Source organism: Telmatherina bonti (genome assembly GCF_933228915.1).
Source record: "Telmatherina bonti genome assembly, chromosome: 24".
In the NCBI taxonomy this organism is placed as follows: domain Eukaryota; kingdom Metazoa; phylum Chordata; class Actinopteri; order Atheriniformes; family Telmatherinidae; genus Telmatherina; species Telmatherina bonti.
Genome location: NC_136633.1, coordinates 9,888,678 through 9,960,766, shown reverse-complemented (window position 1 = coordinate 9,960,766; position 72,089 = coordinate 9,888,678). Strand labels below are relative to the sequence as shown.

General features: G+C 39.4%; 6 protein-coding genes across 6 annotated transcripts in view; 2 read left to right on the top strand and 4 right to left on the bottom strand.

The window, feature by feature from the left end:
• The window catches only part of runx1 (RUNX family transcription factor 1), a gene marked incomplete at both ends in the record, with an annotated part of 21,978 nt that extends 19,543 nt beyond the window's left edge, over positions 1-2,435 (top strand). The window contains 2 exons of the mRNA XM_079264036.1: positions 1,651-1,773; positions 1,882-2,435. Coding sequence (XP_079120162.1) covers positions 1,651-1,773; positions 1,882-2,435 — 677 coding nt within the window. The remainder of the gene's footprint in view (positions 1-1,650; positions 1,774-1,881) is intronic.
• Positions 2,436-11,938: 9,503 nt separating this feature from the next.
• donson (DNA replication fork stabilization factor DONSON) lies at positions 11,939-20,520 on the top strand (the record flags this gene model as incomplete). Its single annotated transcript, XM_079264058.1, has 10 exons — positions 11,939-12,328; positions 12,424-13,217; positions 16,771-16,846; positions 16,931-17,033; positions 17,185-17,287; positions 18,146-18,271; positions 18,367-18,565; positions 18,649-18,718; positions 19,698-19,828; positions 20,380-20,520. The coding sequence occupies 10 exons, from the start codon at positions 11,939-11,941 to the stop codon at positions 20,518-20,520; spliced, it is 2,133 nt and encodes a 710-aa protein (XP_079120184.1).
• A 9,793-nt stretch (positions 20,521-30,313) lies between these two features.
• LOC306774074 (uncharacterized protein) lies at positions 30,314-31,215 on the bottom strand (the record flags this gene model as incomplete). Its single annotated transcript, XM_079264057.1, has 6 exons — positions 30,314-30,419; positions 30,589-30,648; positions 30,738-30,788; positions 30,889-30,973; positions 31,060-31,092; positions 31,167-31,215. 6 exons carry the CDS (start codon positions 31,213-31,215, stop codon positions 30,314-30,316), a joined length of 384 nt encoding a protein of 127 aa, XP_079120183.1.
• Positions 31,216-42,646: 11,431 nt separating this feature from the next.
• Positions 42,647-47,310, bottom strand: LOC306774073 (OX-2 membrane glycoprotein-like; the record flags this gene model as incomplete). The annotated part of the gene is made up of 6 exons (XM_079264056.1): positions 42,647-42,803; positions 43,084-43,180; positions 43,238-43,294; positions 44,997-45,296; positions 45,402-45,737; positions 47,307-47,310. 6 exons carry the CDS (start codon positions 47,308-47,310, stop codon positions 42,647-42,649), a joined length of 951 nt encoding a protein of 316 aa, XP_079120182.1.
• A 1,721-nt stretch (positions 47,311-49,031) lies between these two features.
• Positions 49,032-66,199, bottom strand: LOC306774072 (uncharacterized protein; the record flags this gene model as incomplete). The annotated part of the gene is made up of 10 exons (XM_079264055.1): positions 49,032-49,058; positions 49,145-49,177; positions 49,337-49,560; positions 49,635-49,973; positions 61,550-61,677; positions 61,957-62,053; positions 62,130-62,168; positions 63,879-64,178; positions 64,284-64,619; positions 66,196-66,199. 10 exons carry the CDS (start codon positions 66,197-66,199, stop codon positions 49,032-49,034), a joined length of 1,527 nt encoding a protein of 508 aa, XP_079120181.1.
• Positions 66,200-67,289: 1,090 nt separating this feature from the next.
• Positions 67,290-69,204, bottom strand: LOC306774071 (OX-2 membrane glycoprotein-like; the record flags this gene model as incomplete). The annotated part of the gene is made up of 8 exons (XM_079264054.1): positions 67,290-67,395; positions 67,565-67,624; positions 67,714-67,764; positions 67,865-67,949; positions 68,036-68,068; positions 68,143-68,451; positions 68,526-68,864; positions 69,150-69,204. 8 exons carry the CDS (start codon positions 69,202-69,204, stop codon positions 67,290-67,292), a joined length of 1,038 nt encoding a protein of 345 aa, XP_079120180.1.
• Between the last annotated feature and the right edge of the window lie 2,885 nt (positions 69,205-72,089).

The window sequence follows — 72,089 nt, the reverse complement described above, 5'->3', positions numbered from 1 at the left end:
ATACTGATAATTAAACTGGTTTTGTTTCTTGTGAAATGGTTCGTTTCTTATCAGTGAAGTTCCTGACAGAAACATGAATATTGTGTGTGAATTTCCCAACATATGAATCAGACTTCTTGGTTCCTTCTTGTGGTTTTTGTGAGATCCATTGTGGTTGGTGTGCGCGCCTGTGTTTGTACACTTGAATATGAGTTGTGGTTGCCGTGGATACTCTGTGTGGTACCATAAGACAGAATCTGTTCCTCTTTGGTCTTCAGTGGTAATGTTTACGCGTGTGTGTGAGGAAGCAGGTTGGGAACCAAGAAGGAAATGAAAGTCAGCTGGCAGGAAGAGCTTCTGTGAGAAAGAAACTACTTAAAAGTAAAAATGTTTTCTTTCTTCATCCAAATAATCCTGAGTTCAGCTAAAGACTGAAAGTCACCATGGCAGAAAATTCACTTTAAATAAATTCAGACTGACAATATATTCAAAACAAAAAGCTGTAAATTATTTGGAATTGCAGTATTATGATATTTCTGCTGTTCCAGTCATCATGTAGAAGTATTTACACAGGAGATTACCTCTTCTCGTTAGCTATATTTACATGGAAAGATAATTCATCTATCTGATTGAAATCACTCAGATCAGAGATTCTATCTGACATGTTTACATGGCCGCTGGACAACGTGATCTGATCAGTGTGTGTTTACATTATGGACAGGTCTAATACAATCATAACCCTTCTGATGTGCGCAGTGCTGACCAGTTTGGGAGAAGATGGGGTGTTTTTTTATTATTTTGAACCCAGAAACCTCAGTAATCCTTAGCTCTTTCAGTTTTTCTGTCACCATCTTCCCTGAAACTCATTACACCACCAAACCCCCATGGTGGTCCAAGCGTGTGCAGAAACAACATCCAGAAAGGATGCTATTATGAGAAGGTTCAAACCAGGCGGTGCCCAAGTCCTGTCATGGAGATCTACCATCCTGCAGTTTTTCTATGCATCCTTTTCTAAACCACCTGCATCAAATGGCTGAATTCCTTAATCCAGCTCTGCAGAGGCCTGGTAAGGGTTAGTTGGAAGGGGTGTGTTGAAGAACAGATGCATCTAAAAGTCGCCGTATAGTAGATCTCGAGGACCAGACTTGGGCACCATTAAAGCACCCCTCTCGGTTGCTTCTTTGCTTCTCCAATTTTCCAAAATGTGAATGATAAATGCTGTTCTTAGACGCTAAATATAGACGCTGTGGGCAGAGCTCATTAACATATTTATATATTATATTGGATGAGGAAAGAGAGTGTTAATCAGTTGGTATTAAGATAAAACTTTATCCAGAATTCATGACTTTTGGGTCAGAATCTAACCTTGTTGTTAGCCTTGTTTTGAACACTATTTCAATAAAGATTAAGAGTTTAAATCATTTAAATTTGATCACATATTATCAAATAACAAAATTAGTCATTTTGGGTTAAATAAATTTTAGTTTAGAGTTCACATTAAATAGCTTCATGATTTTTTAATGTTCAAAAATCCTTTTATTCAGCAAATATCATAAAAATTCTGTTCAAATCCATTTGATTCAGTAAAAATCTGTTCCATTTAAAAAATTAATTAGTTAAATAATGTATTTACATCATTTTTCTCCATCTTATCTTTTATTTTTCTTTCAGATTCCAGGCAGATGCAGTCGTCTCCATCCTGGTCCTATGACCAATCATACCCTTACCTTGGCCAGATAACCACGCCCACTGTCCACACAGCCAATCCTCTGTCACCTGGTCGTTCCTCTCTCAGTGACCTGTCCTCGCGGCTCACAGGTAAACCCGCTCTGGTTGAGCAGGAAAGGTCAGATTCCTCAGTGTTTGTTATCATCTGACCTTTGACCTCTTACTTACTCTCAGGTCCTGACCTCACGGCCTTCAGTGACCCCAGAATGGCCCTAGAACGACCTTTTACGTCCCTACCTTCCCTGCCTGACTCTCGTTTTTCGGACCCCCGGGTGCACTACCCCCCAACAGCAGCTGCTTTCACCTACACTCCATCCCATAACCCTGTCTCCAATGGTGCCCTTGGTATCACAATGGCAACAGCCATGGCAACCACCCCAACAGGGCGTTACCACACATACCTGCCCCCTCCTTACCCAACAAACACCCCCCACCAGGCTCAGAATGGGCCCTTCCAATCCACCTCCTCTCCGTATCACCTGTACTATTCCACCACCGCTGGCTCATACCAGTTTTCTATGATGGCGGGGGGCAGTGGCGGGGGCAGCAGTGACTCACGCTCACCACCAAGGATCCTGCCACCATGCACCAACGCTTCCACAGGCTCCTCCCTTCTGCACCCCTCTCTGCCCAATCAGAGTGACGGAGTCGGTGTGGAGGTGGAGTCCAGCCATAGCAGCTCCCCGACGAATATGGCTGCGGCTGAAGCCGTCTGGAGACCTTACTGAGACCTCAGAGATGGACTTCCTGTTTGTGACGTCTGACGTTGACAAGGATCAAATTTACCACTGAACTGAAACATCCGTCACTGTTAATATCTAAATATATTGATTATTGTTTAAACAAATAGTCAACAAACAATCTGAAAGATTGGGATCCATCCGGGAGTCAGTGTTTATATCCTCAACATCACCACAGAACCTTCCAGAAACATCCCCGAACTGTCGCAAGTACTGAAGATATGAACCCAGTTTGTTTAGATAGAAAATGCATGAAGCTGCACGGAGCCAGGAGGAAGACAAATAAATCACAACATTCAGAATCTTTTTGTCATCATGTTTACAATATGTTCAACACTGATACATAAAAAAAGTTGGGAGACTGTAAAATGTAAATAAAAACAGAATGCAATTATTTTCATGAGACCATATGTTGTTCTCAGCACATCAGATGATGAAACTGAGACATTTTATCATTTCATGGAAAAAGTTAAGCTGCCTGTGAATCTGCAGGATCAACATACAGCTGTGCTCATATGTATTCATCTCCTTTCATTGAAAAAAAGGCTGAATTTACAACAGTCACTCAAATAACTGGAGACTTAAAAAAGGAAAAATAACTAAAAATTTGCAAAAATATCATTTAGTAATATAAGACACTGTTTTTTCATTTAATTGAGTTGAAAAAAAAACAAAGAAACAAATGTGTCCTGGACAAATGAGAGACTTTTCTGTTGAACAGTGGGACAAAATACCTGTCAACAGGTGCAGAAGTCTGACTGAGAGGAACAGAAAACACCTGACTGGAGCGGAAACATTAAAGGATTGTTCAACTAAATATTACTTTATGACTGATGGAATATGGAATAAATAATCTTATTTGTTTGCTTTTTTGAAAAAAAATTCTATTAAACCAGAATTAGAAAATAATGTAATGATTTTCATAAAATTTTTATTTATTATTACTTTAGTTCATTTCAGCTTATTTTAATTTAAGGCAGCTGTTTTTTTGTTTTTTTTTACCTTCTTTAATGAAAGGGTATTAATAAATACACAGCAAAAACTCAGCCTTAAACAAGAAAAAAATATACAAAAATGAAATTTTGCTTTAAATAAGATAAATTATCTACCAACAGAACAAGACAATTTGGTTTGTAAAGTAAAAATACTCTTAAAACAAGAGGAATTATCTTACCTTTCAAAAAATGAGCATATTTGTACTCAATTTAAGATTTTTAATCTTACTTAGATTTCAGTTTTTGCAGTGTGTGAGCACAACTGTATATGTAAAAGGTATTTCCATGCTGCTTTTTTTATCCTTTATCTGTCCCTAATTCAGCATCCATCTTGAATCCTACCTCTACTCTGAGCTCTCTCCAGTCAGTAAAAGTCCGTCTCATTTAGACTCTTGTCTTATCTCTTGCTGTGTCTCTGCCTGTCTCACCTTTTCCTTGTGTCATCTTGCATTTCTTTGAGGAACCATGAAGTCACAGTTTGGATTCAAAATATCCAGAGTGTTGGTTTCCAGTTGATGGCGCGTGGTGAGGCGCTGGAAAGTGAAACTCAGCTATTAAGTAAAGCTAAGACAGAGATGTTAAGTGCAATTTCTCAGCTCCAAGATGCTACAGGGCCACGACGGCTCCATGAACGTACACAGGAACTGTCACTGTGCCATCAAAACAAGTCAGAAACACATGTATTATGTTCAGAACGTTACATAGTTCTGCTTTAACATGTATTTGAGGATTGTGTGATGCAATCGATTATATCAATGACATCTGGAAGCCTTCCTGAGCACATGCACTGATTTCCAATCTACAAAATCCTGCTTCTTTTTAAATACAGTGCTGCCATTTAATCATAGTTTATGTTCCTTCTGCAAAGAAATCTCTCCATCTTATCCTTATTTATTGATTATTTTGATTAATCAAGGGGTTAAATGGAAATGTCATTCTTCTCTATTTTAAAAAGAATATTACTTTCAAATTTCTTCCCAGTTTGTAGAATCCATGCTTTGCAGATTGTTAAACCTTAAGGGGTATTTATGATCCTTTTACATATGTAAAATGTACCTGCCTGCATGATGCCATGTATTATTATATTTCACCTCTAAGTTCCAGCATCAATCAGACAAAGCAAACATGGCAACAGTGGAGGAGATAACACACATTCTCAGAAAGAAACATAGAAGGAGAAACAAAAAAAAAAAAAAGGCCATGAAAAATGCTGTTTAATAAAAAGGGACATGTGCTCTATTTAGTTCGCCCCTAAAATCCATCAGTATATTCACTCATTATCACATAAATTCTGCTTTTCGGTTTCATGGAGGAAAAGTTATGAAATGACTAAACCGATACTGGAACACAGACTGGTGAGAGACAGGCTCATAGACTTGTATACATATATCTGTATTATGTCTATGTTCAGGCTAAAGTTAACACAGCTGATGACTAACTGCACCAGTGTAGCATCGGTAACCTTAGCTTAGCTGCTGGGTGACGTAGCTACATGTGTATGGACGGTTGTAACTGTAAAGCAGCATCACAGGAGGTGTAGAAGTGTGTCTGCTCTATGCTGACTGAAGAAGAAGTGTGTATACTCCGTACACCAGCGTATACCCTGGACTACAGCACTGAGCACAGTGGACATTTGTTGTAGCTGCGTTTCCATTTACCCTAAAACTAAGCAAAACCTAAATATCACAATAAAAAACTGGTAATTAAAACACCTAAATTTAGAGAAATCTCTCAAATATCACTGAAATAAGGTGGTTTTTCAGATATTTTTAAATAGAAGTAGACGCAAAGTGTAATGGAAAGACTTTTTGCATTTCCATGCAGCAAGTTGTCAGCCTGTTTCTGGTTCGGAGTTGCCTCCCGAAGGCATGAAATCTCTGGTGCCACATGAGGTTAATGGCCTCACACAGCTCATTCTGACATCTGAATACATCGTTTGTCAGCAGCATCTTCCGTGAAGCTCCTCTCCTAGAGATCCCTTATTTACCTTGCTTCCATAGAGATTCTTACCTCTGAACTATCTTCCACGGCTTTTATCTTCTGATGAGAAGAACAACAACAGCAGGAGTAAAAAACTGAAATATCAGCTCCAAAATGTTTTCTATCTCCATCCTCCTTGAAGAAGAAACTTTACATGCTAAACGATGGAAACGCCTATAAATAACTATTTTACTTGTTGGAAATATTGCTTCTATTTAGCAAAAAAATGGTAATTTAAAGACAACTTGTAAGTGTTTTAAATACATCCCAGCCTCTTTTTCTCTTGGTCCTCTTTCTGCTCACCATGCAGCTGTAAATGAGGCTTTAGAGATATTTTAACTCTTCATAAACATCTTTCTGACTTGATGATTATTAAGCTGATTCCTGTTCCAATCTTTTTGTGACTCCTCTTATAACTTTTTAGTGATGTTTTGCTTTTATCAGATGCAAAATGAGCTCATATTTTTCATGAAATGGTAAAAAAGTTTCAACATCTTAAATTACTTTGATGAGTAGATGAGATTAATGTCATTGCATTCTTCTTTTATTTACATTTTACAACGTTTGTTGGGAGTTGGTGTTTTATATAAAGTGTTAGTTTGGGGCTAAATATAAGTAGGTAGCAATAATCTTGTTTATAAAGTTGACTTTTAACCAACCAACTAGCTGAAAATGTTAAACTTTAATGTGTTTTTGGTTGTTTTGTTCCCAGATTTTCTCACAGTTCATGTTTAACTCTGGTGATGTTTACATGTACAGCATCATTACGTCCTAGTTTTCATTATAAATAAGACAATATTCTGATCATGGTGTTGTATATATAAGATATATTCCTGTTTCCATGTCACAGATTATAATCTGAACATTAGCTAACAGGAAGTCACTGTAAAGCAGCCATTTCTGCAGCAAAGCTGATGACTGCGTACTTATGGGGATTACAATGACCAGAGGAGGCTGTTTCTGTAATAGGAAGGTCAGAATAAGGTTGATATGGGAGTATTACTATGCATGTTTCTGTTTCCACTGGGAATGGAAGAAAAATGAGATAACTCCAGTTCTTTCCGGCCAGTTTGTAGCAATAATCATTTTAAACTACAATTCAGAGCTCTACACTGTAAAAAAAAAAATCTCTGCGTGCCGCTGGACATTTGTTCATTCAGACCTGACAAGTCGAGCCATGATGTCTGTGTCAGGATGGAGGACAGGGGACATGAAAGGAGGATTCGGTGGTTTAAACTGGGTGTTTTTGATTATCTGTAAACGAATCTGATCTCGCTTTGTCATCTGGTTTCCAATATTTCAGAAATATTTTCATGTTGTGAATAAGATGAGCCCATGCCAACACTGTAATGGCTGGTTTGTGTAAATGCATTATGTGGTCGTTTCATGCTGTTAACACTCAGCTCCTGGAAACTTTAGAGAAACGAGGCTCTGAAATTAAAATGGTCTCAGTTTATGACACAAAGTGTTTGAGTTCATGGTTCGACTGGTGTTTTTCACACAGAATGTTTGTTATAAATGGTTCAAACTGGGTTTTTATCCTCATCAGCAGCTTCTGTCCAATAATTCACTCCCCACAACTTCTTTTCAAGTCTCTCTCACACACACACCTTTAACATTATATGTTGCTAAGATAAAAGTCTGGTAAAAACTGATCAAAGTTTTTTTTAAAGGTGATTTTCTAGTTATAAAAGTCATGTTATAATAATATTAATGCGAATTACAAGAAGTCCTGTTTGTAATTGTTCACAGTTCAAAGTATTTCAAGCAGCATTGCCATTAAAGACTTGTTTAATTTGTCCAAAGAAGATGCTGGGTAAATACTGGATGTAGAGATACAGGCTCTTACTGAAAAACCATGCATGTGAAGCACGTTATTTCTACACATAGGAAACATAAGTTTGGAACATTTTCATGGTATTAGCATGTGTCACACATAAAATATTGTGAGATCCATGTGAATTTCTGTGTGATGCCCATGAAATAATTGTTTTATTAATCATATTTGGGAAATTAGACTCTACATTTTATATTTATCTGCTAGATTTACTAGATATCCAGCATGTTTCAGCACCTGGGGAGGTGTTGGGGGGTTAAGGGCCTTGTTCAGGGCCAGAAATTGGTTGCCTGACCAGGAACTTGAACCAGGTCCTGCAGAACCAACACCACCCGTATAACACCTCTGTTTTCTGTGTGAAAGCCATTTAATCACATATGAAACCCATGTAAATGTGGAAAAAAAAACATGTGAAACACATAACTTCCAGTTTAAATCCATAAAATCAAATGTTCAACCAATATAATCATATGTGAACACATGTAAATTCCCATGTGAAACCCAAATGATCACATGTAAAACCCATGTTGTTTTACATGTTTATGTTTTACATTTAAAATGACCAAGTAAAAAAACTACATGGATTTTACACGTCACTGTACATGAGTATGTTATCGCCATAAAATTGTTCCAAAACCATGTTTCACATGTGAAAATGTGATTTTTCTTTGTTTCACATATGTCCCACATGTATTAAACCGAGTAAGGTAACTTGTGGAAAAACTCCAGCCAAGATTTAGGAGTTGAGGACAGCAACAGCAGGCTCTGGTGTCTTCAGGAGGACAAGTGGTGGGTGCTGGGAGAATAAACTGGTTTTACGAGAGATCTTTATCCTCATACAGTTAAATCTGGACACAACCTTCAAAGGTCCAAGAAAAGAATCCAATGTTAGGTGACTAAATTCAATCTGGAATCTTATTTCAGCATAAATATAGTCTAAAACCAAAAAACACAGAAACAATCTGCTCTACCTCATCAGAGTGAAGTAAAAATTTTTTATAATGTTGTGCTGTCACAGCTGCTGGTGACTCCATCCTCCACCCTGCTTCCACTTTGCCCTCTGTCATGGTGATTAATAGCACAATATGTAAATTTAAGCTCCCTGTTAAATTTTCCTGTCAGAACTATGGGTCATCAGTCATGATCGGTGCTGTTCGGAAATCAATGTTTGACTGCTGTCAGAGAATAAAAATTAGCTCCAAAACATAGAAAAAGTGAAACATGATGGTCTTTTAGAACTGCTGAAATATTTTCATGACTAAAAGAGGAGCTACAGAGGAGCTTGAAGTTATTAGGATTTAGTCAAAAGAATCCAGAAATATTTAGCAGTCAGAAAATTGGATTTGTGCTAAAAAACTCCTGAAAGTTGGTGAATGTATAATATCTAGTGATGAGTTTGAATATGGAGTTGGAACTGGGAATAAGTATGAAATAAGTTATCTAATCCCAGTTGGTAGAAACCAAATCAGGACATTCGGAGCAGACATTCAGATAGAATTACTCAAACCAGATCAGGTCTGAACACGAATGTGTGGAGAAGGATGACCAAGATTAACTTGAATTTTTTTCTTTTTGTTTGATTTTTCTAGTGTTCAGGGGGAAAAAACTTGAACATATTTCAGACACTAATGTGTTGAGACTGTCATCTTCCCAAATTAAGCTAATTTGTTGTTCATGCAAGACGAAATAAACTTTAACGTTATTAAGAGAAAGTGTGCCCTCTGCTGGTCGCGGGAAAAACTGCATATTGATGTAATCGTGACGTCAACAAATGTTGCGTTTGGGTCATTTTTTGGAGTCTGGAAATAAAAAGTCTGTATTATGAAATCATAATAACATGTTCCCTCTGTATTCCCTCTGTTCAATACATTACTTTAAGTGAATATAGTTATACTATTGGTCTCCCTAAAATCAAATCAATATTTATTTCTAAAACACTTTTCATGACAGACATACTTTCTGTATAATAAAAGAAACCCTTCACACACCACAGTATTAACTCTAAACAACCATTAACTCCCATCCTTAGTCTCTGTCAGTTAAAAGAATATAGATATAAAATTATTTATTGAAATAAACATCTGCTTGACACTACAGCCAGCTGCTGCTAGTAAAGTACCAAACTTTAGCAAACCGCCCCAATAAATAAATTAATTTAAAAAATCGCAGTTAACTAGAAGGTTTTGTTTTCTTACCTTTTAACTTTTTTTCCACTAATTGGGAATTACCATCTTTTTTTAGGATGGAAGTGTAGGAGAGGTTTAGGTTCTTCTATTGATTTGTCAGATGTGTTATGCATTATTTAGGAATCTCAGATTGTTTAGTTTATTGTCTAACAGGTTACACATAACACTTCATTGATTAGTTCTGTTTATGTTATAGTTGGCATAGAGCAGTGGTTTCCAAACTTTTACTGCAGAGCCCCCTTGTAATCGACGGCGATAATGTCGAGCCCCTCTCCCCTCCCTCCCCCCTCCCGTCAATAAAAACCAAAGAGACATACTAAGAAATGCATCTTTAGTTTTAGTGGCTGTCTTGTAGGTAACTATAATTAAAACCGTGTCAGTACTATTATCTATTCTTCTGCTCTAGTGTCAAACACTACTACTACTTTAGGTGAGGGGAGTTTTCTATGAGACGATGGTGCTTTAGTAAAACAATATATGTTATATATGATAGTTGGATACTTGATTTCTAAAGTAACCTGCAGGCTTTTCTTTCTTTTCAGTATGAAAAGTCCACAAGTGGTGTAACTTGTTTGTCTTCGTACTTCATGATATTAAATGATACTATTTTGGTCCATGCAAAAGAATATGGTCTCATTATTACCCACCATGGGTGATTACTATTACTGGTCAAGCTGGGACAGATATACTCCATCGTAATTTGCTTTTTTTTATTTTTATAAAAACGGTATTTTTACAAATTTATCCAGTGTAAAAACTCCCAAGTATTCTTTAGCCCCCCTGTGATTACTCTGCTGACAAAAATTGTCCTCTACCACCGTCTGCTTATTCTTGGACTAATGTTTAAATGATTTTAGCAACTTACTTTGTCTTTAATTGTACCATGTTGCAGACACACACACCTTGAATTGCCATGAGCCACCACTCCCACAAGAAGATAGTTTCTTCCTCAGCATCACGACGGTTGCTCCCTGGAGGACTCCATGCAACGGTGAAAAGGTTTTGGAAGCTGTTCCTTGTTAGTTTCTGCCCTGTGTTTGTAAAGACAGGAAGGAACTGCTTCCAAAACCTCTTCACCATTTGCCAAAACTGGCCACATTCATCCATTCCAGCAATGAACTGCTGGACTACACTGGCAACCCTGTTGACCATAAATTTAGATGTTAATTGCTGACTTACAAAAATTGTCTTACATTTTTGAAACACATGTAGCTGTTGGTGGTTAATTTTTTCCTTCCCCATTCCAATTTAACTGTGAACAAAGTGCTATTAGCCTATAAAATTCATATTGATTCTACTAACCGATGGAACAGAAAATGAGTAACCAGCTGATTTTTAATCCGTTGCATGTCTTCCAGTGTGGCTGTGTAGATGCGCGGGACTCCACAACCAGTTATCCAATCCCCAAGAGTCTCTTTGACATCCTCAAGTTGTTGGGGTGTACTGCAGTTGACAACCTTTTGAAATGAAAGCATATTCAGGCTATCAGCATACCAGAGGGAACATGAATTGCTTTCATTAGGTAATACTAGGGGGGGGGGGGGGGGGGGGGGGGAATTAAGCCTTTATTAACGTCACTGCTAATTATACAGCTTTTGTTATTTTGTGTTTCTGATATTTGATTAATTTGTTCAATGATTTCCATAACAACAATAGACAAATCTTTACCTTTTCCATTCTTGATTTGAGGTCCTGGTCTAAGAAGATCTCCAGGTCAACTCCCTCCAGTTCTGGGTTCTGGCCACACATTAAAAGATACAGCTGGAGATTCAGGCATCTTGGTCCTGGCCCATTGTGCATGATGGACCAAGCACACATCTTCCCTGCAGCATAGTACTTCTTATTAGACAGCAGTTCTTGGCTGTAAGTAAAAAGCAGATTTCCAGGCTGTCCTTCAAACACTCCCATGGAGGTCTGGAGGTCGATCAGAAGTAGCCTGCAGAAAAGAAAAAAAAAAGTGGAAAAATATATTACCATATAATTATATTAAAAAAATAAACTTACACACATACATATATATTTGTATGTATGTGTACATATATATATATATATATATATATATATATATATATATATATATATATATATATATATATATATATATATATATATATATATATATACATATATATATATATATATATATATATATATATATATATATATATATATATATATAATATATATATATATATATATATATATATATATAACTCACATACAAGTGAATATATGCAATATAACAAACACTGGTTGTGCTTTTAATTTGAAATAAGGGAACAATTGTGAATAGTTCGAGCAATACATTAATTTCCTACCTTTTACTATGATTATAAACGCAACACTACTACGTCAGGACGTAACATACGTACGTCATTACGCTAGGCGCCAGATTTGTACGGCGCGGAAGGAGCTACCGCTAAAACTAGAAGCGGTGCTTCGGCTGTTTTCGGACTTTTTCTGCTCGGTTCGGGTCCGTTTCTTCCCGCTATCATGGATCAACGGAGCGGATACTCGCCCAGCTTCAAGAGACCTGTGGAAATAATGCGAATGAGGAGGAAAAGAGCTCGAAGCGACGCCGCTGTCCTCCGCTTCCCGGGCGGCCGGGATTCCTCCACCAGCCCCGGAGAAAGCAGCTCCTCCTCGGCGTGCGTCCGGCCCTTCTCCCCCGGTCCCCTTTTCAACACCCAGAGTCGGAGGAACCAGGGAGGCACGAAGCGCAGGAATCCCTTTGCAAACATTGAAAACACAGAAAATAACTACAGTCCACAAAAGAAACTTTTCATCTGTAAAGACAAGGACGGAGAGACAGAGAAGGAGGAAGATGAGGAGGTGACAGAGAGCAGCTGGGTGGAGGAAGGTCAGCAGAACAGAACTATCAAGGTGGGTGAAAACATGGGCTAAAGATGGAGCCCAGAGTTTAAATGTTTCCTGATTTATCTCAACTCCAAGCCTAACTTAATTCTTTTCTCCTGCAGAGCTCTGAATCTCCAGCCTCCACCCCTCCAGCCTCCATCCCTCCAGCCTCCATCTCTCCAGCCTCCATCCCTCCAGCCTCCATCCCTCCAGCCTCCATCCCTCCAGCCTCCATCTCTCCAGCCTCCATCCCTCCAGCCTCCATCCCTCCAGCCTCCATCTCTCCAGCCTCCATCCCTCCAGCCTCCATCCCTCCAGCCTCCATCCCTCCAGCCTCCATCCCTCCAGCCTCCATCTCTCCAGCCTCCATCCCTCCAGCCTCCATCCCTCCAGCCTCCATCTCTCCAGCCTCCATCCCTCCAGCCTCCATCCCTCCAGCCTCCATCTCTCCAGCCTCCATCCCTCCAGCCTCCATCCCTCCAGCCTCCATCTCTCCAGCCTCCATCCCTCCAGCCTCCATCTCTCCAGCCTCCATCCCTCCAGCCTCCATCTCTCCAGCCTCCATCTCTCCTCCAGTCTGCACCGAGTACCCAGCAGACTGGAGTCTAAAGACCCGGGCTCTCTTCACTTCTCCTGTTTCTCTGTCCTGGACCGAGCAGCCCAAAGCCCAGGAGGAGGCTGCAGGTCTCAGCCACAGCTGCAGAGCTCAGTTCTTCAGTCCTCCTCACAGCCTGCAGGATCCCAGGTCCTGCTCTGAGCTCCGGTCTGCCTTCCAGCAGGGCCTGGTGTACTGGCAGCATCCCTCCCTTCCTTGGCTGTCTCTGTTCCCCAGGATCAATGCTGAGAGGAACTTCTCTGGACGGAGCACCCCATGGGCTCAAGACGCCGCGATGCAGCAGAGTCTGATGAGGGAATGGTGAGCATACAGACCTGCCTGGTCACTAAACTACTAAACTAAACCATTATAACTGTACTAACAATAACACATAGAAAGGTTCACATCAACCAGCTCTTCTTTTGCAGAATTTGCTGCTATTTGACACATAAATATATTTTTGAAAGATTTATCTCAAACACATGTACAGTATAAAACAAGGATGCACATATGTGTAACAATCCTTACTTTTACATGAAAGTTTTAATTCCTGTTTAATTCCGAATAAAAATTAATTCGGCTTCAAACTGATGAAAAATGACCATGTAGTCACTTAATTCCTAATGCTAATTTCTATTCTGAATTTAACTTAATTCCGATGTAAGTGTCTGGTTTATTTGCATTTTAATTCCAAACTATTTAATTCCTCTGTCATGTAAACTTTCATTCTGAACTATTATTTTCATGTAAACCCATAGGAGAATACGTTAATTCCAAATTATCTAATTCCGAATCATTAATTCCGAATTAAAAAACACCATGTAATCGTACCCCATGTAAACACTTAATTCCTAATGAGAATTTTTATTCTGAATTCAACTTATTCCAATGTAAGTGGCTGGTTTATTCACATTTTAATTCCGATCTATTTAATGTAAACCTTCATTCCGCTCTAAGTTAATTTGGGTCGTTCTGAGCATGCTCGTTACCTTGTCCTGTTCCGATGACGCGCGTCGTTTTGCCTCCCGTGTTCGGTGGTCTATCTTTCTTCTCCTTCTCAGTTGCTGCAGAAAGTGAAGTAGTATGCTCGTGTTGAGCTGCTACTTCACATTTATCATAAAAATAGCGGCAAAACTGGTACTTATTATGTAGTTTTTACAAGTTACGACTGAAAAGACGAGAAGCAGGGAGCCGACTTTGTTTATTTACGGTATACGTCATACGTCACGTTCACCCTCTGTCCAATCAGAACCCTTCCCAACCCGCCGCTCTAAAGAGGAATTAAGTGAGAATGTGTTTCATGTAAATGTTCATTCAGAATTATTATATTCATGTAAACTCGTAGGAGAATGCGTTAATTCCGAATGATTTAATTTCGGATTAAAAAACACCTTGTAACCTTACCCATTAAACGTTGTCTGAGAAGGAGCAGAAGGAAGCGCAAGGCTTATTTAAATAATACTCCTTATTTACAGACTTTAATTTACACAGTTATATGGCAACCTTTACATACTGAAAGTCATCAGTCAGAGGGCAAAATTTAAAGCAGCAAAATTAATTATGAATTTTCTACTTTTTTATATTTATCCAATAATAATTTCTTGTACACTTTTTTTTAACTGGATCATATTTAGGGGTGAAAAATCAAATCAAAACTTGGAATTCTTTTGCTTCAAAATTTTAAAATCGATTTTTAACAAATTTGGTTTTAAAATTTTGAAATAAAAAAAAGTGAAATAAAAATAATCCATTGTAAAATTTTGTCTTTTTTTTTTATTGTAGTCTTCTTGGGCATTATTGCAGCAGAATGATGGTCTTGCTACTTGGTTGTTTTTTCCTCATTAAAATAAAGAAAAATGAAGAGCAAAATTTATTTATATTTTTTAATCTACAAAAATCAGCTATATCAAAGAATTTTGAGAATCGCAATTTAAATCGAATCGGCACCAAAAAAATCGGAATTGAATCAGGACAAAAGCGTATCGTCACAGCCCTAATAATATTATTACATAATTTTAAATCATCACTTAGTCCATTCCATAAAGTTAATCCATAAATGGAAACACTTCTGCTTTTTAGGGCGGTGCGTGCGTATGGTTTCTGTAACATAACTTTACCTCTCAGATTGTACACAGCAACTCTGTCTTTAAACATCTTCTGTATATTATGTCATATTTTTACTATGAACATAAATTGAGCTGTTTTAAACTGAACCAAGTCACAAAATAAAATAATGTAATAATGTTTGAATAGAAGAAACGTTTGAACTTTTTTTTTTCCACGATTTTTTTTTTTTTTTTTTTTTTTTTTTTTTTTTTTTGCAATAACCTAAGTGTTCTTATCAGATTTAAGATTGAAGTCTGTCGGCATCCACAGTTTATACCAGGGGTTGTCAAACTCCACTCCTTGAGGGCCGGTATCCTGCAGGTTTTTGTTGTCTCCATGCTCCAACACACCTGACCGAAATTGATAAATAGGTTGACAAGGATCTCCTGGATCCGTTTGATCGTTTGATTTGAATCAGCTGTGTTGGTGCCGGGAAACAACAAAAACCTGCCAGATACCGGCCATCAAGGACTGGAGTTTGAAACCCCTGGTTTAGACCTTTTTTCCATTGGAGGTTTTTCCTGAAGGCCGTTTCATTTCTTTAATTTTTGCAACTGCAACTTTATTTATATAGCACTTTTAACACAACCAGAGTCGACCAAAGTGCTGTACAGAATAAAACAAAGATAATGATCATAATACAAATACAGAGTGCAAAAACATAACATTTCTAAAACTGGTAAAATCATGATAAAATACAGTCAGATTAATAATGTCAACATCTCAGGTGGTGTTAAAAGCCAATGAAAACAGGTGGGTTTTAAGACGTGATTTAAAACCAGGTACAGAAGAGGCCTGTCGGATGTGCAAAGGCAGCTTGTTCCATAGTTTTGGAGCTGCAACTGAAAAGGCTCTGTCCCCTCTGAGTTTACGGTGGGTTTTTGGTACACTCAGGAGGTGCTGGTCAGCCGACCTGAGTGACCGCGTCGGAGAGTAAGGGCACAACAACTCAGTGAGGTAGAGGGGGGCAACATCATTCAAACATTTAAAAACAAATAAAAGAAGTTTAAAATGGATCCTAAAATGCACGGGCAGCCAGTGAAGAGACGATAAAACAAGGGTGATGTGCTCATCACGTTTGTGATGTTGAGACCATAGATCATATATGAAAGATGGACGAAGCCTTCGGTGGTTAAAAGTGAAGCCTAAGTGGAAGTGCATAAACCTGCAGTTCCCCCTTCATCCACCAGGGGCTGCAAAACAGAGCAAATCCCCATAGACTCCCAAGACCAACTTCACAGCAGAAATAAACATGTTTACAGCCTGGTACAAAAATCCATTTTAGGTTTAATAGGTCAGGTTTACCTTCATAACAACTGTGGGGGGGAGTGAATTTTTTTCTAAGTCGCCCATTAAAAAGTGATTTAATCTTTAATATCAGCATATTTAGGGGCGTGTTCTTTTGATTGACAGGTACCATTCTCCCGCTTCAAGTCAGAAGAACGTAGAACAACCGCGGTTTTTAGCCGGTTAACAACGTGACTTAGCTTTAGCCAGCTTAATAGTTGTGTTTTCTCAAATGTTCATGGGTGGAGAATAAGGCTGCACGATTGTACATTTGCCGCTTCACATTGTCATATTGATGCAGAATGAAGCTTGTTTACTGATTCAGAGGAAAAATAAACCTTTGTTTTCCAGTTTGATGTCCGATGAAAGCAGGGTTGTGTTGTAGCCTTAAAACCTCTCAGTTCAGAGATTTATGTGTATTTATTTTTATGTTTTAGGAGAATATCAATGGAATAATTAGTTTTTCTTCTTTGTTCTTCAGGTCCGTCAGTCTGTCGTCTCTCTACAATCTTTTAAAGTCCAGACTATGTCCATACTTCTACCTGTGCTCCTATCAGGTATGTCGTCGTGTACGGTTTACATCCCACACGTTCGAGACCTTTTTAATGACTCTGTTCCTGCTGGTGTGTCTGGTTTTTTAGTTTACCGTCCTGTACAGGGCAGCAGGTCTCGGTGGATCTGGAAACATCACGGCTTTAATTTCTCCTACAACTCGAGGTCTCAGAGAGGCCATGAAGGCTGAAGGTGAGGCTGTAACACATCAGTTACCATGGAGATTTAGCCTGTTGAGCCCGCCTGCTCCAGACCAGGCGAACAGCCACAGAACCTTGTTGTACTTGTGTGAAACTGGCCTCTGATCGTCAACGCTCATCAATACGCTTTGGCTTTTTGTCAGGCATCGAGTTCAGCCTCCCGCTTGTGGAGAGGAAGAGGAGGAGCAGGGATCCACAGAGCCTGATGGACGATGAAGGAGAGGAGGATGGAGGAGAGAAGGAGTCGTAAGTATTTAAAGCAAAAAGTTAGGTTGGTTATCTCTCTCTTTTAATAATACCATCTGTGTTTTACATCGTTGGAAAGCCTGATCAGTCACCTTTACAGCCAGGTAGAACTTGTTAGGGTTGTGTTTGTGTAGAATGAGAAACAGTGCTGAATGTGTGTGTTAATATTCAACCTTGTGTTGAGTTTGTTGGCACAAAATGACACATACTGACCAAACTTTTATTAAATACATCAATGTAAATGTGACTAATTAGGGTTTCTAACTGCATATAAAACCGGTAAATAAGCTACAGGGGGAAAATAAGCTGTCAAACACACATTTCCTTCATATGCAAAGTGTGTAAAAGCAGCTGGACTGTGTGTCCTACAGTTAGGACAGGATGGAGCAGGAATTGTGTGTCTTTGTCGACTTCCGATTGGATTAAAAACATCCGTCAGTTTTCCACCACATATCTGAGGTCCAGTCACAAAGCTGTTTCCAGCTAATAATCCCTCCAGGCTTTCCCAGATAGCTGGAAAACCGAAAGGGAAGGCAGTCAAGAGGCGACTTTATCAGATCCACAATCCACCTCAGCTGTGTGAGCTCCTCCTTCATCTCTCAGGTCTGACCACCTTCTGGATGAAGCTTGTTTCAGCCGCGACCTTTTCCTCTCAGTTACTACCAAAGTGTGGTGACCACTGGTGAGGGCTGAGCCGTGAATAAACCAGTAAAACCAGTGCTTTGCCTTTCAGCTCAGCTCTGTTCACTCTGTAGTTCTCATTCCTGCTGGTCATCAGGTTCCTTCATTAAGATGCTTTCTGTATCACAGCAAATACATTTCTTTGTAAGTTTGACTTTGATCATCATTGAAACGTAGACGCTCGCAGCAGGAAGAAGGAGAGGATGATGATGATGGGGAAGATGAAGATGGCAGCTTTTCATGGTTGAGGGAGATGGGAGTCCAGGACAAGATCAGAAGACCAGACGGCATCACCATCCAACTGTATCCTTTTCTTCCTGTCATGTTAGTTTTCAGTGTTTAAACACTCAACCCAATATAACGTGAAGTCCATCAGAACGCCTTGACCTCTTGTCCAGACGTAAGGAGGCCAACAGTGTGTGTCTGGACCATAAACCAGAGTCTGTGGTGTGTGTGGAGGGATCACACACTTTCACTCTCATCAACTTCCTCATCAACTGGAAGGGTGTGGTGGCTGCAGCTGGTTCTCAGGCGGGGTTACCTCCTACTCTGCTGGCTCCCGCTGCTTTCAGAGGAGCAACCATGCAAATGCTGAAGGTAATGACTCACATGCTCGTACACACACACACACACACACATTCATATATCAATATTCATCTGAGTGTGTGTCTGTGTTGCAGGTTCGCAGTGTGAATGTGAAGAGTCAGGTTGGTTCTACATATCAGAACATCAGCAGTCTGGAAATCACAGGTAATCAGCTGAAACTATGCTAATATGTTTGTCATCTCAATAACATGCTAATATCATGCTTACATCCTGCCAATAACATGCTAATACCATGCTTACATCATCCCAATAACATGCTAACATCATGCTTACACCATTCAAATAACATGCTAACATCATGCTTCATCATCCCAGTAACATGCTAATACCATGCTTACATCATCCCAATAACATGCTAACATCATGCTTACACCATTCAAATAACATGCTAACATCATGCTTCATCATCCCAGTAACATGCTAAAATCATGCTTACATCATCCTAATAACATGCTAAAATCATGCTTAAGCCATCCCAGTCACATGCTAATATCATGTTTACATCATCCTAATAACATGCTAATATCATGCGTAGTTCATCTCAATACCATGCTAATATCATGTTTACGTCATCCCAAAAACATGCTTACATCATACTAGTATTAATATAGTTCTAATATTGTTAATGTTATACTTACATCATACTGATAACATGCTAAAATCATGCTTACATAATACATACATGTTAACATAATAGTTCTATGTAAACAGACATTTTGCAGACACCGTGATTACATTATACTGATAACATACTTACTTCATGCCTACATCATAACATGTTAATATCACACGTATGTCATGCGAACACGTTAATATGTTCATAATGCTAACTGCTAAAAATATTAAAAATGCTAAAATCATGCTAACGTCATAATGAAAACATGCTTATGTCGTAGCAATGCTAGCTAGTCACCATACTAACATCATGCTAAATGTTCAGCAGGTTTGTTCAAAACTTTCATCCAGACAACGTGACTTTCAGGGAAGCTCTTGCAGATTTCAGCAAGACAATGCTAACTGCATGTATCACTCCTAACACTTGACAACCTGTGATTTAGTCACACAGATCCCATGTACATGACAGGTGCTGTCTGTTTATCCATGATCTGCCTCTTCCCTGCAGGACCCATCCTCCCCTCCTCTCTTCATGCCATCACCACGCTCCTCCGACCTGCACAGAAAGGCAACTTTTCAGCCGTTCTGTACACACACCAACCTTCTGCTGTCATGAACGTAAACAGCAGAACTCAGCAGGTCAGACCAGCGAACAGACAAATGACAGAAATGAATATTAAATCAATTATTAATAGAGTTAGTGTTGCTTTTTACTGTTGAAATAATAAGTCTGACTATTTAACTGGCTCTGGCCACAGAACCTGCAGCTCGGTCGGCCACAGCCGGCCAGAGAGGTGAAGATGGAAAGTGTTGCTCCAGTGAGGAGCAGACACAGAGTTCTTCTGCTGCTCTGATGTTTCAATGACAACTTCATGTTCATAATGGGAACACACACAGCTGAACAAGCTGAAACTACCGCAGTTCCAGTAAAATTCCAGTACTAAAAACATCAGTTTTTCCATTGAAATTTAAAACAAAAAAAAAAGAAAAAACTTGCATGCAAACAGGAGAAATGATGTAGTTTGCATATCAGACCTGTAGATGGCACTGAAACATCTTGTGTGATTTGCTCATAGTTGGATTTCCAAAGATTTACATTTCATAAAGTTTTCTTTATTAAGTTTATGATCATCTATTGGTGAGCCACTCATGTCCATATATGGTTACTCTGGCTGTGTCTGGGTTTGCAGCGTGCTGATTGGCCCGTTGACCTGTCGGGTTGTGGTCTCCGTGCTGCTTCCATCCAGCAGCTGCAGCAGCCATCCAGCCTGGAAAAGACGGCTCTGACGCATCTTGCTATGAGTGACTACGGCTACACCTGGAAGAGCTAACGCTGCTGAGAGAAGTGTGTGTGTGTGTGTGTGTGTGTGTGTGTGTGTGTGTGTGTGTGTGTGTGTGTGTGTGTGTGTGTGATGTCAACATTAACTGCATTAGCTCTGCAGTTTAAGCTACATTGTGTCGTTTTATGGTTTTTATTAAACTTTGGTCTTTAATCATAAGTTGTCTCTGCTAAATGTTTTTCTTATTTAAACTTTCCAACTTTTTAGGAGATATTTATAAAATGAGTTCTTTTGCATTAATAAACTTGAGCTGAATAAACTGAGATTTATATAATGTAACAAAGCATCTAAGTCTTAACTTTATACCAGTTTTATAAGCAGACGAACTAATTTAACCGAGTAATGTCTGAAGTTCTTCGCTCTCTGAAAGTAAATTTGCAGCAATTTGCGTCCAGCTGCTCAGACTGCTTCGTGTTTCAGGTTTTTAGTTATAATCTGACAAATAAAACCGAATGGGTTTTCTCTGTTTGCGCAGACCTCCACGCCACCATTAGGGAGCTGAACTGAAGGACTCATTGGACCAAACTGGAGGCTGCCTGTCCAAACAAAGGAATCAATTTTACACTTGTAAATAAAACTGGTTTTATATTCATTTTATTCCACTATGTGATGATTTCTAACAAAGTGAATCATTAAAAACGAAGACAAACTGGTTCCACTGCACACCTTTGTTTTAATCTTTATTCCTTTTTGAGGGTATATGTTAGTTCCCTTGTCTGTCTTGTTTTAAAGTGAGCAAAATCACCATTTCCATCTTCGGCTGTTTTGGCTTCTGGTCAGACTCATGATAACTTTAAATTAAATCAAAGTTTATTTGTATAGAACTTTCATACAAGAAGCAACTCAAAGTGCTTTGCATGTATTAAAACAAGCAAAATACACAATCATTCACACACACCCCCAATCCCATGTTGCCTGATAAAGCATTAACCAATAATTGTAAAAGAAACAGAGCGATAACAATGTGGAAATTATTTCCACAGAAATAAAGTGGAAACTGTTTTTTGTAGAAAAGCTCTTCATTTGGACCATAAAATTATACACTGCTCAAAAAATAAAGGGAACACTAACATGTAGATCTGAATGAATGAAATATTTTTATTAAATACTTTGTACTTTCCATAGCTGAATGTGCTGACAACAAAATCACACAAAAATGATCAATGAAAATCAAACGTATCAACCCATGGAGGTCTGGATTTGGAGTTATACTCTAAATGAAAGTGGAAAAACACACTACAGGCTGATCTAACTTTGATGTAATGTCTTAAACAAGTCAGAATGAGGCTCAGTAGTGTTTGTGGCCCCCGCGTGCCTGTATGACCTCCCTACAACGCCTGGGCATGCTCCTGATGAGGCGGCGGATGTTCTCCTGAGGGATCTCCTCCCAGACCTGGACTAAAGCATCCACCAACTCCTGGACAGTCTGTGGTGCAACGTGGTGTTGGTGGATGGAGCGAGACACGATGTCCCAGATGTGCTCAACTGGATTCAGGTCTGGGGAACTGGCAGGTCAGTCAATAACATCAATGCCTTCGTGTTGCAGGAACTGCTAAAACACTCAGCATTAGCCTCTTTCCCACTGTAAGAACCGTTTGAAGTTCCTAACCTTTTCAGTTCTTTCGCACATTCAGACAGATCGGAATTTAGGGACCATGACCCTCAGTTCCTATAACCATTTCAGCTCCTACTCAGCTTCCGGGTCTTTCCTTAGTTCTTTAGGAACGCATCTGATGTAGCTGCCTGACGTAGGTGATAGCTACGCCCTCGCGCTGAGCGCCACTACTTAATATTTGCATCTTCAGACCTCGCCATTTTTAAAAACCACTGTTTACTTATGATACGTTTACTCATACGAAATGAATACAATCGGTGCATTTTTAAGAAGTTAAACTTACACGTCGTCTGCTTTGTCTGCGGAGATGTGCTCTTCCTTCTTGCTCCATGAAATGAAGAAGCATCATCTGCCGCTTGTTTCTTCTTCTACTGGCTCTCTTTATGTTGTCTTCCAGCATCTGTGTTAGCCGCATGAAGCGATGCTTCATGATTAATAACCCCGTTAAGCAGGCTACCAACACGATGGCCTTGTCACGCTCCATATTTTTCTCCTTTGTGGTGTTTTCATCTTCGCGGTTTTGTTTTGTTGCTGAGTGGTGCTAGAATAACACGTCACTGTCGCAGATGGTTGCGTCAGATCGTTAGCGATCGGGTCTCCGACTCATGTTGAATGCAAAGTGACACGGTTCTCTGGGGACGGACAGTTCTTAGAACGCTATTCGTCTCTGTCCGAATGAGGCTATAGTCTTGCATTAGGAGGAACCCAGGGCCAACCGCACCAGCATATGGTCCCTCAAGGGGTCTGAGGATCTCATCTCGGTACCTAATGGCAGTCAGGCTACCTCTGACAAGCACATGGAGGGCTGTGCTGCCCTCCAAAGAAATGCCACCCACACCATTACTGACCCACTGCCAAACCGATCATGCTTGAGGATGTTGTAGGCAGCAGGACGTTCTCCACGGCGTCTCCAGACTCTGTCACGTCTGTCACATGTGTTCAGTGTGAACCTGCTTTCATCTGTGAAGAGCACAAAGCGCCAGTGGAGAATTTGCCGATCTTGGTGTTCTCTGGCAAATGCCAAACGTCCTGCACGGTGTTGGGCTGTAAGCACAACCCCCACCTGTGGACGTTGGGCCCTCATACCACCCTCATGGAGTCTGTTTCTGACTGTTGGAGCAGACACATGCACATTGTGGCCTGCTGGAGCTCATTTTGCAGGGCTCTGGCAGTGCTCCTCCTGTTCCTCCTTGCACAAAGAAGGAGGTAGCAGTCCTGCTGCTGGGTTGTTGCCCTCCCACGGTCTCCTACACATCTCCTCATGTACTGGCCTGTCTCCTGGTGGCGCCTCCATGCTCTGGACACTACGCTGACAGACACAGCAAACGTTCTTGCCACAGCTGGCATTGATGTGCCATCCTGGATGAGCTGCACTACCTGAGCCACTTGTGTGGGTTGTAGACTCTGTCTCATGCTACCACTAGAGTGAAAGCATCGCCAGCATTCAAAGGTGACCAAAACATCAGAAAGCATCGGAACTGAGAAGTGGTCTGTGGTCACCACCTGCAGAACCACTCCTTTATTGGGTGTGTCTTACTAATTGCCTAAAATTTCTACCTGTTGTCTATTCCATTTGCACAACAGCATGTGGAATTGATTGTCAATCAGTGTTGCTTCCTCAGTGGACATTTTGATGTCACAGAAGTGTGGTTGACTTGAAATTACATTGTGTTGTTTAAGTGTTACCTTTATTTTTTTGAGCAGTGTATTTTGTTGCACAACCTTTTGAGACAATCACTGCTATCAAATGTTTTCTGTAACTGGCAATGAGAATTTTGCACCTCTCAGCAGGTATTTTGGCCCACTCCTCAGCGAACTGCTCCAGTTTTTTCAGATTTGAAGGGTGCCTTTTCCATGTTTCAACTCCTTCCAAAGATGCTCAGTAGGATTTAGGTTAGGACTCATAGAAGGCGACTTTAATCCAATGTTGACATTCTTGTGTTAAGCATGTTAAATACTCCACAAGAAGCGAGAACTTTTTTCTTGGTCTTGAGGTCACAAGAACAAGAAAAAAGTTCTTGCTCGGCATGGCATTCATTTTCCACAGGAAGTCACCCTGCCGAAGTCCTCATACGGCCCACCCACTCTAGCATACGTCATGCTGAATAAACTGATCAATAGATGACAGCAAACAATTAATGTGTCATTTTTGGTCAGCCAAAGAAGAGCAAAAACAAACACACGCCACACAACAGGGCCTATAAACAAGATGGTAACACCAAGCTAATGGCAGCCTTGGCACTTTTTGAACTGATAGAGGACAAAAATGAAAAGGAAAACAATGTGCTCCAGGTGGAAGAAGAGAAAGATCTGTTGTTGTTATTGTCGATTGCTGAGATGAAAAAAAAAGACTAAACGTAGATGGTGTGTTAGACCGCTGAATACAACCAGGGTTGAGCAGGGCAAGCACAACGTACTGGTTCAATAGATGCGGGCCATGGACGACGAGAGACACTTCTCATATTTCAGAATATTGGCCAGTCGCTTTGACGAGCTTGTCTACTGGATCACGCCGTTCATTCAGCACGCTCCCACACACAGTATGCCGATCAGTATTCAGGAGAGATTAGCGGTCACACTCCGAATATTAGCCTCTGGTAGCACACAGAGCAGTGTAGCTGCTGGCTACAAAATGGGGTTGACAACTGTGTCCTAAGAAGACTAGGCGATGAGGCAGTATGAGAATTTATACAACACATCATTAAAAACATACAAAGATACGCTCATGGCTAGCAACTCCTGGAAAGAAATAGCCAAAACTTTGTCAGTCAAAAGCGTCTGCAGAAGGAAGTGGCGCTACCTTCGCGACAAATTTGCAAAAGCCAAATTTGCAAAAGCCAAATAGCCAGCAGGGGAAAAGAGGGGACCCCGGTGGAAAATCGTCAGTACTGGCTCTTTATGTGTCTTTGCAGTGGCTGGACATGCACATAAAGCACCGCGAAATTACCACAAACGTGAATATTTTGCAAGAGGTAAGCACAACTTTTGTCCTATATGTGTATGTTTTCATATTCTTTGCGCACAATTCCAGTCCACGTGCTGCTTTTGCTTGAATGAGCAAACAAATTCAAGTGCTTGTGCAAATATACTTAAGAGTAAAATGTACTAAGAATCATTTTTAGCTTGCTACATAAACTTGAATGTTGTACTGACTGCTTATTTTGCAAACCATTAACATAGAAAATTGATTCTGTGTTTTTTAGGACAGGGAATAAGATGCTGAAGAAGGGCCCTCACACACCCCTTCCTTGCTGAGCCTTGACCTATCTGCTGTTGAGCCCACCTCAGAGCTGTCTTTCAGGCTGTGGTATTTACAGCAAAAACAGAGGAGACGAAAGTCTGTCCTTGTTCAAACAATGAACCATGTAACAAAATCAGGGGAAAAAAACAGTTTTGCCTAAAAGGTGGAAAGAAGAAAACTTATTTACTCCTATTTTACATCCAAATTACTAGCAATAACTTCACCAATACATACAACTAAAATTGTTTTACTCCAACTTTAGACTAAATTTATACTGATCAAACAAGATCTATGATATGGAAAACTGGTGTTTTTTTTCCCCTCCATCTGATGAGACGACCACCAACTCGCTACATTGTGGAGTCATCAGAAGATGAGCATGTAATTTAGCTACTTATTTGTAAAAACATACTCTAGAGGAAAACATAAGTTCACTCTGTGAACTTCAGCAAAACATTTGCAGTTTAGAGTTTCTGACTTGCAAGATTTACAGAGATTAATCTGCCCTGGAAGACACCCAAAATGGCTGATTTGCATGTCATTGTCTTGCATTGTGGCCCAGCCCAAAACAATTTGCCATTGAAGTGGTCGTTGTTAGGACAATCCCTGTTACAAAAGAGAGAGCAGAAGGTGTAAACTAATCTACAATTTAACATGCCTCTTCTCATGGTTTCCCTTTGACTGCAGCCACAACACATTCACAATGTCTGATTTCCCCATGACGCATTTGCTATGTTCAAATGCATCTTTCATTCCACTGAAGACAGCTGCAAGACATCTAAAGTAGTCTTTTCTACAAGAAGGCAAGAAACTACATGTTATATGTTTGTGATCGAACTATTAGCAAAATGTATATAGTCATGTGCTTTGCCCAGCAATAAATCATCCATTGATACTGTATATAACATCATATTGGTCAAATTTGTATCGTAAGACTAATATTTAAGTATTTTTCTTTGCTGTCAAATGAACTTTTCTGCTCATGTGTTTGTTTGCATGTGTTTGTAAAAAGAATATACAATAAATAACACAAAAAATGTGTTTTTAGTCATTATTGCTACACTGGGCTTATGTCTGGTATCCTGACACAATATCTGTACAAGTATCCTGAAACTTCATATCAAGAAAGAAAAATGTCAACGTTTTGTGACTTTACTAGAAATGGCCCAGATTTTTATAAGGCACAGAGAAATGTACCCTACAGATATATCTGGATTCAGGCTCTTTTTAGTATCCTGACCTCGGCTACTTCCGGACATGACTGCAGATCATATTCGGAGCTCATATATGACAAAAGTCAGACACACCTTGTATCCAAACAAAATATATGTCCTCATGCAGTATCTTATGTCTATATATCACCAGATATGGCACATGTTGACCACTGAGGATATTTACCTGAAATGATCCAGATTCTTCTGAGACCTAGTGAAATATCCCCTACAGATATGTCAGGACTCTGGCTTGGTTCGGGATCTTGACCCCAGATACTTCAGGATGTGACCGCAGGTCATAATAGGAGCTCATATATGACAAAAGTCAGACACACCTTGTATCTGGACACAGTATATTACCTCATGCAGTATCTTATGTCCATATATCACCAGATATGACACATGTTGACCACTGAGGATATTTACCAGAAATGGTCTAGATTCTTCTGAGACTTAGTAAAAATATTCCCTATAGATATTTCAAGATTCTGGCTCTGTTCAGTATCTTGACCACAGAAACTTCCGGACGTGGACACAGGTCATATTTGGAGCTCATATATGACAAAAGTCAGACACACCTTTTGTTCGGACTCAATACACGTCCTCATGCAGTATCTTATGTCCATATATCGCCAGACATGAAACATGTCTCAAAATGAACCAGAAATGGTCTGGATTCTTCCGATATTTAGGGAAATATCCCCGACAGATATGTCAGGATTCTGGCCCTTTTCACGCAGTGGTACTTTGGTGCTTTAAATCTTCAACCCCAAGTCCATTACGATATGTACACTGTAAGGGGTCCTGAAAGGTGTTTACTTGCTTGTTGAGGTGAGCCAGTAAGAGTCTCTCCAGGACTTTCATGACATGAGATGTCAGGGCAACTGGTCTGTAGTCACTTGGTTCAGCTGGTTGTGTTTTTTTAGGCACTGGAACAAGGCAGGAGGTTCTCCACAGCACTGGGACTCTGTTTTCAGACTGGTCTTGAAAAGGTGCTGGAGAATCGGACATAGTTGTTTTGAGCAGGTCTTGAGGACTCTGGGACTGACACCATCTGGACCTGCAGCCTTGTTCTGGTTCAGTTTCTCAAGTTGCTTCATAACCTGATTGCAGGATATAAACAAGGTGGAGGTCTCAGGATGTCCTGATGTGGAGGGAGATGAAGCTGTGTTCTGGTCCATGACTGAGCTGCAGGGTGACAGATTGGAGGCGTGACAGGAAAGCAGTGGGTTTATGGAGGGTGTGTGGTCTGTCAGGCTGGGGGTAGGGGGTGAACTGAACCTGTTGAAGAATATGTTCAGCTCATTAGCTCTATTCAGACCTCCATCAGGTGGGTCCCCCTTTAACTTGAAGCCGGTGATCTTCATTCCAGACCACACATCCCTCACGTTATTCTGCTGGAGCTGACTTTCTAACTTCTTCCTGTAGTCCTCCTTGCACTTCTTAGTTTGTGTTTTAAGTTGTTTTTGTGTTGCCCTCAATAACTCCCTGTCTCCATCCCTGAAGGCTTTCTTTTTGATGTTCAGCAGCTTTTTCAGGTCACTGGTGATCCAGGGTTTGTTATTGGGGAAGCACCTCACTGTTCTTGTTGGGACGATGCTGTCCACACAGAAGTTTATGTAATCTGTCACACACTCAGTCATGGCGTTGATATCATGTCCATGACAGAGGACGTTCCAGTCTGTAGCCTCAAAGACTCCACTAAGAGCATCTTTTCTCTCTAAGAGCATCATTCCACTCCTGCTCTCAGCGAAAGCGGCCGCTTTTTCTCTGTGCCCCTGTTTCCTCACTCTCCTCCCACTCTGGCCTGCGACTTTGTCTTGTCTGACTCTGAGCCTATTTTACTTCTCTTTACTCTTCATTCAAATTTACATCATGGATTTGATCGGCTGGTCTCTCAACGTAATTGATCAAATTTTCACAACCCGAAGTTCTGGCAGAGGGGAACCCGCATGTCCTGGGGGATGCTTCCGGCTGGATACGTTCAGGACTCATGGGCCAGGTGGAGACCGATGTGTCTGGCGGTTCTGTCCTCTGAGGACGTGGAGGATGTTTGGAGAACTTTTGGTGATCGGGATTCTGCTGATTGGTGCTGGCGGAGTTCTGATCTACCTCAAGACCCATGAGATGACCCAAGACCCAACCTGCCAGTTGTTGCCAGAATTTTGTAACGGTATGTGCCGGGCTAGTAGTGCATAGACTCTCGTGTTGACCGGACTCGACCGTAAGCAGTGTGTTCCATACTGGTCATTTGGCTGTGGTCCCGGAGCTGGTCCGCAGAATCGACAACAACATGGAGAAGATGTCTGCTAGAATTGGTGGAAATTGACTACCCCCCCCCCCCCCCCCCCCCCCCTTTCAGCTGTTTAGAGGTGCCTGCCTGAGACCTGCTAGGGACTCAAGGCTGAGGGCAAACAGTTTTCCTCGCCTGGAACCCAAACAACTATCATATCTGGATTCAGCTTCCCAGTAGCCTTGGGCCAGCACAACCCCCCCTGAGAACGGAAGAAGAGATGTTTATAGACGCTCTGTCCCCCCCACCTCAACCACTCCCAGTCCGCTCCCACATGACTCACCGCCTCCCTGGACTTTGTGTGTCTTGTTTTAGTTTGTTTCAGTGTATGAGCTTTTTTTTCTCTGTATCTTCGGACTGCGTCATTGTGGTGCGGCCCGGAGTTACATGACCTTTTTCCCCTCGAACCCCCCTCACCAAGTTTTAAAAGGCGGCGCCGGTAAAACTGGCAACAAGTTCAGCTTGGTTCTGTATTATTCTTTCGTCATTAATGTTACATGTCTGTATGTCAAACCTTGGATGAGCTGGCTTGAACTTTGAATTTCCCCTCGGGGATGAATAAAGTATCTTTGATTTGATTCAGCTTCAGCAGACCAGATTTTGTGATCACAACCATCACAATCAGTCTTTGTGATGACTGGTTGCTGCTGAACGATGGGCTTGTAGGTGGAGGTGAGAAGAACCAGATCATGGTCAGATCTTCCTAAAGGAGGCGGGGCAAAACAACTGTATCCATTATTCATACTTGCATAAAATAAGTCCAAGATCTTATTTTCTCTGGTGAAGCAGCTGACAAACAGCTGGAATGTTGGAAGAGTTGCAGAGAGGGAGACGACGTTGAAATCTCCAGAGATTGCCATGAATGAGTTTGGATGCTGTGTTTGTAGCCGAGCAACAACGGAACTGATGATGTCAGGCTGTGTCTGGTGCGGTACCAGGTATTATATAAACCACCACCATAAATACTAATTTATAAGACAGCAGAAATCTTGAATAAAAAATGTTCATTAATTCACAACTGACTGAATTTCAGGCAGACAGAAATCTTTTGAATTATGAGTTTTAATGTCATGACTTCAATCAGGACTGAAAAAAATAAGTCTTCATCGCCAATTTTTTTTTTTTATCTGCTCCCATTCAGTTCCAGACTTTTCCAAAATTAATTTTCAATGAAAACATAAATATAGATCATTATTAAAAAAAAATGAAACAATTAAAAAAGTATAAAAATGAGGCTGTTTTTGTTGTCGTTTTGTTTTTTAAAAAAATGGACATATAAAAAGTTTTTTTTGCTGTTCAGTATAAAAACTTGACCATAACAAATTATGAAGCTTTGATGCAGTTCAGTTCAAGTTTTGACATTATTACTCGACTTGTTACGTCTTGTTGTTAACAGTCATTGTTGTTTTATGAAAAACTCATCATGGATTCAAACTCTGGTCACATTCGTCGTTTTCTTTGTTTTGCTTCGGAAGTGATCGTTGTTGGACATCAGCGTTCTCCTGTGGTCCACAATGTTCTTTAGTCCTTCACAAAAACAAAAGAGGGTTTGATTAACAAGATTTCATCAATAATATAAAGTGTTCAAACATTTCAGTGAGAAGGGAAAAAGGAAAGTAACATAATTTAAAACCACAAGGAAATTAATAACATTTAAATTAGCAGGAAACAATTTAAAGAATAAAGGAAGACTTACTCAGATGTCTGATCAGGAAATCTGAAGGCAGTTCCAGGATTTTCATTCATCTCTAAATCCCTGTGGGAAAATAACAAAGGATTTAAAATGTTAAAACATAAAGAAACACGAAAGAGAGATGACTGAGGTTATAAGGATGAAAAACTTACTTAGAGATTTCTCTGGTTGAAGTTTCAGGATGGTCACTGACATGATGTTTCCTGTGAGAAACAATAAAATATTTGAGATCAGATAAAATATTCAGAAACATTAATCAGACATGACTGAGGTTTTACAATATATATTGTTTAAAATATGTACCTGTTCTGATTTTTAATTAGAAGCAGCACACAGATAATTACAGCAATGCAACCCCAGATCACAAATGGAAAAATCAAAATCCATTCTGGAGGAAAAGAAACAAAACAAAACAATTTAGGACATGATACACTGAACAACCTCAAAGCAACAAAATAACAAACATTAACTTACTGAGCCGTCTGTGATCAGATCCAGATTGTTCATCTACACATAAAAAAACATCAGAATCAGACAGGGATCATAAATCTCTCAATCTGAGCGTTGAAACAGTTTCTCACCATCATCAGACGTCTCTTTAAGCTCAGGAATCATCACAAACACCTCCATCTGAGGAGCTGAGAGCACTCGCGCTGCACATCCAACCTGAAGGCTGTTGTCATGGAGACGTGACAGTAAAGCTGTAGCGGTGACGGTGACTGTATTGTTGGTGTTGTGGACACTGGAAGTGTTGTGATGTGAGAAGATGAGGTGTTGTTGTGTAGACGTCAGTGTTACGGTGGGAACAGGTCGACCTGTAGCTGAACAGGACACAACTGACCCTGCAGAAGAGTTTGATTGTGTGACATGAAGGATGGGTTCATGCAGCTCTGCAGAGGAAACAAACATCATCAGAAACATGGAATAGTTAAACATAAAAAGTCTAAACCCTCCAGGTTCTTACCATAGAGTTGTATGCAGGTTACAGCTGTCAGAGCTCCATCAGGGTCGGTGTTGAACATACACTGATAACAACGTTCATCTTCCTCTGCTAAATCCTTGATAACTATGGAGGTGTTCTGTAGTCCAGGATCTTTAAACTCAACTTTACTTCTGAAGTCTGGATTCAGTCTCTGACCAGCATACGGACTGAATGTTGCCACGTTTTTGTCCTCATCACGTAAGAATTTCTGCCATGTGACTTGAAGAACATCTTTTGTTTCTCTGAGCTGACAGCTGAGATGAGCTTCTCCTCCCACTGCTGCTAAAACAGTCTCCTGTGTTTGGATCTGCTGTGTTAGACCTGCAGGAAAGGATCAGACAGAGACCTCAGGTAGATTTGTCTTGAAGTATTGTAGTAGGTTACAGTATGTACTAAATACTGGAAATACAACTTCCAGATTAAGTTGGTTTTATTCAGGTTTTTCTTTTCCTTTTTGCAATATTTTTTTAAACTTAATTCATCGTAATTACAGGATATCCATCCTAATTGCCAGTAAATTAATCCTAATTACAGGGCTACAGAAACGAAGTCAACTTAAGAGCAACTCTGTATGAAAACACACAGGACTGCAGTGTTTTATCTTACCTCTCTGAAAGAGTCCAACGACAAACAGGCAGAATGTAAAAACTTCATCAGACATTGTTCCTTATAGTTCCATACTGATCTGGATAACGTGATCTTACAGTTTTCATTCTAAATTTGCAAACATGAAACCTGATTGGCCCCTCAGAAAGTGACATCACTCTGGGTTGTACCATTTTAAAGGAAGGGGGGAGACAGAATTATAGCAGTTGATATTGCTTTTTAAAATTAAAGATATATATTTTTTTTTATCATGTATTTAAAAAGGTCTTTTTCAGATATTCTGTCATTATACTGGATATCAATAGGTTGTTTTTTTTAATCACATGGGACCTGGGAATTCTGTATCCTGCTTTGTTTTGCAGTTGGTGTGAAAAACTTACTGTCAGTTTGTAACTTCCCTCCTTCTTGCAGGACCAAACGGCAACCTTCGGTTAAAAGTTAAGCCTATCGGTGTGTTTAGACCTCTCTTTATCTACAGCCTAAGGTTCAGACCAAACGTTCTTGACGCTCAAATCGCTGAACGCTGGTCACTAAACAACCACTTTTGTGTCCGACGCCCAAAACGCTCCTGCCGCGTGTCTGGAGAGAGCGACAAACGCAGCGGAAAAGAGAGGAGGGAAAGGCGGCGCTTTCCTTCCAGTCAGTTTGAATGATGGGGGATTCAGTAGAGGGATGGCATGGATGGTAAATAAAGCTAGAGAACATCATAGGGCCGGGATAGTCAGTGTTAATGCAACAAGAGCCGAACTCAGCAGAGAGCCGCCGCCGCCCCCCAAGCAAAGCGTTGCTAGGCAACGTATCCTTCTACGTTGCCAAATCAGTAACATTCAGCTTTTTTTTTTTTTTTTTTTTTTATTTTTTTAAGCAAGGAATGGTTATCCTAAATATCGCACGGGGTAATGGCATCTCAGCCCCGTGTCTGGGTTCACCACAGGAATCCTCCATGAGCTGCGAGCTGATCGCTCTGATTGGTTGACGCCCCGCGTCGAGCGGCCAAAGTTCACCTTTGGCTGTTGACGCGCGTTCCGCTAGAAAGCACGACGCCCCGTTGCCGCACCTCCACATAGACTTTACATGGAAACGTGCCGCTCTAATGACGCTCAGAACGCGCTTGGTCTGAACACACCGTATCAGGAAGTGATAAAACTGCAGTTCCACCTTCATCCGCAAGGGGCTGCAAAACAGCGCGAATCGCAATCTTTTTTATTTTTTTGTTTTTATAATCTTTATTGAGACAAGAAAAAAAGATAAATATCCAAAGCATGTTTTGAATCAATGCATTTCACAGCTTTTTTAAAAATACAATAACTCATTCCTTAATGTAATAAACAGTGGTTTCATATCTATAAAGTTTCATATTTATAAAATGTTTAGCTAACAAAATTAAAGAATTATACAAGAGTTTAGTTTTTTGTCCTCTAATATAAGTCCGAACGGGGTAATGGCATCTCAGCCCCGTGTCTGGGTTCACCACAGGAATCCTCCATGAGCTGCGAGCTGATCGCTCTGATTGGTTTGGTCTGGATTCAGTCTCTGACCAGCATACTGACTGAATGTTACCATGTTTTTGTCCTCATCACGTAAGAATTTCTGCCATGTGACTTGAAGAACATCTTTTGTTTCTCTGAGCTGACAGCTGAGATGAGCTTCTCCTCCCACTGCTGCTAAAACAGTCTCCTGTGTTTGGATCTGCTGTGTTAGACCTGCAGGAAAGGATCAGACAGAGACCTCAGGTAGATATGGAAGCACTCTGGCTAGCACTTATCTATGATGTCTCCTTTTGTTTGATTTCTTGTTATCCGGTTCTTGAGATCCAGTTCTTTATTACTATGAATGCCCAACTGCTTCAACAGGGTTTCAGAGCTCTGCAGCAGTTTGCAGTGTCCAGTTTATCAAGTTCCCGTCCCCATTGTCTTTACTGCAAAATGTTTGGCGCGCTGCTCCTACACCTTTTGCCTCCCTTCAACCATTCAAATATCAAACTGTTCAGCTCATTCAGGAGATATGTACTATGACTTTTGGTCTTTCTAACATGTAAACTTTTCAAGTTATTCACATTTTTGCCAAGTGTTAAAATCCTCTTCAGTGATTGGACGAAACGGAATTCAGCTCAGCGATTGGTCCATTTTGTGCACCGGTGCAAAAGTACACATACAAGGCACGGGTTCAAATGCAGCATTTAACATATAGTTGCATTGTCGTTTGTTGGCTGTTGCTTGTGTGATGGCGTGCAGTTCTGCAGACTGCTCCATGTGAACTATTTGCATCATTTGCACACTTCAAGGAGCAAAGGAATTTATTTGCGAATGTCACAGTTAAATATGTGTATGATTTGTTCCAACAATGCTCCCTGCAACATTTCAACACTTTGATAAATCATTAAAGGGGTGCTATTATGGTATTTGGAGTTTTCTGCGCTTTCTACAGCGTTACAGTGTTGAATCCTCATCAGACATGTGAACGACACTGTTTTTTATCACCTAAACGCATGTTTGAGTTTGAGTTCCAGCACGCTCTCCGTTCGGTTTCCATGGCGACGAAAAACGCGTCGTTTTAGAGAGTTTTTTTCTACTTTGAAATCCTTGTGACGTCCCGGGGGATAAGGTTCGGTGATTGGTTACCTTCTACTGGTTAACAAGGGCATGTACAAATACATCAGGCGGGTGGAAAACATGGGATAAAGTTATTTCCAACGATGGCTGGTGAGTTTACCAAAGAGAGACATCCTGCTGCATTCGTTGCTGTGGGCTGCTGTTTTCCACTTTGTTTTCAGGGTCTGATTCAGGTTCCAACATGTAGGGCTGTATGCTATGTGTTGACATTGTATTCTGTTTTTTTTTATTGAGTTCATATGAGCCTAATCCTTCTGTTTATGAGATGTTACAATGACGGCGAAAGCAGGTGCGGTGCGCGCTCCCGATGTAGTGCAGTGTTGGGAGGCGGGGCTTAATGCGGAAGAGTCTCAATCCACTCGTTTTGCCCGCAGGCTGATCTGACAGCCTACGGAGAGGGTCGGACTGAAGTAAATAAAGCCATTTGTGACAATAACTCCATCAATCCCAGCCCTTCTGGTCTCAGAAATAAAAATAAATTAGCCTGAAATGCACATAAAATTTCCACTTTAAACACATTGAACAAAGTCTGTCACATCTTCACTTGAGTTTAGTTGAACCTTGCACATGTTTTTGCAATCCTGCTAATTCCACCCTGCTGGAAGTAAAAAATAAGCCATTCCCATCCCAACTGGAAAAAATTTCAATGCTTTTCCAAGGTGCAACAAAGAGTACTGGTGTTGTAACGAGTAAGTCAGTGTGCTTAAATACCAAAAGATCACGGGTTCAGTCCCAATGTGAGGCAATTATAAAAAATGACAGTTGTGCTTTTTTATTTTTTCAATTTCTTATACTTTTGCAATTTCATTTAAATCATTCAGCATAGTTCAATAAATGGGCATTCACAATAGCTTTCATGAATACATTTCTGTGCAACATAGTTGGATATAAAGTGATGCTAGTTAGGCTTCATAAATCTGTATTATATAATAGATTTACTTTATATAATTACAATTATATTTTATTTTATAAATATTTTTATAGAACACATTGAAATAAATCATAAATAAATTTTAAATGTTACTAATAACCCTGCGATGGACTGGCGAGCTGTCCAGGGTGTACCCTGCCTGTCGCCCAAAGCCGGCTGGGATAGGCTCCAGCTTCCCCGCGACCCTGAATTGGAATAAGCGGTTCGGAAAATGAATGAATGAATGTTACTAATAAACAAAAAAGTATATTTGCATATTTCTGTAGAAAATACTGTATTTAAATACTGTTTTTTCTTTTTTAAAAAAAATCATATTCATGCATGAAAGGGTTTAAAAAAATAACACCTGTGTCATTTCACCTGCTGTAACATAGAGGGGAGGAGTGGGATGACAAATGGTTCACATAATTTATACCATGGTCACTAATAATCCGGCACGTTAACATACTGTTACACCGCTTTTTTTTTTTGGGCGTTTCCATAGCAACGCATTGCCATAGCGACATGCCGTGAAATACATGGCTCCTCATTGTTTATTATGCAATTCAGGATTGATTTTAAGGTTCTTTTAGTGGTTTATAAATGTCTTAATGGTCTTGGGCCTTCTTATTTATCTGATCTGTTTTTAAGGTATGAACCCTCGCGGACCCTGAGGTCCTCAGGTACCGGCCTTTTAGTTCTTCCTAAAGTTCGTACCAAAACATATGGCGAGGCCACATTTCAGTATTACGGGCCTCGCCTATGGAACAGCCTGCCTGAGGGCCTCAGGGCTGCAGAGACTGTTGATGTTTTTAAAAAAAAGCTCAAGACCTACCTTTTTAGTTTAGCTTATAACTAAGTTTTAACATTCTTATATTAACCCATATTTATCTTTCTTTTTAGTTAATTTTATTTATTTATTTATATATTTTATATATTGATTTACATAGTATAGATTTTATTATTTTATTTTAATGGATTTTATTTTTGTTTAGTTATCACTCCAGCTCTCTCCTCATCGGGGTCCTCTTCGCCGAGGGCTGCCCCTGCTCTGACTGCATGGGTGTTGCTGTGGGGGCTGTCCCTGTCTGGTGGGTCGGGATCCAGCGCTGCAGCTTTACGGTTGTGGCGTGGGTCCTGTCTGCCCGGACCCGGGTGGCCCCCATGGTGATGGCCTGGGTGGTCTTGGTTGGGGGTAGCCCTTTGTGTAGAGGCTCCCTGAGAATACCGTTTCCTTATCTGGTGCACATCTGGTGCAAATGCACCTGGCCATTCATTCATCTTCTTTTAACTGTTACAGGGCAAATAGGGCATGGGTGAGGGTGGTTGTGGGTGGGTGAAAGGGGATGTGTATGTGTGTTAGTGTTTTATCTATTTTGATGTAAATTGTTTTATAATGTAAAGCACTTTGTATTGTTTTTAAGCACGAAAAGTGCTATACAAATAAAGTTTGATTTGATTTGATTATACATATTGAACTGTATGTTTGCTGCTATCTCGTGATTTGAGATAGCACTGTTATGCCATCATCACAGTTTATCCAGCTCAAACACATACAGCTCTAAACATTTTAATGTAAGAAAAGCCTATATTTTAATCATAAACGTTTTCCTATACATTTTTATGTGAGTATTTGTTAACTTTATATTCATTAAAATGCGTTTTTAATTGCCATTTATATTGGCTAATACTGCATATAAATAAACGATCCCACTCTCCTGATGGTTGCTGTGATGTCGGACAGTCCACCATGAACGTGGGGAGGAGGCTGGACCTGCACAGATTTCATCCTAAAGAACATTTTTGATGGCTGTTGTATTTTCTGTGTTAATTATTTTTCAATTGAGTGTTGATGTGTGTGGCCGACATGTGTAGGCTGTTGGAAAGTTATGAAAATAATGTCTGTCAATTAAAGCATGGGCGTAGCGCACGCGGGATACACAGGGGACATGTCCCCCGCACTTGCCGCATCTCTGTCCTCTGTCCCCCGCACTTTTTTTATAGCTATTATAACCACTTGCTTACTTTTTTTACATGCTGAAACGTGTTTTTCCGAGCCACACCTAAACGCATCACGAGCAGGCGACGCTACGGTCTCTAACAACAAACACCGTGTGGTAACCAAGCGGCAACCTCCGGCGGTTAAAAGTGAAGCCTATGCGGAAGTGCGTAAAACTGCAGTTCTCCCTTCATCCACTAGGGGCTCCAAAACAGAGCAAATCCCCATAGACATCCATGTTAAGAAGACCAACTTCACAGCAGAAAATAAACATGTTTACAGCCTGGTTCAAAAATCCATTTTCGGTTTATAAGTCAGGTTAAACTTCATGACAACTGTGGGGGGAGTGAATTTTTTTCTAACTCGCCTGTTTAAAAGTAATTTAATCTCGAAGTTTGGCACATTTAGGGGCGTGTCCTTTTGATTGACAGGTACCCAATCTCCGGCTTTAAGTCAGAAGAACGTAGAACAACCGTGATTTTTAGCCGGTTAACAACGTGACTTAGCTTTAGCCCGCTTACCTCCGTTAGCTGGTTAGCTCCTGTTATCTCGGGGTTAGCTCGGTTAGCTCTTAGCTACAGAAAGCTCGGAGTTCGCTAGATGTCAATCATCCGCCATGACGCTCATGGCTCCCCTCTCAGCTCCACCTCTTTGCCCATATTTGTATTTTCCGGGCAAGATGACGCGCATGACGCTGCCAACATGGCAACGGTAGGAACTGTCCACCAAGCTTCAATTCAGCTCTTCAGAAACCTACGTGTGACGTCACGGAGGCTCCGTCCATCTCTTTATATACAGTCTATGGTGTTAACAGAGAACCCTGTCTTTGGCATTATTCCCATCTTCAAACATGTTCACCAAACCAGCTAAGAGACAAAAAAAAAAACTAAGATAATTTCTTCTCAACAAACCGCGTAAGATGATTCCTGCTGCTGAATGTAGACGCTGTTGAGCAGAAAAAGAGACATTTGTAATGTTTGTCACCATGTGGATTTTAAAAGATGACAAATAGATGTAAATTAACTTAGCTAAGCTAGCTCGTTAAGGCAAAGGTAGTAGTATCTACATTTTCTTTAATAACTTTTCAGATAAATTGTAGTCTTGGGAGTTATTTTGTTGCAAAAATGTTTTTACTTAAGTATTATTATTCTAAAGTAATAAAAAGCTGCTCTTACACAAGTAAAGTTAGGCTACTTTTTAGGCTGCTCTAAGATTACTCCTGACTTCTGGGTAGAAAATGATTTAGATTTATTTTTCTTCCTTTGACTGTTATATTTGTAAAGATTTCATTAAGTTTTGTGGTAGTTAAAGTTTAAAGTAAACGAGTTTTACGACTGCTGGTTGTTATTTTGATTGAATGATTTCAATAATGTTATTTGATGAATAAAATCAGATGTCAGGCTACACAGCATTTCAGTAGTTTTTTTTCTAGATCTTTTTTTTTTTTTTTACTCCAACTCAAGTAAATATTTGGATGGGTACTTTGTACTTCTATGGAAGTAACATTGTTCTAAAGAAGCAATACCATTGTTGAATTTTTGCTAATTTACCTTCTTCATTTCTGCACAGAATATCTTTTTTTTTTTTTTTTTTTTATCTTTATACAACTGAAGGACCAGGATGAGGGTGGAGACAGTGGTCCAGAGGTCAGCAGCAGGGATGGACATGGATGGTCTTCACAGCAGGAGAAATTATAGCTCAAGTCCTGCCTTAGAATGACTCTGTTATAACTGACTAAGAGGAAATATTAATCGCATCAAAGGGATTTTGGGATTAAATTCTACAACAATTTCACTTTTACTACTGTATGTATGTAGTTAATTATTTTTAATTTATTTATGGATAGCCCTCACTCAAACATTAACATAAAATGTTATTTATTTTGATCATATTACTGTTTCTGCTTGAGTGTAAAATTAAATTTAGAGCTCATGATATTATTTTGCAATATAGTTTTTTAGGAGAGCCTGCAGTCTTTGCTTCCCTTAGTTAAACAAGGAAATACACAGATGCAGTTTAACTGTCATTTCATAGACAATACTTGTTCATTATTAATGTATTTGCAAATATAATTTGACTGCTGTATCAGGCAGCAGGCATTGGTCATAATATTATGTTTAACTGATTAATTTTACACTGATATATTTAAACAAGAATGATGTTTTACCAAACTTTTTGTTTTCAGTGTCGTCATTTGGCACATAATAATCTGACTACTAACCCTAACCACTCCCATTGGACATCCAACCCTGCCCAATATCCAGCCCTGCTCAATCAGTTTTTTAACACAAAAGCTCTTCCTTCACTCATGGTTGGTACTTGGGTGAAGCTACCATGAAGAATGGGGAGCTTTACCATCTGAGAAAATAAAAAGCCCTATCAACGACTAGCAAAAAAGACTCCAAGCTGTTTTTGTGTTATCATTCATATTCTGTGGAAAAATGGCAAAGAAATAACAAATAGGATATGCCAGGGTATGTAAACTTAGAAGGACAACTGTATACAACTTACATTTTTAAAAATCATTGGAAATGATACTGTAGCGTTCCCCACACAAATCTTTCTGTAATAAATTAATAAATCACATTAATTGACTTTTACATCCTAAAGGCAAACAAGCATAAGGCAAATTCATAACCAGAAGAATGAAACAGCATCAACAAACTATCTTCCTCTACAAGAAAGAACTATTTTTCTTTTTTGAAATATTTTCCTTCTTGGCAGGGCTAAACCACGAAAGAGCATTTTTTTCCCCTCAATATAATTCTATCTTCCTTTTCAGAAAAAAATGTTTTCAAACTATCTTCCTCTACAAGAAATAACTATTTTTCTGTTCAGAAAGAACCACCTTTTCTGCAGGACTAAAATCTCCAGAGAGTTACAGATCCCACACAACGATAAGTCCTCCACGGTCATTTCCAGTTCTTTCCAATTTCTTCTAAGGATGCGTCATCCAAGGATGAGCTGCAAAAGCCGTCGTTCTGTCTTTGTCTACTGTTTTCATACTAAACTTTAAACTCTATAGAACACACTTACATTTCTTATTTACTGGAATACAAATTATCACACACAAAACTACTAGAACACTCCTTCAACAAGCATGCATTTTTCCTGAAGGGGAGGGGGACAGTTACACAAAAGAAACTGTGTTAATAAGCTAAGAAGTCTCCTGTACCAAGTGTTACATGCCTGCATTGAGGCAGGTTCCAGATAAGATAAGGGTCCATCACCTTCATCTCCTGAGTTGGAGTCTGCATGTACGGGACCCAACTATCCAGGTTATGCTCATTGCTCTTATAGTTATGGGTAGTCTAGCCAACCATTACTTATGTAGCAATGGGGATGTTACCTGATGCACTGAGAAGTGCCTCGCTCTATTTCTCTAATATATTAATGTATAAATATATGACAATATTGCCGTCTCTAACTTATTTCTCCTTTTTTCCGCAGGTCTTCCTGAATAAATGCAGTTGTACATGTTGATCTGTCTTTCCTGTCGTCTCCACCCCAACCAGTTGAGGCAGATGGCTGCCCTCCCTGAGACGGGTTCTGCCGGAGGTTTTCTTCCTGTTAAAGGGGAGTTTTTTCCTTCCCACTGTCGCCGCGTGCAGCTCAGGATGGGAGATTGGATCGAAGTCATGACTCGATGCAATTAGTTGGTTTCTATTATAAGATATGTATGAATTGGCTTGAAATGATGTGTATGTAAAGTGTCCTGTGACAACATTGTTGTAAAGCGGCGCTGTACAAATAAAGCTGAATTGAATTGGTGCAGCAGGGACACTTGGAAAATGTGCAGGACACCGGTCCTCAAGGACCAGGACTGGAGATCTCAGAGGGTAAGACAAGAATAATTTTCAGAAGGTTCAGTTGGCTTAAAATTTTATTTCATTAAAAGTTCACTTGCTCTACAAACTGTTATTTTATACTGGTTTCGGATCGCTTGCACCCTTTTCATAGTGAAATGGAGTCACCTGATTCATGAATTTCTCTTTTGGTTTCAAAGTCCAGCGAGATCCATGACCGTGAAGAACTGCGTCATTTCTGATGATTATTGCTGCATTTATAAAAACTTCAGTAAATCATTATATGGCCAAAAACACACTAAATGTTTCTTATCTTCTTGGACGTCCACACATAACGCGGGATCATCCTACCTTTTGTTAGAAACACTTCAACTGGGAATCGTCCGTTTCTTTATGCATCCATGTATAAAAAACACACGAACTCACATATCAACATTTTTATGTCAAAAACAAAACATACTTTATAAAGATGTGTAAAACAAGCAGTTGATGTCTATAAGTTCCCTCATTGGAATAATAAAGTAAATTTTTTCACTCCATACAACGTGGCTGGTGAGTGCACATACATGCATAAATCAGGGTGTGCACTAATCTCAGCCTTATGACTACAAGGTTGTTGCACTTCACATGTGTAAAATGATCAATATGCTATATTTGAATCTTCAGAACCAGTGTTTTGTAAACTGTCTGCACAAGGAGTAGAGTTTTAATCTGCCTTTGGCTTTAAATTTCCCTCCACCAAAGCAAACGCATCTCGTCTTAACGTGATAACCAGTGGCAGACTCATAATCCCATCTGGTCTGGTGATCTTTATGTAATAATTACATTTGATCTAAAATAACAGATGATGCAACAATCAGGTCCGACAGCAAACAGCACATTTCATGCCATTACTTTTATATAGAACATATAAAAAAAAATATGTTAAAAACAGCAATAAAACAAGGCAAAGAAATCACAAACATGACAAGAAAACAAACAGAATGCATCTAATGAGTTACAAATAACACAGATACCATCATCATCATCATCATAAAACACAAAGCAGATGGAAAGAGATGTTTATAAAAGCAAACAGTTTATTTTTCTCCAGAATGTGGACAAAATAAAAAGATTTTTAACAAAAGCGCTGCAAAAAAGTGGCAATCATGTCTGATTCAGAGCTTCGGTTAAACCGACGTCTCCAAACAGCCGTTTGGACACTGAAGGCGGTGGTTCTGGGGGATCCTTTTCCAGACTTTTCTTGGCCGGTGTCTGCCGCCTGACCAGCTCGTTCACCGTCCTGATTAAAGGTGTGTTGATCCTTCAGAAAAACCAAGTTAAATCCCACTCAGTACTGTATCACACAACACCGGCTATCAGCTACACAGGTCACTTCATTCTGACCAACACAAAGCAAAATAACAGAATATTCATTGTCACTGATGTAATTACTAAAAGGTTCTTACTGATGTGTGTCCTGGCTTGTTTTTTGTGGCGTTTTGTTCACCTCAGGATCACTAGTGACAGGAGATTTTTACACCAGTTATTTAATTGCCTCTCAGTGCCAACAAGTTTAAAAGGTATAAGAGGCATAAATCTACCTGTTCTTGTGTCTTTGCTTCAGCTGTATGGCGCTGATCACAGCAACACAACACACCACCACAACACACACGACTGGTAAGATGATCCAAGTGGAATCTGACAGAAAAAAATAGAATTTAGTCATAAAAAAAAAACACAAATATGAGCCTGAACCATGAAAAAGACTGACTTTGAACTTCTCATCATCAGACTGCAGCTTCTCAGAAACGCCTACAGACACAAAAATCCCAAACATGTCAATCACAGGATTTCCCACAGCTGCAAACTCACAAGGTGTGAAAGAGGTGAGAAACTAGACCCCTTTAGGGGGTCTGGGAGCATTCTCCCCCAGTAAATATGCTGTAATTTTAGCCTGTAAATGGCTATGGTTACATGGTGTTTTTTAATTCGGAATTAACGTATTCTCCTACAACTTTACATGAAAATAATAATTCCGAATGAAGGTTTACATAATACACTTAATTCCTCTTCAGAGCGGCGGGTTGGGAAGGGTTCTGATTGGACAGAGGGTGCACGTGACCTATGACGTATATCGGAAATAAACAAAGTTGGCTCCCTGCTTCTCGTCTTTAACTTGTAAAAACTACATAATAAGAACCAGTTTCATTGTTATTTTTATTATAAATGTGAAGTACCAGCTCAGTCGCATACTACTTCACTTTCTGCAGCAACTGAGAAGGAGAAGAAAGATAGACCACCGAACACGGGAGGCAAAACAACGCGCGTCATCGGGACAGGACAAGGTAACAAGCATGCTCAGAACGACCAGAATTAACTTAGAGCGGAATGAAGGTTTACATGACAGAGGAATTAAATAGATCGGAATTAAAATGCAAATAAACCAGACACTCGCATCGGAATTAGGTTTAAATCCAAATAAAAATTAGCAATCAGGAACTATAAGTTTACATGGTCATTTTTCATCAGTTTAAAGTGGAATTAAACAGGAATTAAAACTCCCATGTAAACGTATGAAATGAAGCGTTCTGATTACTCTGAGAGGAAAATAAAAGAAAAACACAAGACTCCCTCCCTTAAAGTTGAAAACTCTTCATATGAACATGACTCACTTGAATGAAATATTTGGATTCAGAGTCACAAATTAGTATGTACGATCATTAATATATAAACACGAAGCATATAGCCCTTTTCCATTAGTATCAGCTTGTCAACTTGACTCGCCTCGGCTCGGTTTGTAGGGTTTTCCACGAGGCTTTTGTACCCGTTTACCAGCACTTTTTTGTAACTCCTCAGTCCAGGTTCTAAGCGAGCTGAGTTGGGTTGTGTGTGACGTCGTCAGACTGCATGCTGCTATTGGTCAGGGGCGTGGCCAATCAGAGGTCAGGGAGCGATATCACTGAAAGAGCGACTCCAACTTGTAAGTTGTTTACATTATGTGACAAGCAATGGCGCAACAAAGTCTGTTCCTTGGTCCAAGATTGAGGTGGAGACATTTCTTTGCTTGCTGAGGAAAGGATACAGAGGGAACCAGATGGAGCGACACGGAATGAAAAAATCTATCAAGAGCTTTCTGACTCAATGTCTACGGCTAGCAAAGGAGTTTTCAAGTCGAGAGAAGCTGAAAAAGCTCCAAAGTGACGATCGGCAGGTCAAGGAACACAATGGTCGGAGTGGATCAAACAGATGAGACTGGAAGTGGTTCCAACAAATGGATACGATATATGGTCAGCGACCGGCGAGCCACAGACCACGTAGCAGATTGCCTCTAGGTCCTGTATTGTTATAGAGCTTGTCGTGCACAACACTGACATCAGAGTGATTTCACACAAACCCCGCCCATTTCAGACCTGGTACTAAACTGTAATGGAAAAGAAACAGGACCAAGCTGAGACAAATTGAGGCGAGTTGAGTTGAGACAAGCTTGATACTAATGGAAAAGAGACCTTCTTACCTTTATCAGTCGTCTGTTTGGGAATCACCTCAAACACCGTCATTGGAGAACCTGAGAGCACTCGGGCTGCACATCCAACCTGAGTGCTGTTCTCATGGAAACCTGACAGCACAGCTGTAGCAGTGACGGTGACTGTACCATTGCTGTTGTGGACACCGACATTGTTGTGGTGTGAGAAGATGAGGTGGTGTTGTGTAGACGTCAGTGTTACAGTGGGAGCAGGTCGACCTGTAGCTGAACAGGACACAACTGATTCTGCAGAGTTTGATTCTCTGACATGAAGGACGGGTTCATGCAGCTCTGCAGAGACATACACATAACAGGAAGTAGATTTTAAGAAGAGGTAGGTTTGATCTGTTGTGCAACTATTGATGCGTTCATTGTTTCCTCTGCATCAGTACTCACCATAGAGTGTGAGGCAGGTTTTGCCTGTCACAGCTCCGTCAGGAAAAGTGTTAAACAAACAGCGGTAGCAGCCTTCATCCTCCTTCGTCACCTTCTTTATCACCATGGAGCAGTTCTTCAGGTCACCATACTGAAAATCTATCTTCTCATTGAAGTCAGCCATCACTCTTGAGCCAAAATTCTTACTGTATGTGGCGAGATTCTTCTCTCTATCAGACAGTTTCTGCCACGTGACCTGAAGGACATCTTTAGACTGAGTAAGTTCACATCTTAGGTAGGCGTGCTGTCCTACTGCTGCCACCACAGTCTGCTGCGTTTGGATCACAGCTGATGCACCTGTATGGAGGAGATCATGATGGTAACAATGGCTCTGCAGCGGCAGCGTCACCTGAACATGCGATGAGAACATACACACACGTTGCCATCCCTTACAAAAATATACTTACTTTATACTAAACTGAGACAGTATATTTGAAGTTTACTTCCATATACTATATATTATATATTTCAGGATAGAATAGTGAAAGTATACTTTGTTTATTCTGAAAAGTATGAAGAAAAGTCCAGGAGTATTTTTGGTACTTTAAAAAAGGACATCAAGACTATTTTTGGTTCCAAAGATGAGTACTTGTTTATATTTTTACAAACAGATGCACACTTTTTCCTTCACCATTTTTGGCGACTTTTTGGCGTGAAAGACTTGATCTTTGACATTTTTACATGCAAATGTGCACTTTTTCCCTTCATTTATCCAGCAAAGGACTCAATTTCATAGAATGTCTTTGTTTTTTAAACACATCTTTCATGTGTATTTACATCTTTAAAGCAGCATGTATTTGTAAATACATTTTATTGTATGCTTAAAAATGTGATATAAATATGTCAAACTTGTTTTTAACATTCTGTTTTTTAGTTGGTAAATACAGTCTAATTTACATACAGTATGAGTTTACTTTAAAAATACTTTAAATATACAAATACATACATATTTAAATAGTATACCGAAAGTAACATGCTAAGCAAACTTACAAGTATGCTTAGTAAAGTATTATAAATAAACAAGTTAAATAGCACAAAAAAATGTTCATTTGTTTTGGTAATTTTAAATATATAAAAATAAGCTTGTAGTATAATTCAATAATCTAAAACGTGGACTACAAGTATATAACTATACAATGCCAGTATCTAGAAGAGTGTACTTGTGGTTTACTGATAGCATACTTACATATATATTTAAATAAATTAAACTAGAATTATATACCTAGTACACTTTTATATGGTATACTTGTTTTATACCTGAAAGTATACTTCTGTAAACTTACAATGACCTATACTTGACATATACTTTAATAAACTAAAAGTATTACAATTTAGTCCGAATAAGCATTAACTTGGTATACTTTTAGTAGACTACTAGTATATGTTCTGTAGTATACTTGGAAGACTTATACTCAAGTATAATCAGTAAAATAAACTTCAAGTGTACTACTATTTGCTAAGGGATACCATTCTCCTACATGCCAACAGCAGCTGCAGAAAATGTAGCAAATACTTGTCAAAGTAAAAGCATATGTAGTAATGCTTCTAGTAAACATGTCATAGAAAGCAATAGTCTGTGTGTTCAACAGTTACAGTTACCATGGTTTACTTTACGTTTAAGACGTGAAAGAAGCCTACGTCAAGAACAACCTCATTTATGAAAGAATAAGAATTTGTTTTCTTACCTTTACAAAAAATTTCCAACAGAAAAAAGAAACAAAGGACTGAACCTCGTGCCATCGCCACAAAAACTTTGAAAATGATCGTCACAGGTGTAGGTCAACGGACCAATTACGTGATTAGTGGGCGGGGCTCATTTAGAAACGAATTTATAAAACATAAATTACTATATTAATATAATTTTACCCATATTGAAGCAGATTACTCATAAAAGGATCCAACTGATATCTGATATAACAAAAAACAAACGTAAAAAAATATATTCGTGAAATATGAAGTATTCTTAACGAAGACTTTATAATTAAATGACAGACTGAGACCAACAGCGACATACTTTCACTTTTATCTCCCTAACCACGCCCCTTTTAACCGTTAAACCAGATTTTTCCTGTTTTACAGGCGACCGTTTGACTTTGTTGTGAGTAAATCTTGGAAAAACAAACAAAACCATCCAAGTTCTTGCTGTAAATAAAGCTTTCGGTTTATATAAACATTTTATTAACTTGTCCAATTTGCTGAATAGTCACAGACAAGCCAGGCACAAAATCTTATCTGATGAAAAAACAAAAGAAAAAACTTAGAAAGCAGTACTTTCATGCGCAGATAAAGTATTTTTGATAGCTGATCAACAGCATAATTTAATTAATATTATCACGTTTTGGAAACTCTGCATGTCATCATATTTGGATAAACAGCGACACCAAGTGGCGACGTGGTGGGATTCCAGGTGTCACTTTATATGAGGAAAACAAGGTTTTACTTTTCAAGGTTTTTTTTAGTACTTTTCACCAGTAGCTGCAACCCCCACATAAATACTAATTTATAAGACAGCAGAAATCTTGAATAAAAAATGTTCATTAATTCACAACTGACTGAATTTCAGGCAGACAGAAATCTTTTGAATTATGAGTTTTAATGTTATGACTTCAATGAGGACTGAAAAAAATAAGTCTTCATCGCCAATTTTTTTTAAATTTTATCTGCTCCCATTCAGTTCCAGACATTTCCAATCACAAAATTAATTTTCAGTGAAAACATAAATATAGATCATTATAAAAGAAAAAATGAAACAATTAAAAAAGTATAAAAATAAAGCTGTTTTTGTTGTTGTTTTGTTCTTTAAAAAAATGGACATATAAAGTTTTTTTTGCTGTTCAGTATAAAAAATTGACCATAACAAATTATGAAGCTTTGATGCAGTTCAGTTCAAGTTTTGACATTAATACTCGACTTGTTACGTCTTGTTGTTAACAGTCATTGTGTTTTATGAAAAACTCATCATGGATTCAAACTCTGGTCACATTCGTCGTTTTCTTTGTTTTGCTTCTGAGGTGATCGTTGTCGGACATCAGCGTTCTCCTGTGGTCCACAATGTTCTTTATCCCTTCACAAAAACAAAAGAGGGTTTGATTAACCAGGTTTCATCAATAATATAAAGTGTTCAAACATTTCAGTGAGAAGGGAAAAAGGAAAGTAACACCATTTAAATCCACATGGAAATTAATAACATTTAAATTAGCAGGAAACAATTTAAAGAATAAAGGAAGACTTACTCAGATGTCTGATCAGGAAATCTGAAGGCAGTTCCAGGATTTTCATTCATCTCTAAATCCCTGTGGGAAAATAACAAAGGATTTAAAATGTTAAAACATAAAGAAACACGAAAGAGAGATGACTGAGGTTATAAGGATGAAAAACTTACTTAGAGATTTCTCTGGTTGAAGTTTCAGGATGGTCACTGACATGATGTTTCCTGTGAGAAACAATAAAATATTTGAGATCAGATAAAATATTCAGAAACATTAATCAGACATGACTGAGGTTTTACAATATATATTGTTTAAAATATGTACCTGTTCTGATTTTTAATTAGAAGCAGCACACAGATAATTACAGCAATGCAACCCCAGATCACAAATGGAAAAATCCAAATCCATTCTGGAGGAAAAGAAACAAAACAAAACAATTTAGGACATGATACACTGAACAACCTCAAAGCAACTAAATAACAAACATTAACTTACTGAGCCGTCTCTGATCAGATCCAGATTGTTCATCTACACATAAAAAAACATCAGAATCAGACAGGGATCATAAATCTCTCAATCTGAGCGTTGAAACAGTTTCTCACCATCATCAGACGTCTCTTTAAGCTCAGGAATCATCACAAACACCTCCATCTGAGGAGCTGAGAGCACTCGCGCTGCACATCCAACCTGAAGGCTGTTGTCATGGAGACGTGACAGTAAAGCTGTAGCGGTGACGGTGACTGTATTGTTGGTGTTGTGGACACTGGAAGTGTTGTGATGTGAGAAGATGAGGTGTTGTTGTGTAGACGTCAGTGTTACGGTGGGAACAGGTCGACCTGTAGCTGAACAGGACACAACTGACCCTGCAGAAGAGTTTGATTGTGTGACATGAAGGATGGGTTCATGCAGCTCTGCAGAGGAAACAAACATCATCAGAAACATGGAATAGTTAAACATAAAAAGTCTAAACCCTCCAGGTTCTTACCATAGAGTTGTATGCAGGTTACAGCTGTCAGAGCTCCATCAGGGTCGGTGTTGAACATACACTGATAACAACGTTCATCTTCCTCTGCTAAATCCTTGATAACTATGGAGGTGTTCTGTAGTCCAGGATCTTTAAACTCAACTTTACTTCTGAAGTCTGGATTCAGTCTCTGACCAGCATACGGACTGAATGTTGCCACGTTTTTGTCCTCATCACCTAAGAATTTCTGCCATGTGACTTGAAGAACATCTTTTGTTTCTCTGAGCTGACAGCTGAGATGAGCTTCTCCTCCCACTGCTGCTAAAACAGTCTCCTGTGTTTGGATCTGCTGTGTTAGACCTGCAGGAAAGGATCAGACAGAGACCTCAGGTAGATTTGTCTTGAAGTATTGTAGTAGGTTACAGTATGTACTAAATACTGGAAATACAACTTCCAGATTAAGTTGGTTTTATTCAGGTTTTTTTTTTCCTTTTTGCAATATTTTTTAAAACTTAATTCATCGTAATTACAGGATATCCATCCTAATTGCCAGTAAATTAATCCTAATTAAAACCGCAAGCGGCGATATAGGCCCTCGCACCATGGCGCCGCTCGGCATCATGCCACCGCCTCCCCTGGCAACATCCTTCCCATGCCTCTCTCAACCTAAAGTGCAGCCAGACTGCACTTCAGACCATTTAGGTTTTATGAAGGGTCACTTCCTGTCACCAAGGGGCGGGGCTAACTTATCATCTAATTATTGACATGCACAAATGTGAAAGATATTACTGGCATCATCTGTAGCAAATTTGGTGCAGGTTGGTTGTTTTTTGTGGGAGTTATGTCAGTTTTCCTTTTCATTGCATCACATCTGCTTTGCTGCCCCGCCTCTCCTAAATGATATCCCCTATTAAAAGAAATAGCACAACTTTTAATCACACATGTCTCTTGAGCATCCTGACTCATTTGGGTTAAAGTTGGACAAAATTCTTAGGAGAAGTTCCTCAAAATGCATGGCAAAGAAAATGACAGAAATGACCCCAAAAATGGCACCCTTTTCAAAATGGCCGACTTCCTGTTGGATTTAGCCCATATGTCCAAGAGACTTTTTTGAAGGTACTGGAAGGTTCTACAAGTCTGCTGAATTTGATCCATGTCAGTCAATATAGTGGGCGGGGCTGATTGATTGAAATATTGGAGGGGGCGCTATAGAGCCATTTACGATCTTCTCCACTATATTTTAATTTTACTCTATTAAGGACATAACTTTCATGACTCATGGCAAGTATGGTGAAGATCAACAATTTCATGGCTTTGTTACAGGTACTTCCTGGTTCACGATGTCAGACACTTGTTGTTGCCAAGGGGTGGGGCTAATTCATAGTCATATTATTGCATTGTAGATTTTGTTCATCATGGAACTGGCATCAAATGTGGTGATTCCTGTGCTGATATGTTGTTTTATGTGGGAGTTTTAGCAATAAGTCTTTGTTAATGAGACATAAAACTTTGAGGGCCCGCCCCTCCTTAACTAAATCTTCTATTAGAAGAAATAACACAACGTTACATCACACATGCCTCCTGAGCATCCTGTGCAAGTTGGGTGTCAGTTGGACAATATCCCTAGGAGGAGTTGTTTAAAATGCATGGCAAAGAAATGACCCCAAAAATGGCACCTTTTCCAAAATGGCCGACTTCCTGCTGAATTTAGCCCATATGTCTAAGAGACTTTTTTGAAGGTACTGGCAGGTTCTCCAACTGTGCTGAATTTTATCCATGTCGGTCCATGTAGTGGGCGGGGCTGATTGATTGAAATTTTGTAGGGGGCGCTATGGAGACATGCTCCATTTATTCCATAATGTTTCAATGGGGCTTAGTTCAGGGCCTTACTGTCATCAGTCATGGCAAGTTTGGTGGCGGTCCAAGGTTCCATGGCTTGGTCACAGGTACTTCCTGTTTCATGGCGTTGGACCGCCATTCGCCATGTACCGTTTAGCGTAGCAACTTGAGGTTTTTATTGTGGCATCATGAAAGGGTTTGACATGTTTTGGAGGAGTCTCAAGTGTTTGGGACCATTTCCTTAGAAGCATGACCCTCAAATGTGGAAAAAACCACTTCCTGTTGTAAGTGGGCGGGGCTTAGGTCTAGACCAGCAATGGTCACATTAATCTGTTCAGGACTGATCCCTTATTAATCCCTATAAGTTTTAGGGTGATCAGATCAAAATTGACAATTTTATAGTGATTTATGATGTCACGCCGCCGCATGGAACTTCGCCATGGCGTCACGGGCACGCCGTGCAGCGTAGAGCAACGTCCTTTACCAGATCTCTTCACCAACATGTTTTGTGATGCCTGAGTGAATTTGGGCCATGTGGTGTCCACCAAGCCAGAGTTATGGGTGTGTGAGCAAAAAACAACACTTTTGACCTCCAGGGGGCGTGGCTATTTCATAATCAAAATATTGACATATAGAACTTTGTAGGAGGGGACTGCCATCATATCTAGCAAATTTGGTGCAGAAATGTTGCTTTATGTGGGAGTTATATCCGTTTAATTTTTCATGGCGAGACATCAAACTTTGAGGCCCCGCCCCTCGTAAACTAAGTCTCCTATTTGAAGAAATAACACAACATTGAATCACACATGCCTCCTGAACATCCTGAGCAATTTGTGGCTCAGTGGGATAAAAGCTCTAGGACGAGTTCGTTAAAATGCGAGGTGCTAAAACACCAAAATATTGACTTTGACCTAAAATGGCCGCCTTCCTGTCGACATTTCACCATGACATTAAGAGGATTTTTTGTTCACCCTAGCATGTAGATCATGTGTATAAATTTTCATAAAGATTAACGACATGCAGTGGCGGGGCACCTAAAATAGGTGGCGCTCTCGTTCAGTTTCGCCCAAACATTCTGGAGCACCTCAAAATATCAAATTTTTCGTATTCCCTTGGGGGGGTTACGCAAAATTTGGTGAGTTTTCGAGCACGTTCAGGCCTCCAAAAAAGCACGCGAAGTGTCCGAATAAAAATAATAATAATAATAATAATAATAATAATAATAAACACTGCAATTACAATAGGCCTTCGCACCGCCAAGGTGCTCGGGCCTAATTACAGGGCTACAGAAACGAAGTCAACTTAAGAGCAACTCTGTATGAAAACACACAGGACTGCAGTGTTTTATCTTACCTCTCTGAAAGAGTCCAACGACAAACAGGCAGAATGTAAAAACTTCATCAGACATTGTTCCTTATAGTTCCATACTGATCTGGATAACGTGATCTTACAGTTTTCATTGTAAATTTGCAAACATGAAACCTGATTGGCCCCTCAGAAAGTGACATCACTCTGGGTTGTACCATTTTAAAGGAAGGGGGGAGACAGAATTATAGCAGTTGATATTGCTTTTTAAAATTAAAGATATATTTTTTTTTTATCATGTATTTAAAAAGGTCTTTTTCAGGTATTCTGTCATTATACTGGATATCAATAGGTTGTTTTTTTTAATCACATGGGACCTGGGAATTCTGTATCCTGCTTTGTTTTGCAGTTGGTGTGAAAAACTTACTGTCAGTTTGTAACTTCCCTCCTTCTTGCAGGACCAAACGGCAAACTAAGGTTCAGACCAAACGTTCTTGACGCTCAAATCGCTGAACGCTGGTCACTAAACAACCACTTTTGTGTCCGACGCCCAAAACGCTCCTGCCGCGTGTCTGGAGAGAGCGACAAACGCAGCGGAAAAGAGAGGAGGGAAAGGCGGCGCTTTCCTTCCAGGCAGTTTGAATGATGGGGGATTCAGTAGAGGGATGGCATGGATGGTAAATAAAGCTAGAGAACATCATAGGGCCGGGATAGTCAGTGTTAATGCAACAAGAGCCAAACTCAGCAGAGAGCCGCCGCCGCCCCCCAAGCAAAGCGTTGCTAGGCAACGTATCCTTCTACGTTGCCAAATCAACTGCTTCAACAGGGTTTCAGAGCTCTGCAGCAGTTTGCAGTGTCCAGTTTATCAAGTTCCCGTCCCCATTGTCTTTACTGCAAAATGTTTGGCGCGCTGCTCCTCCTACACCTTTTGCCTCCCTTCAACCATTCAAATATCAAACTGTTCAGCTCATTCAGGAGATATGTACTATGACTTTTGGTCTTTCTAACATGTAAACTTTTCAAGTTATTCACATTTTTGCCAAGTGTTAAAATCCTCTTCAGTGATTGGACGAAACGGAATTCAGCTCAGCGATTGGTCCATTTTGTGCACCGGTGCAAAAGTACACATACAAGGCACGGGTTCAAATGCAGCATTTAACATATAGTTGCATTGTCGTTTGTTGGCTGTTGCTTGTGTGATGGCGTGCAGTTCTGCAGACTGCTCCATGTGAACTATTTGCATCATTTGCACACTTCAAGGAGCAAAGGAATTTATTTGCGAATGTCACAGTTAAATATGTGTATGATTTGTTCCAACAATGCTCCCTGCAACATTTCAACACTTTGATAAATCATTAAAGGGGTGCTATTATGGTATTTGGAGTTTTCTGCGCTTTCTACAGCGTTACAGTGTTGAATCCTCATCAGACATGTGAACGACACTGTTTTTTATCACCTAAACGCATGTTTGAGTTTGAGTTTGAGTTCCAGCATGCTCTCCGTTCGGTTTCCATGGCGACGAAAAACGCGTCGTTTTAGAGAGTTTTTTTCTACTTTGAAATCCTTGTGACGTCCCGGGGGATAAGGTTCGGTGATTGGTTACCTTCTACTGGTTAACAAGGACATGTACAAATACATCAGGGGGGTGGAAAACGTGGGATAAAGTTATTTCCAACGATGGCTGGTGAGTTTACCAAAGAGACATCCTGCTGCATTCGTTGCTGTGGGCTGCTGTTTTCCACTTTGTTTTCAGGGTCTGATTCAGGTTCCAACATGTAGGGCTGTATGCTATGTGTTGACATTGTATTCTGTTTTTTTTTATTGAGTTCATATGAGCCTAATCCTTCTGTTTATGAGATGTTACAATGACGGCGAAAGCAGGTGCGGTGCGCGCTCCCGATGTAGTGCAGTGGTGGGAGGCGGGGCTTAATGCGAAAGAGTCTCAATCCACTCGTTTTGCCCGCAGGCTGATCTGACAGCCTACGGAGAGGGTCGGACTGAAGTAAATAAAGCCATTTGTGACAATAACTCCATCAATCCCAGCCCTTCTGGTCTCAGAAATAAAAATAAATTAGCCTGAAATGCACATAAAATTTCCACTTTAAACACATTGAACAAAGTCTGTCACATCTTCACTTGAGTTTAGTTGAACCTTGCACATGTTTTTGCAATCCTGCTAATTCCACCCTGCTGGAAGTAAAAAATAAGCCATTCCCATCCCAACTGGAAAAAATTTCAATGCTTTTCCAAGGTGCAACAAAGAGTACTGGTGTTGTAACGAGTAAGTCAGTGTGCTTAAATACCAAAAGATCACGGGTTCAGTCCCAATGTGAGGCAATTATAAAAAATGACAGTTGTGCTTTTTTATTTTTTCAATTTCTTATACTTTTGCAATTTCATTTAAATCATTCAGCATAGTTCAATAAATGGGCATTCACATTTGCTATTATTTCAATAAAAGCTGTTTCTAGTTTGTGTTGTTCTGAAGTCGCTTTGGAGAAAAACATCTGCTAAATGTACAGAATAGAATGTACACTTCAAGTCTTGTTAGGGTTGCCACCTTTCAGAAATGAAAATAAGGGACGCCCACCACAGCCCCAGTCCACGTAGTGGTGCACCGGTGATGTTTTGTCCTAGCGTCTTAGGTAAAGGAATGATCAAGTCATCAATTAATCAAACTTAAAGATTGAATAGCTTTCATGAATACATTTCTGTGCAACATAGTTGGATATAAAGTGATGCTAGTTAGGCTTCATAAATCTGTATTATATAATAGATTTATATAATTACAATTATATTTTATTTTATAAATATTTTTATAGAACACATTGAAATAAATCATAAATAAATTTTAAATGTTACTAATAACCCTGCGATGGACTGGCGAGCTGTCCAGGGTGTACCCTGCCTGTCGCCCAAAGCCGGCTGGGATAGGCTCCAGCTTCCCCGCGACCCTGAATTGGAATAAGCGGTTCGGAAAATGAATGAATGAATGAATGAATGTTACTAATAAACAAAAAAGTATATTTGCATATTTCTGTAGAAAATACTGTATTTAAATACTGTTTTTTCTTTTTTAAAAAAAATCATATTCATGCATGAAAGGGTTTAAAAAAATAACACCTGTGTCATTTCACCTGCTGTAACATAGAGGGGAGGAGTGGGATGACAAATGGTTCATATAATTTATACCATGGTCACTAATAATCCGGCACGTTAACATACTGTTACACCGCTTTTTTTTTTGGGCGTTTCCATAGCAACGCATTGCCATAGCGACATGCCGTGAAATACATGGCTCCTCATTGTTTATTATACATATTGAACTGTATGTTTGCTGCTATCTCGTGATTTGAGATAGCACTGTTATGCCATCATCACAGTTTATCCAGCTCAAACACATACAGCTCTAAACATTTTAATGTAAGAAAAGCCTATATTTTAATCATAAACGTTTTCCTATACATTTTTATGTGAGTATTTGTTAACTTTATATTCATTAAAATGCGTTTTTAATTGCCATTTATATTGGCTAATACTGCATATAAATAAACGATCCCACTCTCCTGATGGTTGCTGTGATGTCGGACAGTCCACCATGAACGTGGGGAGGAGGCTGGACCTGCACAGATTTCATCCTAAAGAACATTTTTGATGGCTGTTGTATTTTCTGTGTTAATTATTTTTCAATTGAGTGTTGATGTGTGTGGCCGACATGTGTAGGCTGTTGGAAAGTTATGAAAATAATGTCTGTCAATTAAAGCATGGGCGTAGCGCACGCGGGATACACAGGGGACATGTCCCCCGCACTTTTTTATAGCTATTATAACCACTTGCTTACTTTTTTTACATGCTGAAACGTGTTTTTCCGAGCCACACCTAAACGCATCACGAGCAGGCGACGCTACGGTCTCTAACAACAAACACCGTGTGGTAACCAAGCGGCAACCTCCGGCGGTTAAAAGTGAAGCCTATGCGGAAGTGCGTAAAACTGCAGTTCTCCCTTCATCCACTAGGGGCTCCAAAACAGAGCAAATCCCCATAGACATCCATGTTAAGAAGACCAACTTCACAGCAGAAAATAAACATGTTTACAGCCTGGTACAAAAATCCATTTTCGGTTTATAAGTCAGGTTAAACTTCATGACAACTGTGGGGGGAGTGAATTTTTTTCTAACTCGCCTGTTTAAAAGTAATTTAATCTCGAAGTTTGGCACATTTAGGGGCGTGTCCTTTTGATTGACAGGTACCCAATCTCCGGCTTTAAGTCAGAAGAACGTAGAACAACCGTGATTTTTAGCCGGTTAACAACGTGACTTAGCTTTAGCCCGCTTACCTCCGTTAGCTGGTTAGCTCCTGTTATCTCGGGGTTAGCTCGGTTAGCTCTTAGCTACAGAAAGCTCGGAGTTCGCTAGATGTCAATCATCCGCCATGACGCTCATGGCTCCCCTCTCAGCTCCACCTCTTTGCCCATATTTGTATTTTCCGGGCAAGATGACGCGCATGACGCTGCCAACATGGCAACGGTAGGAACTGTCCACCAAGCTTCAATTCAGCTCTTCAGAAACCTACGTGTGACGTCACAGGGGCTCCGTCCATCTCTTTATATACAGTCTATGGTGTTAACAGAGAACCCTGTCTTTGGCATTATTCCCATCTTCAAACATGTTCACCAAACCAGCTAAGAGACAAAAAAAAAACTAAGATAATTTCTTCTCAACAAACCGCGTAAGATGATTCCTGCTGCTGAATGTAGACGCTGTTGAGCAGAAAAAGAGACATTTGTAATGTTTGTCACCATGTGGATTTTAAAAGATGACAAATAGATGTAAATTAACTTAGCTAAGCTAGCTCGTTAAGGCAAAGGTAGTAGTATCTACATTTTCTTTAATAACTTTTCAGATAAATTGTAGTCTTGGGAGTTATTTTGTTGCAAAAATGTTTTTACTTAAGTATTATTATTCTAAAGTAATAAAAAGCTGCTCTTACACAAGTAAAGTTAGGCTACTTTTTAGGCTGCTCTAAGATTACTCCTGACTTCTGGGTAGAAAATGATTTAGATTTATTTGTCTTCCTTTGACTGTTATATTTGTAAAGATTTCATTAAGTTTTGTGGTAGTTAAAGTTTAAAGTAAACGAGTTTTACGACTGCTGGTTGTTATTTTGATTGAATGATTTCAATAATGTTATTTGATGAATAAAATCAGATGTCAGGCTACACAGCATTTCAGTAGTTTTTTTTCTAGATCTTTTTTTTTTTTTTTTACTCCAACTCAAGTAAATATTTGGATGGGTACTTTGTACTTCTATGGAAGTAACATTGTTCTAAAGAAGCAATACCATTGTTGAATTTTTGCTAATTTACCTTCTTCATTTCTGCACAGAATATCTTTTTTTTTTTTTTTTTATCTTTATACAACTGAAGGACCAGGATGAGGGTGGAGACAGTGGTCCTGAGGTCAGCAGCAGGGATGGACATGGATGGTCTTCACAGCAGGAGAAATTATAGCTCAAGTCCTGCCTTAGAATGACTCTGTTATAACTGACTAAGAGGAAATATTAATCGCATCAAAGGGATTTTGGGATTAAATTCTACAACAATTTCACTTTTACTACTGTATGTATGTAGTTAATTATTTTTAAATTATTTATGGATATCCCTCACTCAAACATTAACATAAAATGTTATTTATTTTGATCATATTACTGTTTCTGCTTGAGTGTAAAATTAAATTTAGAGCTCATGATATTATTTTGCAATATAGTTTTTTAGGAGAGCCTGCAGTCTTTGCTTCCCTTAGTTAAACAAGGAAATACACAGATGCAGTTTAACTGTCATTTCATAGACAATACTTGTTCATTATTAATTTATTTGCAAATATAATTTGACTGCTGTATCAGGCAGCAGGCATTGGTCATAATATTATGTTTAACTGATTAATTTTACACTGATATATTTAAACAAGAATGATGTTTTACCAAACTTTTTGTTTTCAGTGTCGTCATTTGGCACATAATAATCTGACTACTAACCCTAACCACTCCCATTGGACATCCAACCCTGCCCAATATCCAGCCCTGCTCAATCAGTTTTTTAACACAAAAGCTCTTCCTTCACTCATGGTTGGTACTTGGGTGAAGCTACCATGAAGAATGGGGAGCTTTACCATCTGAGAAAATAAAAAGCCCTATCAACGACTAGCAAAAAAGACTCCAAGCTGTTTTTGTGTTATCATTCATATTCTGTGGAAAAATGGCAAAGAAATAACAAATAGGATATGCCAGGGTATGTAAACTTAGAAGGACAACTGTATACAACTTACATTTTTAAAAATCATTGGAAATGATACTGTAGCGTTCCCCACACAAATCTTTCTGTAATAAATTAATAAATCACATTAATTGACTTTTACATCCTAAAGGCAAACAAGCATAAGGCAAATGCATAACCAGAAGAATGAAACAGCATCAACAAACTATCTTCCTCTACAAGAAAGAACTATTTTTCTTTTTTGAAATATTTTCCTTCTTGGCAGGGCTAAACCACGAAAGAGCATTTTTTTCCCCTCAATATAATTCTATCTTCCTTTTCAGAAAAAAATGTTTTCAAACTATCTTCCTATACAAGAAATAACTATTTTTCTGTTCAGAAAGAACCACCTTTTCTGCAGGACTAAAATCTCCAGAGAGTTACAGATCCCACACAACGATAAGTCCTCCACGGTCATTTCCAGTTCTTTCCAATTTCTTCTAAGGATGCGTCATCCAAGGATGAGCTGCAAAAGCCGTCGTTCTGTCTTTGTCTACTGTTTTCATACTAAACTTTAAACTCTATAGAACACACTTACATTTCTTATTTACTGGAATACAAATTATCACACACAAAACTACTAGAACACTCCTTCAACAAGCATGCATTTTTCCTGAAGGGGAGGGGGACAGTTACACAAAAGAAACTGTGTTAATAAGCTAAGAAGTCTCCTGTACCAAGTGTTACATGCCTGCATTGAGGCAGGTTCCAGATAAGATAAGGGTCCATCACCTTCATCTCCTGAGTTGGAGTCTGCATGTACGGTACCCAACTATCCAGGTTATGCTCATTGCTCTTATAGTTATGGGTAGTCTAGCCAACCATTACTTATGTAGCAATGGGGATGTTACCTGATGCACTGAGAAGTGCCTCGCTCTATTTCTCTAATATATTAATGTATAAATATATGACAATATTGCCGTCTCTAACTTATTTCTCCTTTTTTCCGCAGGTCTTCCTGAATAAATGCAGTTGTACATGTTGATCTGTCTTTCCTGTCGTCTCCACCCCAACCAGTTGAGGCAGATGGCTGCCCTCCCTGAGACGGGTTCTGCCGGAGGTTTTCTTCCTGTTAAAGGGGAGTTTTTTCCTTCCCACTGTCGCCGCGTGCAGCTCAGGATGGGAGATTGGATCGAAGTCATGACTCGATGCAATTAGTTGGTTTCTATTATAAGATATGTATGAATTGGCTTGAAATGATGTGTATGTAAAGTGTCCTGTGACAACATTGTTGTAAAGCGGCGCTGTACAAATAAAGCTGAATTGAATTGGTGCAGCAGGGACACTTGGAAAATGTGCAGGACACCGGTCCTCAAGGACCAGGACTGGAGATCTCAGAGGGTAAGACAAGAATAATTTTCAGAAGGTTCAGTTGGCTTAAAATTTTATTTCATTAAAAGTTCACTTGCTCTACAAACTGTTATTTTATACTGGTTTCGGATCGCTTGCACCCTTTTCATAGTGAAATGGAGTCACCTGATTCATGAATTTCTCTTTTGGTTTCAAAGTCCAGCGAGATCCATGACCGTGAAGAACTGCGTCATTTCTGATGATTATTGCTGCATTTATAAAAACTTCAGTAAATCATTATATGGCCAAAAACACACTAAATGTTTCTTATCTTCTTGGACGTCCACACATAACGCGGGATCATCCTACCTATTGTTAGAAACACTTCAACTGGGAATCGTCCGTTTCTTTATGCATCCATGTATAAAAAACACACTAACTCACATATCAACATTTTTATGTCAAAAACAAAACATACTTTATAAAGATGTGTAAAACAAGCAGTTGATGTCTATAAGTTCCCTCATTGGAATAATAAAGTAAATTTTTTCACTCCATACAACGTGGCTGGTGAGTGCACATACATGCATAAATCAGGGTGTGCACTAATCTCAGCCTTATGACTACAAGGTTGTTGCACTTCACATGTGTAAAATGATCAATATGCTATATTTGAATCTTCAGAACCAGTGTTTTGTAAACTGTCTGCACAAGGAGTAGAGTTTTAATCTGCCTTTGGCTTTAAATTTCCCTCCACCAAAGCAAACGCATCTCGTCTTAACGTGATAACCAGTGGCAGACTCATAATCCCATCTGGTCTGGTGATCTTTATGTAATAATTACATTTGATCTAAAATAACAGATGATGCAACAATCAGGTCCGACAGCAAACAGCACATTTCATGCCATTACTTTTATATAGAACATATAAAAAAAATATGTTAAAAACAGCAATAAAACAAGGCAAAGAAATCACAAACATGACAAGAAAACAAACAGAATGCATCTAATGAGTTACAAATAACACAGATACCATCATCATCATCATCATAAAACACAAAGCAGATGGAAAGAGATGTTTATAAAAGCAAACAGTTTATTTTTCTCCAGAATGTGGACAAAATAAAAAGATTTTTAACAAAAGCGCTGCAAAAAAGTGGCAATCATGTCTGATTCAGAGCTTCGGTTAAACCGACGTCTCCAAACAGCCGTTTGGACACTGAAGGCGGTGGTTCTGGGGGATCCTTTTCCAGACTTTTCTTGGCTGGTGTCTGCCGCCTGACCAGCTCGTTCACCGTCCTGATTAAAGGTGTGTTGATCCTTCAGAAAAACCAAGTTAAATCCCACTCAGTACTGTATCACACAACACCGGCTATCAGCTACACAGGTCACTTCATTCTGACCAACACAAAGCAAAATAACAGAATATTCATTGTCACTGATGTAATTACTAAAAGGTTCTTACTGATGTGTGTCCTGGCTTGTTTTTTGTGGCGTTTTGTTCACCTCAGGATCACTAGTGACAGGAGATTTTACACCAGTTATTTAATTGCCTCTCAGTGCCAACAAGTTTAAAAGGTATAAGAGGCATAAATCTACCTGTTCTTGTGTCTTTGCTTCAGCTGTATGGCGCTGATCACAGCAACACAACACACCACCACAACACACACGACTGGTAAGATGATCCAAGTGGAATCTGACAGAAAAAAATAGAATTTAGTCATAAAAAAAAACACAAATATGAGCCTGAACCATGAAAAAGACTGACTTACTGAACTTCTCATCATCAGACTGCAGCTTCTCAGAAACGCCTACAGACACAAAAATCCCAAACATGTCAATCACAGGATTTCCCACAGCTGCAAACTCACAAGGTGTGAAAGAGGTGAGAAACTAGACCCCTTTAGGGGGTCTGGGAGCATTCTCCCCCAGTAAATATGCTGTAATTTTAGCCTGTAAATGGCTATGGTTACATGGTGTTTTTTAATTCGGAATTAACGTATTCTCCTACAACTTTACATGAAAATAATAATTCCGAATGAAGGTTTACATAATACACTTAATTCCTCTTCAGAGCGGCGGGTTGGGAAGGGTTCTGATTGGACAGAGGGTGCACGTGACGTATGACGTATATCGGAAATAAACAAAGTTGGCTCCCTGCTTCTCGTCTTTTCAGTCGTAACTTGTAAAAACTACATAATAAGAACCAGTTTCATTGTTATTTTTATTATAAATGTGAAGTACCAGCTCAGTCGCATACTACTTCACTTTCTGCAGCAACTGAGAAGGAGAAGAAAGATAGACCACCGAACACGGGAGGCAAAACAACGCGCGTCATCGGGACAGGACGAGGTAACAAGCATGCTCAGAACGACCGGAATTAACTTAGAGCGGAATGAAGGTTTACATGACAGAGGAATTAAATAGATCGGAATTAAAATGCAAATAAACCAGACACTCGCATCGGAATTAGGTTTAAATCCAAATAAAAATTAGCAATCAGGAACTATAAGTTTACATGGTCATTTTTCATCAGTTTAAAGTGGAATTAAACAGGAATTAAAACTCCCATGTAAACGTATGAAATGAAGCGTTCTGATTACTCTGAGAGGAAAATAAAAGAAAAACACAAGACTCCCTCCCTTAAAGTTGAAAACTCTTCATATGAACATGACTCACTTGAATGAAATATTTGGATTCAGAGTCACAAATTAGTATGTACGATCATTAATATATAAACACGAAGCATATAGCCCTTTTCCATTAGTATCAGCTTGTCAACTTGACTCGCCTCGGCTCGGTTTGTAGGGTTTTCCACGAGGCTTTTGTACCCGTTTACCAGCACTTTTTTGTAACTCCTCAGTCCAGGTTCTAAGCGAGCTGAGTTGGGTTGTGTGTGACGTCGTCAGACTGCATGCTGCTATTGGTCAGGGGCGTGGCCAATCAGAGGTCAGGGAGCGATATCACTGAAAGAGCGACTCCAACTTGTAAGTTGTTTACATTATGTGACAAGCAATGGCGCAACAAAGTCTGTTCCTTGGTCCAAGATTGAGGTGGAGACATTTCTTTGCTTGCTGAGGAAAGGATACAGAGGGAACCAGATGGAGCGACACGGAATGAAAAAATCTATCAAGAGCTTTCTGACTCAATGTCTACGGCTAGCAAAGGAGTTTTCAAGTCGAGAGAAGCTGAAAAAGCTCCAAAGTGACGATCGGCAGGTCAAGGAACACAATGGTCGGAGTGGATCAAACAGATGAGACTGGAAGTGGTTCCAACAAATGGATACGATATATGGTCAGCGACCGGCGAGCCACAGACCACGTAGCAGATTGCCTCTAGGTCCTGTATTGTTATAGAGCTTGTCGTGCACAACACTGACATCACAGTGATTTCACACAAACCCCGCCCATTTCAGACCTGGTACTAAACTGTAATGGAAAAGAAACAGGACCAAGCTGAGACAAGTTGAGGCGAGTTGAGTTGAGACAAGCTTGATACTAATGGAAAAGAGACCTTCTCACCTTTATCAGTCGTCTGTTTGGGAATCACCTCAAACACCGTCATTGGAGAAGCTGAGAGCACTCGGGCTGCACATCCAACCTGAGTGCTGTTGTCATGGAAACCTGACAGCACAGCTGTAGCAGTGACGGTGACTGTACCATTGCTGTTGTGGACACCGACATTGTTGTGGTGTGAGAAGATGAGGTGGTGTTGTGTAGACGTCAGTGTTACAGTGGGAGCAGGTCGACCTGTAGCTGAACAGGACACAACTGATTCTGCAGAGTTTGATTCTCTGACATGAAGGACGGGTTCATGCAGCTCTGCAGAGACATACACATAACAGGAAGTAGATTTTAAGAAGAGGTAGGTTTGATCTGTTGTGCAACTATTGATGCGTTCATTGTTTCCTCTGCATCAGTACTCACCATAGAGTGTGAGGCAGGTTTTGCCTGTCACAGCTCCGTCAGGAAAAGTGTTAAACAAACAGCGGTAGCAGCCTTCATCCTCCTTCGTCACCTTCTTTATCACCATGGAGCAGTTCTTCAGGTCACCATACTGAAAATCTATCTTCTCATTGAAGTCAGCCATCACTCTTGAGCCAAAATTCTTACTGTATGTGGCGAGATTCTTCTCTCTATCAGACAGTTTCTGCCACGTGACCTGAAGGACATCTTTAGACTGAGTAAGTTCACATCTTAGGTAGGCGTGCTGTCCTACTGCTGCCACCACAGTCTGCTGCGTTTGGATCACAGCTGATGCACCTGTATGGAGGAGATCATGATGGTAACAATGGCTCTGCAGCGGCAGCGTCACCTGAACATGCGATGAGAACATACACACACGTTGCCATCCCTTACAAAAATATACTTACTTTATACTAAACTGAGACAGTATATTTGAAGTTTACTTCCATATACTATATATTATATATTTCAGGATAGAATAGTGAAAGTATACTTTGTTTATTCTGAAAAGTATGATGAAAAGTCCAGGAGTATTTTTGGTACTTTGCACTTTAAAAAAGGACATCAAGACTATTTTTGGTTCCAAAGATGAGTACTTGTTTATATTTTTACAAACAGATGCACACTTTTTCCTTCACCATTTTTGGCGACTTTTTGGCGTGAAAGACTTGATCTTTGACATTTTTACATGCAAATGTGCACTTTTTCCCTTCATTTATCCAGCAAAGGACTCAATTTCATAGAATGTCTTTGTTTTTTAAACACATCTTTCATGTGTATTTACATCTTTAAAGCAGCATGTATTTGTAAATACATTTTATTGTATGCTTAAAAATGTGATATAAATATGTCAAACTTGTTTTTAACATTCTGTTTTTTAGTTTGTAAATACAGTCTAATTTACATACAGTATGAGTTTACTTTAAAAATACTTTAAATATACATATACATACATATTTAAATAGTATACCGAAAGTAACATGCTAAGCAAATTTACAAGTATGCTTAGTAAAGTATTATAAATAAACAAGTTAAATAGCACAAAAAAATGTTAATTTGTTTTGGTAATTTTAAATATATAAAAATAAGCTTGTAGTATAATTCAATAATCTAAAACGTGGACTACAAGTATATAACTATACAATGCCAGTATCTAGAAGAGTGTACTTGTGGTTTACTGATAGCATACTTACATATATATTTAAATAAATTAAACTAGAATTATATACCTAGTACACTTTTATATGGTATACTTGTTTTATACCTGAAAGTATACTTCTGTAAACTTACAATGACCTATACTTGACATATACTTTAATAAACTAAAAGTATTACAATTTAGTCCGAATAAGCATTAACTTGGTATACTTTTAGTAGACTACTAGTATATGTTCTGTAGTATACTTGGAAGACTTATACTCAAGTATAATCAGTAAAATAAACTTCAAGTGTACTACTATTTGCTAAGGGATACCATTCTCCTACATGCCAACAGCAGCTGCAGAAAATGTAGCAAATACTTGTCAAAGTAAAAGCATATGTAGTAATGCTTCTAGTAAACATGTCATAGAAAGCAATAGTCTGTGTGTTCAACAGTTACAGTTACCATGGTTTACTTTACGTTTAAGACGTGAAAGAAGCCTACGTCAAGAACAACCTCATTTATGAAAGAATAAGAATTTGTTTTCTTACCTTTACAAAAAATTTCCAACAGAAAAAAGAAACAAAGGACTGAACCTCGTGCCATCGCCACAAAAACTTTGAAAATGATCGTCACAGGTGTAGGTCAACGGACCAATTACGTGATTAGTGGGCGGGGCTCATTTAGAAACGAATTTATAAAACATAAATTACTATATTAATATAATTTTACCCATATTGAAGCAGATTACTCATAAAAGGATCCAACTGATATCTGATATAACAAAAAACAAACGTTAAAAAATATATTCGTGAAATATGAAGTATTCTTAACGAAGACTTTATAATTAAATGACAGACTGAGACCAACAGCGACATACTTTCACTTTTATCTCCCTAACCACGCCCCTTTTAACCGTTAAACCAGATTTTTCCTGTTTTACAGGCGACCGTTTGACTTTGTTGTGAGTAAATCTTGGAAAAACAAACAAAACCATCCAAGTTCTTGCTGTAAATAAAGCTTTCGGTTTATATGAACATTTTATTAACTTGTCCAATTTGCTGAATAGTCACAGACAAGCCAGACACAAAATCTTATCTGATGAAAAAACAAAAGAAAAAACTTAGAAAGCAGTACTTTCATGCGCAGATAAAGTATTTTTGATAGCTGATCAACAGCATAATTTAATTAATATTATCACGTTTTGGAAACTCTGCATGTCATCATATCTGGATAAACAGCGACACCAAGTGGCGACGTGGTGGGATTCCAGGTGTCACTTTATATGAGGAAAACAAGGTTTTACTTTTCAAGGTTTTTTTTAGTACTTTTCACCAGTAGCTGCAACCCCCACATAAATACTAATTTATAAGACAGCAGAAATCTTGAATAAAAAATGTTCATTAATTCACAACTGACTGAATTTCAGGCAGACAGAAATCTTTTGAATTATGAGTTTTAATGTTATGACTTCAATGAGGACTGAAAAAAATAAGTCTTCATCGCCAATTTTTTAAAAATTTTATCTGCTCCCATTCAGTTCCAGACATTTCCAATCACAAAATTAATTTTCAGTGAAAACATAAATATAGATCATTATAAAAGAAAAAATGAAACAATTAAAAAAGTATAAAAATGAGGCTGTTTTTGTTGTTGTTTTGTTCTTTATAAAAATGGACATATAAAAAGTTTTTTTTGCTGTTCAGTATAAAAAATTGACCATAACAAATTATGAAGCTTTGATGCAGTTCAGTTCAAGTTTTGACATTAATACTCGACTTGTTACGTCTTGTTGTTAACAGTCATTGTGTTTTATGAAAAACTCATCATGGATTCAAACTCTGGTCACATTCGTCGTTTTCTTTGTTTTGCTTCTGAGGTGATCGTTGTCGGACATCAGCGTTCTCCTGTGGTCCACAATGTTCTTTATCCCTTCACAAAAACAAAAGAGGGTTTGATTAACCAGGTTTCATCAATAATATAAAGTGTTCAAACATTTCAGTGAGAAGGGAAAAAGGAAAGTAACACCATTTAAATCCACAAGGAAATTAATAACATTTAAATTAGCAGGAAACAATTTAAAGAATAAAAGAAGACTTACTCAGATGTCTGATCAGGAAATCTGAAGGCAGTTCCAGGATTTTCATTCATCTCTAAATCCCTGTGGGAAAATAACAAAGGATTTAAAATGTTAAAACATAAAGAAACACGAAAGAGAGATGACTGAGGTTATAAGGATGAAAAACTTACTTAGAGATTTCTCTGGTTGAAGTTTCAGGATGGTCACTGACATGATGTTTCCTGTGAGAAACAATAAAATATTTGAGATCAGATAAAATATTCAGAAACATTAATCAGACATGACTGAGGTTTTACAATATATATTGTTTAAAATATGTACCTGTTCTGATTTTTAATTAGAAGCAGCACACAGATAATTACAGCAATGCAACCCCAGATCACAAATGGAAAAATCCAAATCCATTCTGGAGGAAAAGAAACAAAACAAAACAATTTAGGACATGATACACTGAACAACCTCAAAGCAACTAAATAACAAACATTAACTTACTGAGCCGTCTGTGATCAGATCCAGATTGTTCATCTACACATAAAAAAACATCAGAATCAGACAGGGATCATAAATCTCTCAATCTGAGCGTTGAAACAGTTTCTCACCATCATCAGACGTCTCTTTAAGCTCAGGAATCATCACAAACACCTCCATCTGAGGAGCTGAGAGCACTCGCGCTGCACATCCAACCTGAAGGCTGTTGTCATGGAGACGTGACAGTAAAGCTGTAGCGGTGACGGTGACTGTATTGTTGGTGTTGTGGACACTGGAAGTGTTGTGATGTGAGAAGATGAGGTGTTGTTGTGTAGACGTCAGTGTTACGGTGGGAACAGGTCGACCTGTAGCTGAACAGGACACAACTGACCCTGCAGAAGAGTTTGATTGTGTGACATGAAGGATGGGTTCATGCAGCTCTGCAGAGGAAACAAACATCATCAGAAACATGGAATAGTTAAACATAAAAAGTCTAAACCCTCCAGGTTCTTACCATAGAGTTGTATGCAGGTTACAGCTGTCAGAGCTCCATCAGGGTCGGTGTTGAACATACACTGATAACAACATTCATCTTCCTCTGCTAAATCCTTGATAACTATGGAGGTGTTCTGTAGTCCAGGATCTTTAAACTCAACTTTACTTCTGAAGTCTGGATTCAGTCTCTGACCAGCATACGGACTGAATGTTGCCACGTTTTTGTCCTCATCACCTAAGAATTTCTGCCATGTGACTTGAAGAACATCTTTTGTTTCTCTGAGCTGACAGCTGAGATGAGCTTCTCCTCCCACTGCTGCTAAAACAGTCTCCTGTGTTTGGATCTGCTGTGTTAGACCTGCAGGAAAGGATCAGACAGAGACCTCAGGTAGATTTGTCTTGAAGTATTGTAGTAGGTTACAGTATGTACTAAATACTGGAAATACAACTTCCAGATTAAGTTGGTTTTATTCAGGTTTTTCTTTTCCTTTTTGCAATATTTTTTAAAACTTAATTCATCGTAATTACAGGATATCCATCCTAATTGCCAGTAAATTAATCCTAATTACAGGGCTACAGAAACTAAGTCAACTTAAGAGCAACTCTGTATGAAAACACACAGGACTGCAGTGTTTTATCTTACCTCTCTGAAAGAGTCCAACGACAAACAGGCAGAATGTAAAAACTTCATCAGACATTGTTCCTTATCGTTCCATACTGATCTGGATAACGTGATCTTACAGTTTTCATTCTAAATTTGCAAACATGAAACCTGATTGGCCCCTCAGAAAGTGACATCACTCTGGGTTGTACCATTTTAAAGGAAGGGGGGAGACAGAATTATAGCAGTTGATATTGCTTTTTAAAATTAAAGATATATTTTTTTTTTATCATGTATTTAAAAAGGTCTTTTTCAGATATTCTGTCATTATACTGGATATCAATAGGTTGTTTTTTTTAATCACATGGGACCTGGGAATTCTGTATCCTGCTTTGTTTTGCAGTTGGTGTGAAAAACTTACTGTCAGTTTGTAACTTCCCTCCTTCTTGCAGGACCAAGCGGCAACCTTCGGTTAAAAGTTAAGCCTATCGGTGTGTTTAGACCTCTCTTTATCTACAGCCTAAGGTTCAGACCAAACGTTTTTGACGCTCAAATCGCTGAACGCTGGTCACTAAAGAACCACTTTTGTGTCCGACGCCCAAAACGCTCCTGCCGCGTGTCTGGAGAGAGCGACAAACGCAGCGGAAAAGAGAGGAGGGAAAGGCGGCGCTTTCCTTCCAGTCAGTTTGAATGATGGGGGATTCAGTAGAGGGATGGCATGGATGGTAAATAAAGCTAGAGAACATCATAGGGCCGGGATAGTCAGCGTTATTGCAACAAGAGCCGAACTCAGCAGAGAGCCGCCGCCGCCCCCCAAGCAAAGCGTTGCTAGGCAACGTATCCTTCTACGTTGCCAAATCAGTAACATTCAGCTTTTTTTTTTTTTTTTAAGCAAGGAATGGTTATCCTAAATATCGCACGGGGTAATGGCATCTCAGCCCCGTGTCTGGGTTCACCACAGGAATCCTCCATGAGCTGCGAGCTGATCGCTCTGATTGGTTTGGTCTGGATTCAGTCTCTGACCAGCATACTGACTGAATGTTACCGTGTTTTTGTCCTCATCACGTAAGAATTTCTGCCATGTGACTTGAAGAACATCTTTTGTTTCTCTGAGCTGACAGCTGAGATGAGCTTCTCCTCCCACTGCTGCTAAAACAGTCTCCTGTGTTTGGATCTGCTGTGTTAGACCTGCAGGAAAGGATCAGACAGAGACCTCAGGTAGATATGGAAGCACTCTGGCTAGCACTTATCTATGATGTCTCCTTTTGTTTGATTTCTTGTTATCCGGTTCTTGAGATCCAGTTCTTTATTACTATGAATGCCCAACTGCTTCAACAGGGTTTCAGAGCTCTGCAGCAGTTTGCAGTGTCCAGTTTATCAAGTTCCCGTCCCCATTGTCTTTACTGCAAAATGTTTGGCGCGCTGCTCCTCCTACACCTTTTGCCTCCCTTCAACCATTCAAATATCAAACTGTTCAGCTCATTCAGGAGATATGTACTATGACTTTTGGTCTTTCTAACATGTAAACTTTTCAAGTTATTCACATTTTTGCCAAGTGTTAAAATCCTCTTCAGTGATTGGACGAAATGGAATTCAGCTCAGCGATTGGTCCATTTTGTGCACCGGTGCAAAAGTACACATACAAGGCACGGGTTCAAATGCAGCATTTAACATATAGTTGCATTGTCGTTTGTTGGCTGTTGCTTGTGTGATGGCGTGCAGTTCTGCAGACTGCTCCATGTGAACTATTTGCATCATTTGCACACTTCAAGGAGCAAAGGAATTTATTTGCGAATGTCACAGTTAAATATGTGTATGATTTGTTCCAACAATGCTCCCTGCAACATTTCAACACTTTGATAAATCATTAAAGGGGTGCTATTATGGTATTTGGAGTTTTCTGCGCTTTCTACAGCGTTACAGTGTTGAATCCTCATCAGACATGTGAACGACACTGTTCTTTATCACCTAAACGCATGTTTGAGTTTGAGTTCCAGCACGCTCTCCGTTCGGTTTCCATGGCGACGAAAAACGCGTCGTTTTAGAGAGTTTTTTTCTACTTTGAAATCCTTGTGACGTCCCGGGGGATAAGGTTCGGTGATTGGTTACCTTCTACTGGTTAACAAGGACATGTACAAATACATCAGGGGGGTGGAAAACGTGGGATAAAGTTATTTCCAACGATGGCTGGTGAGTTTACCAAAGAGAGACATCCTGCTGCATTCGTTGCTGTGGGCTGCTGTTTTCCACTTTGTTTTCAGGGTCTGATTCAGGTTCCAACATGTAGGGCTGTATGCTATGTGTTGACATTGTATTCTGTTTTTTTTTATTGAGTTCATATCAGCCTAATCCTTCTGTTTATGAGACGTTACAATGACGGCGAAAGCAGGTGCGGTGCGCGCTCCCGATGTAGTGCAGTGTTGGGAGGCGGGGCTTAATGCGGAAGAGTCTCAATCCACTCGTTTTGCCCGCAGGCTGATCTGACAGCCTACGGAGAGGGTCGGACTGAAGTAAATAAAGCCATTTGTGACAATAACTCCATCAATCCCAGCCCTTCTGGTCTCAGAAATAAAAATAAATTAGCCTGAAATGCACATAAAATTTCCACTTTAAACACATTGAACAAAGTCTGTCACATCTTCACTTGAGTTTAGTTGAACCTTGCACATGTTTTTGCAATCCTGCTAATTCCACCCTGCTGGAAGTAAAAAATAAGCCATTCCCATCCCAACTGGAAAAAATTTCAATGCTTTTCCAAGGTGCAACAAAGAGTACTGGTGTTGTAACGAGTAAGTCAGTGTGCTTAAATACCAAAAGATCACAGGTTCAGTCCCAATGTGAGGCAATTATAAAAAATGACAGTAGTGCTTTTTTATTTTTTCAATTTCTTATACTTTTGCAATTTCATTTAAATCATTCAGCATAGTTCAATAAATGGGCATTCACAATAGCTTTCATGAATACATTTCTGTGCAACATAGT